The 68,383-nt window shown below is 46.7% G+C and overlaps 3 protein-coding genes and 1 long non-coding RNA gene across 5 annotated transcripts in view; 3 read left to right on the top strand and 1 right to left on the bottom strand.

Moving 5' to 3' along the window:
* Nucleotides 1-3,525, top strand: part of fabp10b (fatty acid binding protein 10b, liver basic) — a 9,066-nt gene extending 5,541 nt beyond the window's left edge. For both annotated transcript variants that reach the window (XR_010013298.1, XM_062998661.1), the window contains 2 exons: nucleotides 3,171-3,260; nucleotides 3,371-3,525. Coding sequence is in view for 1 of the 2 variants with exons in the window: in XM_062998661.1 (XP_062854731.1) it covers nucleotides 3,171-3,260; nucleotides 3,371-3,427 (147 nt within the window). In the remaining variant the exon portion in view is untranslated. The remainder of the gene's footprint in view (nucleotides 1-3,170; nucleotides 3,261-3,370) is intronic.
* Nucleotides 3,526-10,386: 6,861 nt separating this feature from the next.
* On the top strand, nucleotides 10,387-11,762 carry LOC134325392 (gap junction alpha-9 protein-like). Its single transcript, XM_063007570.1, has 2 exons — nucleotides 10,387-10,629; nucleotides 10,707-11,762. Exons 1-2 carry the CDS (start codon nucleotides 10,387-10,389, stop codon nucleotides 11,760-11,762), a joined length of 1,299 nt encoding a protein of 432 aa, XP_062863640.1.
* Nucleotides 11,763-13,446: 1,684 nt separating this feature from the next.
* LOC134317790 (c-Myc-binding protein-like) lies at nucleotides 13,447-31,244 on the bottom strand. Its single transcript, XM_062998524.1, has 5 exons — nucleotides 31,137-31,244; nucleotides 30,312-30,384; nucleotides 27,655-27,703; nucleotides 26,431-26,560; nucleotides 13,447-13,667 (listed from the first exon to the last, which is right to left on the bottom strand). The coding sequence occupies exons 1-5, from the start codon at nucleotides 31,212-31,214 to the stop codon at nucleotides 13,623-13,625; spliced, it is 375 nt and encodes a 124-aa protein (XP_062854594.1). The 5' UTR covers nucleotides 31,215-31,244; the 3' UTR covers nucleotides 13,447-13,622.
* A 433-nt stretch (nucleotides 31,245-31,677) lies between these two features.
* On the top strand, nucleotides 31,678-38,588 carry LOC134317975 (uncharacterized). The gene is made up of 3 exons (XR_010013312.1): nucleotides 31,678-31,735; nucleotides 32,034-32,086; nucleotides 38,115-38,588. It is a non-coding gene; the product is annotated as an uncharacterized LOC134317975 (long non-coding RNA).
* Nucleotides 38,589-68,383: the final 29,795 nt, after the last annotated feature.

Raw genomic sequence — 68,383 nt, 5'->3', positions numbered from 1 at the left:
TCGTTCTGGAGAGCGGCCAGGTTAGAGCCGACCCCCACAAGATCCGAGCGGTCACAGAGTGGCCTACCCCTACCACTCGGAAGGAGCTCCAACGCTTCCTGGGTTTCGCTAACTTCTACCGACGATTCATCCGAAACTACAGCCACGTGGCAGCACCCCTCACTCGCCTCACCTCGACTAAGATTTCCTTCACCTGGCCCCGGGAGGCAGAGGAAGCTTTCCTCCGGCTCAAGACTTTGTTCACTTCCGCCCCCATCCTCATCCAGCCCGACCCCGACAAGCAGTTCGTGGTGGAGGTGGATGCATCCGATACTGGGGTAGGGGCTGTGCTCTCCCAGCGGGTGAGTCCCGAGAACCCTCTGCACCCTTGTGCTTTTTTTTCACGTCGCCTTTCTTCAGCTGAGGCCAATTACGATGTCGGGGACCGTGAGCTACTGGCGGTGAAACTGGCCTTGGAGGAGTGGAGGCACTGGCTGGAGGGGGCCGCTCAGCCCTTTGTCGTCTGGACGGACCACAAGAATTTGTCTTACGTCCAGACGGCAAAGAGGCTGAACGCCAGGCAAGCCAGATGGGCACTGTTCTTCGCCCGTTTTGATTTTACTTTGACCTACCGGCCTGGATCCCGGAACATCAAACCGGACGCCCTCTCTCGCCAGTTTGCCCCGAAGGAAGCCCTCACCTCTTCCGAGACTATCCTCCCGCCGAGTCGACTTGTTGGGCTCCTCACTTGGGACGTTCGTCGTCTAGTCACCGAAGCCCAGGCCCAGGAACCAGACCCCAGGACAGGAACCCAAACCCGTCTCTTCGTCCCGGCCACAGCTCGCTCGCCGGTCCTTCAATGGGCCCATGAGTCCCGCGTCGCCTGCCATCCCGGGACTAGTCGTACCTTATCCTTCCTAAAGAGGCATTTCTGGTGGCCATCCTTGGAGAAGGATGTTGGGGAATTTGTGGCGGCCTGTACCACCTGTGCACGCAGCAAAGCATCCCATCAATCTCCTGCGGGGCTACTTCAGCCTCTCCCTATCCCGAGTCGCCCATGGTCCCATATTGCCTTGGACTTCGTCACGGGCCTTCCGGATTCCAACGGGAACACAGTCATCCTCACCATCGTTGACCGGTTTTCCAAGGCCGTACATTTTGCTGCTCTGCCGAAGCTCCCCACAGCCTTCCAAACAGCAGAACTTTTAGTTAATCTAGTTTTTCGCGTTCATGGAATACCATTGGACATTGTGTCAGACCGAGGACCCCAATTCACCTCCCAGGTTTGGAAGGCCTTCTGCAGGGCACTGGGCGCCACAGTCAGCTTGTCCTCCGGCTTCCACCCACAGTCCAACGGTCAGGCGGAGAGGACCAACCAGGGCCTGGAGTCGGCCTTACGGTGCATGGCTGCTCGCAACCCCAAGGCCTGGAGCTCCCACCTGGCCTGGGTCGAGTATGCCCACAACTCTCTGGTGTCATCTGCCACAGGATTGTCCCCCTTCGAGGCCTCCTTAGGCTACCAGCCACCACTGTTCCCCGAACAAGAAGCCGATGTGGCAGTCCCCTCTGTTGGGCACCACCTTCGCAGGTGCCGAAGACTCTGGCGCTCCACCAGGACCACCCTCCTGCGCACTCGGGACGCCAACCAGCAGTCGGCCGATCGTCGTAGAAGACCGGCCCCCCCCTATGCTCCTGGTCAAGCTGTCTGGTTGTCCACCCTTCACATCCCCTTGCGTGTCGAGTCTCGGAAACTCTCCCCCCGCTTCATCGGCCCCTACACCGTCGAGAAGATCATCAACCCCACGTCGGTACGACTGAAACTTCCCCGCCACATGCGGATCCACCCCACATTCCACGTCTCCCAGCTCAAGCCCGTGGTTTCCTCACCCTTGAACCCTCCGACCGAACCCCCACCACCCCCCCGGCTCATCGATGGGCATCCGGCATACACGGTTCGCCGGTTGCTGGATGTCCGTAGACGTGGTCGGGGCCTCCAATACCTGGTAGATTGGGAGGGTTATGGGCCTGAGGAGCGGTCGTGGGTTCCCCGGGTTGCCATCCTTGACTCCAACCTGGTCCGTGAGTTCCACCGTCTACATCCCGATAGACCCGGTAGGCCACCTAGAGGTGGCCGTTGAGGGGGGGGTACTGTTAGGATCCGCCAGCACTTACCTTTCATTTTCAGGGTTTCCCAGCGTTTTGTTTTCATTCCGGTTTGTATTTTGTTTTTCTCCGTTTTCTTTAGTTTCCCCGATCGCTTTTGTTCTTGGTGGTGGTTTGCGTTTGCTTTCCCGTTTTGCTCCCTTCTCCCCCTAGCGGCCTGGAGCGGTACTGTTTTCGGAGGTTGCTGCGGTACCAGCCAATAGATCGCTGGAGGGCGGACCCCTCACACACCTGCGCCTCATTCCTCATCTCATCAACTCCTGCATTTAAACGCCGGCTTTTCTCTCACTCGTCGCCAGATTGTCTGCTTGCCATACGACCTTCCCCCCGTTCCTGCGTTCCTGCCGTTCCTGGTTTCCTGTGTTCCTGCCGTTCCTGGTTCTCCTATGTTCCTGCCGTTCCTGGTTCTCCTGTGTTCCTGCCGTTCCTGGTTTTCCTGCCGTTCCGCCGTTCCTGGTCATCCTGCATTCCTGCCGTTCTTGGTTCTCCTGCGTTCCTGCCATTCCTGGTTCTCCTGCCATTCCTGGTCATCCTGCATTCCGGTTCATCACTCCTGGTCATCAGTCCGCCCTGCAGTTCCCCGGCGCTTCCAGTACCGCTCCTGCCGCTCCCCTCTCGTTTTCTGTTATCTTTTTGGTTGTTTGTTTTTGTCGTTTATTTATTATTTGTTTAAATAAAATATCGTATTATCACTTCTGGGTTTTGTTGTTTGTGCACTCGCCTTTGGGTTCCCCCCTAGTCTTTGGTGGGTTATTAACTAACCCTAACAGACTGTCTGTGGGAATTTGAGTCTCCCACTTAGAAAAGAAGGACTAACTCGCAATCCTAGAGAGATTCATCCCAATAGTGGTTGAGACCAGGGCTCTGGTGTGGCAGGGGGTGCGAAACAGCCTCGGCCCCCTCCATCGGAGGTACGGGTGGCGCTCCAACCGGGCTCTAACCGGCCATGATTGAATAAGGGTGCAAAAGGACAAAAACAGGGTTACATGTGACCAGTGCTAATCATGTTTGTTTGTGTTTTCTCCAAGGCGACGCCTCAGATGGTCGACGGTAAAATTATCATAGAGACGGAGAAGCTAACTCACATCCGAGAGATTGTGGGAGAGGAGATGGTGGAGGTTCGTATCCCGTTCTCACCTTCTGAGCTTTTAACAGACGTCCATCAGGAGGTGCAAACGAGTTAAAACACACGGGATTGATTCTTCTTTCTGTTTCTCTGATTCTGCAGACACTTAAAGCTGGCACTGCCACCCTCATCAGGAAATACCGGAGGAGCCCTGAATGATCTACTTCTTTTAATCTTAGCACAAGTCATGATGATTAGTAGGGTTGCTGATGCTGATTATTGCTAATGATGAAGCTAAACGCTTGTTTGGTTTTGAATTGTAGCTCATTTAGTTATTAAAATAAATCATATAAATATAATATAAACTCTGTTCTGTTCTTACTGATGTGTGAAATGTATAAACCTTCAATTAAAGATTAAATAAATGTGATAGAAATGAAATAACAAACCACAAATCTATTCATCCATCCACTAATCCATCCATCCACCCACCCACCCATTCATCCATCCAAACTCAACCACCCACCTACTATCTGTCTGTCTACCTACCTACCTGTCTGTCTGTCTGTCTGTCTATCTGTCTGTCTATCTATCCCACCCATCCATATAGCTATTTATAAATGTGGTAGATTCTAGATAGAGAACAAGGCTAAAAACAAAATGTGTCCATATAATTGTGGAAATAAACTGTGTAAGGACCCTGCCATGGAAATTCCAGTCCAAATCATGGGCAATTACAGCGTTCACTTTACTGGTTTGACTGAAATGGAATATCATCAAAATAGCATCGATCAGTTCATTTAGGAACTCTGTAGCTGTGTGGAATCTCGGGCTGGACTGTGCGGATCAAAACCATACCTGCTGCCCTCTAGGAACTTTCAAAAACCAAGGAAAATGCATGGGTACTCTGACTATGATTGATTACAGAAAGGAATGGATGGATGGTAGGTTGGTTGGTTAAAGGAAGGGACAGATGACTGATAGGTTGTTAGTTTATTACAGAAAGGGATGGATAAAAAGTTGGTTGACTGGTTAAATATAGGGATGGATGGATGGATGGATGGTCGGTTGGTTGGGTAAAGGAGGGGATGAATGGATGGATGGATGAATAAATAAATGGATGGATGAATGGATGGATGGATGGATGAATAAATGGATGGATGGATGGATGGATGAATAAATAAATGGATGGATGGATGAATAAATGGATGGATGAATGGATGGATGGATGGATGGATGAATAAATAAATGGATGGATGGATGAATAAATGGATGGATGAATGGATGGATGGATGGATGGATGGATGGATGAATAAATAAATGGATGGATGGATGGATGGATGAATAAATAAATGGATGGATGGATGAATTAATGGATGAATAAATGGATGGATGAATGGATGGATGAATGAATGGATGGATGAATAAATAAATGGATGGATGGATGAATAAATAAATGGATGGATGGATGGATGGATGAATGGATGGATGGATGAATAAATAAATGGATGGATGGATGGATGAATGAATGGATGGATGAATAAATAAATAAATGGATGAATAAATGGATGGATGAATGGATGGATGGATGGATGAATGAATAAATAAATAAATGGATGGATGGATGAATGAATGGATGGATGAATAAATAAATGGATGGATGGATGGATGAGTGAAGAGTGGGAGGGAAGGATTGATAGTTTGTTAGTTAATTGGTTAAACGAAGGGACGGATGGATGGATGGATGGATGGTTGGTTGGGTAAAGGGAGGGATGAATGGGTGAACAGAGGGAGGGAAGGATTGATTGTTAGTTAACTGGTTAAAGGAAGGGATGGATGGATGTGGCAGTGGTTAAGATGCTTCAGTGGTAAACAAGGTCCATAAAACATAGTTTGAAGGGTTTAGTGTGTGGGAACTCAAGAGTCCCAGGCTGAATATTAATATATTTATATATATATATATATATATATATATATATATATATATTGTATATACTGTATATATACAGTATATATATACTGTGTATATACAGTGTATCACAAAAGTGAGTACACCCCTCACATTTCTGCAGATATTTAAGTATATCTTTTCATGGGACAACACTGACAAAATGACACTTTGACACAATGAAAAGTAGTCTGTGTGCAGCTTATATAACAGTGTAAATTTATTCTTCCCTCAAAATAACTCAATATACAGCCATTAATGTCTAAACCACCGGCAACAAAAGTGAGTACACCCCTAAGAGACTACACCCCTAAATGTCCAAATTGAGCACTGCTTGTCATTTTCCCTCCAAAATGTCATGTGACTCGTTAGTGTTACTAGGTCTCAGGTGTGCATAGGGAGCAGGTGTGTTCAATTTAGTAGTACAGCTCTCACACTCTCTCATACTGGTCACTGAAAGTTCCAACATGGCACCTCATGGCAAAGAACTCTCTGAGGATCTTAAAAGACGAATTGTTGCGCTACATGAAGATGGCCAAGGCTACAAGAAGATTGCCAACACCCTGAAACTGAGCTGCAGCACAGTGGCCAAGATCATCCAGCGTTTTAAAAGAGCAGGGTCCACTCAGAACAGACCTCGCGTTGGTCGTCCAAAGAAGCTGAGTGCACGTGCTCAGCGTCACATCCAACTGCTGTCTTTGAAAGATAGGCGCAGGAGTGCTGTCAGCATTGCTGCAGAGATTGAAAAGGTGGGGGGTCAGCCTGTCAGTGCTCAGACCATACGCCGCACACTACATCAAATTGGTCTGCATGGCTGTCACCCCAGAAGGAAGCCTCTTCTGAAGTCTCTACACAAGAAAGCCCGCAAACAGTTTGCTGAAGACATGTCAACAAAGGACATGGATTACTGGAACCATGTCCTATGGTCTGATGAGACCAAGATTAATTTGTTTGGTTCAGATGGTCTCAAGCATGTGTGGCGGCAATCAGGTGAGGAGTACAAAGATAAGTGTGTCATGCCTACAGTCAAGCATGGTGGTGGGAATGCCATGGTCTGGGGCTGCATGAGTGCAACAGGTGTTGGGGAGTTACATTTCATTGAGGGACACATGAACTCCAATATGTACTGTGAAATACTGAAGCAGAGCATGATCCCCTCCCTCCGGAAACTGGGTCGCAGGGCAGTGTTCCAGCCTGATAATGACCCCAAACACACCTCTAAGATGACCACTGCTTTATTGAAGAGGCTGAGGGTAAAGGTGATGGACTGGCCAAGCATGTCTCCAGACCTAAACCCAATAGAACATCTTTGGGGCATCCTCAAGCGGAAGGTGGAGGAGCGCAAAGTCTCGAATATCCGCCAGCTCCGTGATGTCGTCATGGAGGAGTGGAAAAGCATTCCAGTGGCAACCTGTGAAGCTCTGGTAAACTCCATGCCCAGGAGAGTTAAGGCAGTTCTGGGAAATAATGGTGGCCACACAAAATATTGACACTTCAGGAACTTTCACTAAGGGGTGTACTCACTTTTGTTGCCGGTGGTTTAGACATTAATGGCTGTATATTGAGTTATTTTGAGGGAAGAATAAATTTACACTGTTATATAAGCTGCACACAGACTACTTTTCATTGTGTCAAAGTGTCATTTTGTCAGTGTTGTCCCATGAAAAGATATACTTAAATATCTGCAGAAATGTGAGGGGTGTACTCACTTTTGTGATACACTGTATATATATAAGTATTAATGGCCATGGTTTTGGAAGAAGACGCCCATCAAGCTCAGGGTCAGATGTCTATATAGTGTTCTGTTAAAACAGTGGCGCGATGGAGTTGAGAATTGATTGATTGGATGTAAACATGGCGCTTTGCACCCCCTGTGGGGACGAGAGTTTTAATTAGATCTGGAGGAAGTGAGGTCATGTGTGAAATGTGACAGGAGCGATTGATCAGAATTATTGATAAGTGACTCGACTGTCCACAGCAGGTTCACTGATCACCATCAGTTTTACTGATCCATCAGGATATAATCCCACAGATTAAGAACTAAGAACATTCCTCCAGGAGCAGTTACATGAAGTTCATCCTCCTTTATAAGATATTTACCCTCAACAGTGCATAATATTATCAGAAGATTTACAGGATCTGGAAAAGTGTGTGTGTGTGTGTGTGTGTATTGATCAGGCTGATGGAGGTGAAGCTCATCAGGTCTGGTGTTCACTCTCACATTAACACCACAGCAGTAGAAACTTGTGCTCATGTATGAATTAACATTATAATTCCACAATGCACGTTAGATTTCTATTATATTTCTACAGAACTTTATTTACTGCTTAATGCACTTCACTATGAGAAGGTAAGTGATCGGATCTTATCGTTACATTATAATCGTTTCAGCTCTGCAGAGTGATGTTGAATATCTGTAAATATCTTCTATTGTTAGTTCTAGCTCTTCTGTAATAAGATAAGATGTTTAATAAACAGTGCAGTGAGATATTAGATCTTTATTAATTATAATTTAATGGATGGATGAAGGATGGATGGATGGATGAATGAATAGGTGGATAGATGGATGGATGGATGAATGAATAGGTGGATAGATGGATGGATGAATGAATAGGTGGATAGATGGATGGATGGATGGATGAATGAATAGGTGGATAGATGGATGGATGAATGAATAGGTGGATAGATGGATGGATGGATGAATGAATAGGTGGATAGATGGATGGATGGATGAATGAATAGGTGGATAGATGGATGGATGGATGAATGAATAGGTGGATAGATGGATGGATGAATGAATAGGTGGACAGATGGATGGATGGATGGATGAATGAATAGGTGGATAGATGGATGGATGGATGAATGAATAGGTGGATAGATGGATGGATGGATAAATGAATAGGCGGATAGATGGATGGATGGATAAATGAATAGGTGGATAGATGGATGGATGGATGAATGAATAGGTGGATAGATGGATGGATGGATGAATGAATAGGTGGATAGATGGATGGATGGATGAATGAATAGGTGGATAGATGGATGGATGGATGGATGAATGAATAGGTGGATAGATGGATGGATGGATGAATGAATAGGTGGATAGATGGATGGATGGATGGATGAATGAATAGGTGGATAGATGGATGGATGGATGAATAGGTGGATAGATGGATGGATGGATGGATAGATGTACGGTATTGATGGATGGATGGATGGATAAATGAATAGGTGGATAGATGGATGGATGGATAAATGAATAGGTGGATAGATGGATGGATGGATGGATGAATGAATAGGTGGATAGATGGATGGATGGATGGATGGATAGATGGATAGATGGATGGATGAATAGGTGGATAGATGGATGGATGGATGAATGAATAGGTGGATAGATGGATGGATGGATGGATGGATGGTTGGATGGATAGATGTACGGTATTAATGGATGGATGGATGGATGGATGGCTGGATGGTTGGATGAATAGATGTATTAATGGTTGGATGGATGGATGGTTGATTGGTTAAAGGTAGAGATAGATTGATGGATGGATGAGTGAATGGAGGAAGAGATTGATAATTTGTTAGGTGATTGGTTAAAGAAAGGGATGGATGAATAGATAGATGTATGGATGGATGGTTGGTTAAAAGCAAGGAATGGATAATTGGTTGGTTTGTTGGTTGGTTAAATGAAGGATGGACGGATGGATGCTTGATGGTTGGTTGGTTAAAGGCAGAGACAGATTGATGGATAGATGAAGAGAGGAAGGGAGGGATTGTTAGATGTACAGTTGATAGTGTACTGGTTAAAGGAAGAGATGGATGGATGGATGCTTGACGGTTGGTTGGTTAAAGGCAGAGATAGATTGATGGATAGATGAAGAGAGGAAGGGAGGGATTGTTAGATGTACAGTTGATAGTGTACTGGTTAAAGGAAGAGATGGATGGATGGATGGATTGATGGACGGATGAACATAGTTGAAGAGAGGAAAGGAGAAATAAATGGATGAACAGGAGACAGTAATAGCTAGAACAATTACACTTCTACACTCTCCGTCTCTGTGCAGCAGTGATCAGATGAAGATCAGATGGAGAATCAGACTGATGAAGGAATCTAATTATTGAGTGGATTTAACCAATCAGGTGAGTGATGTTCAGTTACTGTGTTCTTATATCATGATGATGGAGGTACAGTACGGTACAGTACAGTTCTGTGACGTTCAGGTGGCATCTTTTTTTTTCAAATCCTTGGGTGTCTGACCTTGGTGACTATATTGACGAAATTAGTACAAATTCCCACAGACTCAAGTCTTGTAGAAGAGTGGATTATATTAAAGCTACAAAGAAAAGAGGAAATGATTCAATAAAAATGCACATACTCGTGGTCCATATAATGTACACCCCCGATCAGAAAAAGTTGGGACAGTATGGAAAATCTAAATAAAATAAAACAGATTTTATTACATTGACTTTTATTTGATGTCAGACAGGATGAAGCTGAGATATTCCATCTTTTATCTGCTCAACTTCATTTCATTTATTAATAAACATCCATTCCTGCATTTCAGACCTGCAACATATTCCAAAAAAGGTTGGGACGGGGGCAATTTAGGGCAAGCAATGAAGTAAAGAAACTAAATCATTGTTTGCTACAAAAGCAGCATCCAGGAAAGGCTGAGAGTCTCTGATGAGTAAAGATGATCAGAGGATCCAGTTTGTCCACAAATGTGTGAGAAAATGATTGAAATGTTTAAAAACAATGAACCTCAAAGAAAGATTGGAAGGGATTTGCATGTTCTCCCTCTACGGTGCAGAATATCATTAAACCATTCAAGGAATTTTAGTGCATAAAGGCCAAGAACGCATCAAGAACCTCCACTCAACACTAGCTGATATAAGCACATGGGTGAGGGATGAGTTTATCAAACCTTTATCAGCTCTACAATACAGAGTTACTGCACTAATCATACTTAACACTTTACTGTGCAAATAAGAAGCCTTATGTTAACTATGTCCAGAAGCGGCATCGACTTCTCCGGGCTTGGAGGCATCAAGGATGGACCATCACACAGTGGAAACGTATATTGTGGTCAGTGAGCAGATAAAAGATGAAATATCTCAGGTTCATCCTGTCCGACATCAAATAAAAGTCAAAGTCAATGTAAGCACTTTCCATACTGTCCCAACCCTTTCTGATTCGTGGTTGCATTACGTGTCTCTGTAGGAGAGAATGGGGGACTGGAATTTTCTGGGAGGGATCCTGGAGGAGGTTCATATCCACTCCACCATGGTGGGGAAGATCTGGCTGACTGTGCTCTTCATCTTTCGCATGCTGGTGCTGGGCGTGGCCGCCGAGGACGTGTGGAACGACGAGCAGGTCGACTTCATCTGCAACACCCAGCAACCGGGCTGCAGGAACGTCTGCTACGACCGCGCCTTCCCCGTCTCCCTGATCCGCTACTGGGTTCTTCAGGTTGGCGCTTCACGTCGTATCGTTATTATATCAAACTGTTTAAAACGTCTAAATCCCGGGTGTGTGTTCCTATTCAGGTGATCTTTGTGTCGTCGCCATCGCTGGCGTACATGGGCCACGCGATCTACCGCCTCCGTGCCCTGGAGAAGCAGCGGCACTGCAGGAGGGCGGCACTGCGGCGCGAACTGGAGGTGCTGGAACCGGAACAGACGGAGGCCCGGCGCCGAGTGGAAAGGGAACTTAGGCAACTCGAGCAAGGGAAGCTAAACAAAGCCCCGCTGAGGGGGTCGCTGCTGCGCACCTACGTCGCTCACGTCATGACCAGGTCTGTCCTGGAGGTGGGGTTCATGGTGGGCCAGCATGTCCTGTACGGAAACCGGCTGGAGCCGCTGTACAGATGTGAACGTGAGCCGTGTCCCAACTCCGTGGACTGTTTCGTGTCCCGTCCGACAGAGAAGAGCATGTTCATGGCGTTCATGCAGGTCATCGCGGCCGTCTCGCTCCTCCTCAGCCTGATGGAGATCATACATCTAGGGTACAAGAAGCTGAAGAGAGGAATCCTGGCGCACTACACTCACGTCAAGGACGATCTAGATGATTACTGCGCAAGCAAATCCAAGAAGAACTCGGTGGTCCAGCAGGTTTGTGTCCCCCAAGGACGGAAAGCCACTATACCCACAGCTCCGGTCGGTGGATACACCCTTCTCCTGGAGAAGAAGCAAGCTAACGGCCCTTCTTGCGCCCCTCTTATCAGCTCCTCCACCACCTTACTCTACAGTGGCGCCAAATCGGCCTCGGAGGGTCAAAAGGATGGCAAAGACTCAGCACCGAGCGCAGCTGAGCCCCTGAGCGGTGCTCCTCACATCCTTAAACCGGACCCCACGCCCGCGGCGTCCTGGAAGTTGCAGCGCATCAGCAGCACCGTGATGGAAGGTAACGCTGAAAACGACACCTGCACCAGCTCCCTGGGAGCTCAGCAGCAGTGTGACCTCACAGCCAAAAGCAACAAATCCACCTCCAAATCAGACTCCATCGGCAACGGAAGCTCGGACTCGCGCCACAGCCCCGCCCCCTCCCCGAAGCGGCGGATCTCCATGGCTAGCAGCAGGAGGGACACAGACCTTCAAATCTGAGGAGTTGGAATCAAGAACTGCAAATTATTATTATTACTATTATTATTGGTGTCCAACTGGGCTTTACCCCTCTCCCTTGTCGCCTTCTGGTCACTAGTCCATTACCTTAACCGCCAAGCTACATTAAAACCACCTCCTCGTTTCTACACTCACTGTCCATTTTATCAGCTCCCCTTACCATATACAGTAGAAGCACTTTGTAGTTCTACAATTACTGACTGTAGTCCATTTGATTCTCTACATACTTTGTTACCCCCTTTCATGCTGTTCTTCAATGGTGAGGACCCCCACAGAGCAGGTGGTGGATCAATCAGCACTGCAGTGACACTGACATGGTGCTGGTGTTGATGGAGTTTTTAAACATCACACTGTCACTGCTGGACCACCAACCAAAAATATCCAGCCGACAGCGCCCCGTGGGCAGCGTCCTGTGACCACCGATGAAGGTCCAGAAGATGACCGACTCAAACAGCAGCAATAGATGAGCGATCGTCTCTGACTTTACATCTACAAGGCGGACCGACTAGGTAGGCGTGTCTAATAGAGTGGACAGTGAGTGGACACGGTATTTAAAAACTCCAGCAGCACTACTGTGTCTGATCCACTCATACCAGCACAACACACACTAACACACCACCACCATGTCAGTGTCACTGCAGTGCTGAGAATCATCCACCACCTAAATAATACCTGCTCTGTGGGGGTCCTGACCATTGAAGAACAGCATGTAGAGAAATAGATGGACTACAGTCAGTAATTGTAGAACTACAAAGTGCTTCTATATGGTAAGTGGAGCTGATAACATGGACAGTGAGTGTAGAAACAAGGAGGTGTTTGTAGTAATAGTACCTCGTTTCAACATGAACATGGTATGAAGAGCTTGGTGTGAATAAACTCTGATGGTCTGCACAGAGTCCTGACCTCAACGTCTGTGGAAACCTTTGGTGGAATATCGGAATATCGATCGTGATCCAGCATCGACCCCTGACCTTACAATGGCCTTTACAATGAACACACTCCAAAATCATGTGGAAAACACTCTCAGAAAAATAGGCTTTAAAGTAACACCTATGGTTGGGTGTCCAGATACTTTTGGACATATGCTGGACATGTATTTTTATACAGATTATACAGATTTGTTTGTTTGGTTTCTGAAAGTTGTGCAAATGTTTAGGCCCCCCTGGTCTATGTACGTATTTTGTTAGAATAAGGCAGCGGTCCCCAACGTTTTTTGCACCACGGACCGGTTCCATATAAGATATAATTTCACAGCCTGGCGGGGACGGGAGGATTTAATATAGAAGAATAATTGAATGGGAAATCAGTGCGAAACCTGAGCCGTTTACAATGCAACGAGACGCTGCTCCCACCTAGTGGTGATAAGAAGCAATAACACCTGAAGTGTGTTGGAAACTTAACCGCTCTTGTAGTGTCTCTACATTATTTATTCTTTCTGTGCGGTCTGGTAATAAATGACCCACGGACCGGTCTGCGGCCCAGTGGTTGGGGAGCACTGGAATAAGCAACAGCGCAGCAGCAATGTATTAAAGAAGTATAATAATAAATAGATATAAATATAAGGTACGTTTAAAGCAATAATAGATGAACAGTAAGTGTGGAAGGTTTATATGACGTTAGGTGCACGGTTCAATAAAAGTCCTCTCACACAGTCGGTGCTGCAGAATCGAGTGTATTTGTGTTTATTCATGTCACAAAAAAGAAAAAACATTCAAACCAAAACTCTGTTCAGCACTCGCAACCAAAACAACGATCTCTCATCGACACAACAGAGTATCATTCTATCAACCAAACCAGTGCATGTGTACAAAATAAATATAATAAACCAAATAAACAGAGAGATCATTCTGCTCCACCATCTTCTGCTCCTGCTTCATACTGCTGCAGCTACAGAGACATAGAAATACAGCATTATTATTACATCACTATTACATCATAGAGCTGCTTCCCATCTCTACTACGTTATAGTATTGTAATGTGGACTCCACTAGTATTACAGCTAGCTGTATTACATCACTGTCATTACATCATAGAGCTGTTACATCATAGTATTACAGCTGTATCACTGTCATTGAATCATAGTACTACAGCTCTACTGCATCTCTGTATTACATCATAATATAACAGCTCTACTACATCACTGTATTACATCATAATATAACAGCTCTACTACATCACTGTATTACATCATAATATAACAGCTCTACTACATCACTGTATTACATTACATAATATAACAGCTCTACTACATCACTGTATTACATCATAATATAACAGCTCTACTACATCACTGTATTACATCATAATATAACAGCTCTACTACATCACTGTATTACATCATAATATAACAGCTCTACTGCATCACTGTATTACATCATAATATAACAGCTCTACTACATCACTGTATTACATCATAATATAACAGCTCTACTACATCACTGTATTACATCATAATATAACAGCTCTACTACATCACTGTATTACATCATAATATAACAGCTCTACTACATCACTGTATTACATTACATAATATAACAGCTCTACTACATCACTGTATTACATCATAATATAACAGCTCTACTACATCACTGTATTACATTACATAATATAACAGCTCTACTACATCACTGTATTACATCATAATATAACAGCTCTACTACATCACTGTATTACATCATAATATAACAGCTCTACTACATCACTGTATTACATCATAATATAACAGCTCTACTACATCACTGTATTACATCATAATATAACAGCTCTACTACATCACTGTATTACATCATAATATAACAGCTCTACTACATCACTGTATTACATCATAATATAACAGCTCTACTGCATCACTGTATTACATCATAATATAACAGCTCTACTACATCACTGTATTACATCATAATATAACAGCTCTACTACATCACTGTATTACATCATAATATAACAGCTCTACTACATCACTGTATTACATCATAACATAACAGCTCTACTACATCACTGTATTACATTACATAGCTGATTTTGCAGCAGTATTACATCGTAATATTACAGCTGTATTACATTACTGTCATTGCATCATAGAGCTGTTACATCATAGTATTACAGCTCTGTTACATCACTGTATTATTTCATAGAGCTGTTGTCCCAGCTCTGTTACATCACTGTATTGCATCATAGAGCTGTTGTCCCAGCTGTTACATCGCTGTATTACATCATATTATTACAGCTCTACTGCATCTCTGTATTGCATCATAGAGCTGCTGTCCAAGCTCTGTTACATCACTGTTATTACAACATAGTATTACAGCTGTATTGCATCACTGTATTACATCACATAGCTGTTCTCCCAGCTCTGTTACAGCATAGCATTACAGCTCTATTACAGTATTGTATCACATCATAGAGCTGAATTTACAGCTCTGTTACATCATAGTATTACAGCTCTACTACATCACTGTATTACACCATAGAGCTGCTTCCCAGGTCTGTTACATCACTGTATTACATCACAGAGCTGCTTCCCATCTCTACTACATCATAGTATTACAGCTCTACTACATCACTGTATTACACCATAGAGCTGCTTCCCAGGTCTGTTACATCATAGTATTACAGCTCTACTACATCACTGTATTACACCATAGAGCTGCTTCCCAGGTCTGTTACATCATAGTATTACAGCTCTACTACATCACTGTATTACACCATAGAGCTGTCGTCCCAGGTCTGTTACATCATAGTATTACAGCTCTATTACAGTATTGTATTACATCACAGAGCTGCTTCCCATCTCTACTACATCATATTATTACAGCTCTACTACATCACTATATTACACCATAGAGCTGTCGTTTCAGGTCTGTTACATCACTGTATTACACCATAGAGCTGCTTCCCATCTCTACTACATCATATTATTACAGCTCTACTACATCACTATATTACACCATAGAGCTGTCGTTTCAGGTCTGTTACATCACTGTATTACACCATAGAGCTGCTTCCCATCTCTACTACATCATATTATTACAGCTCTACTACATCACTGTATTACACCATAGAGCTGTCGTCCCAGGTCTGTTACATCACTGTATTACACCATAGAGCTGCTTCCCATCTCTACTACATCATATTATTACAGCTCTACTACATCACTATATTACACCATAGAGCTGTCGTCCCAGGTCTGTTACATCACTGTATTACACCATAGAGCTGCTTCCCATCTCTACTACATCATATTATTACAGCTCTACTACATCACTATATTACACCATAGAGCTGTCGTCCCAGGTCTGTTACATCACTGTATTACACCATAGAGCTGCTTCCCATCTCTACTACATCATATTATTACAGCTCTACTACATCACTATATTACACCATAGAGCTGTCGTCCCAGGTCTGTTACATCACTGTATTACACCATAGAGCTGCTTCCCATCTCTACTACATCATATTATTACAGCTCCATTAAATCACTGTATTACACCATAGAGCTGTCGTCCCAGGTCTGTTACATCATAGTATTACAGCTCTATTACAGTACTGTATTACAACACAGAGCTGCTTCCCATCTCTACTACATCATATTATTACAGCTCCATTAAATCACTGTATTACACCATAGAGCTGTCGTCCCAGGTCTGTTACATCATAGTATTACAGCTCTATTACAGTATTGTATTACATCACAGAGCTGCTTCCCATCTCTACTACATCACTATATTACACCATAGAGCTGTCGTCCCAGGTCTGTTACATCACTGTATTACACCATAGAGCTGTCGTCCCAGGTCTGTTACATCACTGTATTACACCATAGAGCTGTCGTCCCAGGTCTGTTACATCATAGTATTACAGCTTTATTACAGTATTGTATTACAACACAGAGCTGCTTCCCATCTCTACTACATCATATTATCACAGCTCTACTACATCACTATATTACACCATAGAGCTGTCGTCCCAGGTCTGTTACATCCCTGTATTACACCATAGAGCTGCTTCCCATCTCTACTACATCATATTATTACAGCTCTACTACATCACTGTATTACACCATAGAGCTGCTTCCCAGGTCTGTTACATCATATTATTACAGCTCTACTACATCACTGTATTACACCATAGAGCTGTCGTCCCAGGTCTGTTACATCATAGTATTACAGCTTTATTACAGTATTGTATTACAACACAGAGCTGCTTCCCATCTCTACTACATCATATTATCACAGCTCTACTACATCACTATATTACACCATAGAGCTGTCGTCCCAGGTCTGTTACATCACTGTATTACACCATAGAGCTGCTTCCCATCTCTACTACATCATATTATTACAGCTCTACTACATCACTGTATTACACCATAGAGCTGCTTCCCAGGTCTGTTACATCATATTATTACAGCTCTACTACATCACTGTATTACACCATAGAGCTGTCGTCCCAGGTCTGTTACATCACTGTATTACACCATAGAGCTGCTTCCCATCTCTACTACATCATATTATTACAGCTCTACTACATCACTATATTACACCATAGAGCTGTCGTCCCAGGTCTGTTACATCACTGTATTACACCATAGAGCTGCTTCCCATCTCTACTACATCATATTATCACAGCTCTACTACATCACTATATTACACCATAGAGCTGTCGTCCCAGGTCTGTTACATCACTGTATTACACCATAGAGCTGCTTCCCATCTCTACTACATCATATTATTACAGCTCTACTACATCACTATATTACACCATAGAGCTGTCATCCCAGGTCTGTTACATCACTGTATTGCATCATAGAGCTGTTGTCCCATCTCTACTACATCATATTATTACAGCTCCATTAAATCACTGTATTACACCATAGAGCTGTCGTCCCAGGTCTGTTACATCATAGTATTACAGCTCTATTACAGTATTGTATTACAACACAGAGCTGCTTCCCATCTCTACTACATCATATTATTACAGCTCCATTAAATCACTGTATTACACCATAGAGCTGTCGTCCCAGGTCTGTTACATCATAGTATTACAGCTCTATTACAGTATTGTATTACAACACAGAGCTGCTTCCCATCTCTACTACATCACTATATTACACCATAGAGCTGTCGTCCCAGGTCTGTTACATCATAGTTTTACAGCTTTATTACAGTATTGTATTACACCATAGAGCTGCTTCCCATCTCTACTACATCATATTATTACAGCTCTACTACATCACTGTATTACACCATAGAGCTGCTTCCCAGGTCTGTTACATCACTGTATTACACCATAGAGCTGCTTCCCATCTCTACTACATCATATTATTACAGCTCTACTACATCACTATATTACACCATAGAGCTGTCGTCCCAGGTCTGTTACATCACTGTATTACACCATAGAGCTGCTTCCCATCTCTACTACATCATATTATTACAGCTCCATTAAATCACTGTATTACACCATAGAGCTGTCGTCCCAGGTCTGTTACATCATAGTATTACAGCTCTATTACAGTATTGTATTACAACACAGAGCTGCTTCCCATCTCTACTACATCATATTATTACAGCTCCATTAAATCACTGTATTACACCATAGAGCTGTTGTCCCAGGTCTGTTACATCATAGTATTACAGCTCTATTACAGTATTGTATTACAACACAGAGCTGCTTCCCATCTCTACTACATCACTATATTACACCATAGAGCTGTCGTCCCAGGTCTGTTACATCATAGTATTACAGCTTTATTACAGTATTGTATTACAACACAGAGCTGCTTCCCATCTCTACTACATCATATTATTACAGCTCTACTACATCACTGTATTACACCATAGAGCTGTCGTCCCAGGTCTGTTACATCACTGTATTACACCATAGAGCTGCTTCCCATCTCTACTACATCATATTATTACAGCTCTACTACATCACTATATTACACCATAGAGCTGTCGTCCCAGGTCTGTTACATCACTGTATTACACCATAGAGCTGCTTCCCATCTCTACTACATCATATTATTACAGCTCTACTACATCACTATATTACACCATAGAGCTGTCGTCCCAGGTCTGTTACATCACTGTATTACACCATAGAGCTGCTTCCCATCTCTACTACATCATATTATTACAGCTCTACTACATCACTATATTACACCATAGAGCTGTCGTCCCAGGTCTGTTACATCACTGTATTACACCATAGAGCTGCTTCCCATCTCTACTACATCATATTATTACAGCTCCATTAAATCACTGTATTACACCATAGAGCTGTCGTCCCAGGTCTGTTACATCATAGTATTACAGCTCTATTACAGTACTGTATTACAACACAGAGCTGCTTCCCATCTCTACTACATCATATTATTACAGCTCCATTAAATCACTGTATTACACCATAGAGCTGTCGTCCCAGGTCTGTTACATCATAGTATTACAGCTCTATTACAGTATTGTATTACATCACAGAGCTGCTTCCCATCTCTACTACATCACTATATTACACCATAGAGCTGTCGTCCCAGGTCTGTTACATCACTGTATTACACCATAGAGCTGTCGTCCCAGGTCTGTTACATCACTGTATTACACCATAGAGCTGTCGTCCCAGGTCTGTTACATCATAGTATTACAGCTTTATTACAGTATTGTATTACAACACAGAGCTGCTTCCCATCTCTACTACATCATATTATCACAGCTCTACTACATCACTATATTACACCATAGAGCTGTCGTCCCAGGTCTGTTACATCCCTGTATTACACCATAGAGCTGCTTCCCATCTCTACTACATCATATTATTACAGCTCTACTACATCACTGTATTACACCATAGAGCTGCTTCCCAGGTCTGTTACATCATATTATTACAGCTCTACTACATCACTGTATTACACCATAGAGCTGTCGTCCCAGGTCTGTTACATCATAGTATTACAGCTTTATTACAGTATTGTATTACAACACAGAGCTGCTTCCCATCTCTACTACATCATATTATCACAGCTCTACTACATCACTATATTACACCATAGAGCTGTCGTCCCAGGTCTGTTACATCACTGTATTACACCATAGAGCTGCTTCCCATCTCTACTACATCATATTATTACAGCTCCATTAAATCACTGTATTACACCATAGAGCTGTCGTCCCAGGTCTGTTACATCATAGTATTACAGCTCTATTACAGTATTGTATTACAACACAGAGCTGCTTCCCATCTCTACTACATCATATTATTACAGCTCCATTAAATCACTGTATTACACCATAGAGCTGTTGTCCCAGGTCTGTTACATCATAGTATTACAGCTCTATTACAGTATTGTATTACAACACAGAGCTGCTTCCCATCTCTACTACATCACTATATTACACCATAGAGCTGTCGTCCCAGGTCTGTTACATCATAGTATTACAGCTTTATTACAGTATTGTATTACAACACAGAGCTGCTTCCCATCTCTACTACATCATATTATTACAGCTCTACTACATCACTGTATTACACCATAGAGCTGTCGTCCCAGGTCTGTTACATCACTGTATTACACCATAGAGCTGCTTCCCATCTCTACTACATCATATTATTACAGCTCTACTACATCACTATATTACACCATAGAGCTGTCGTCCCAGGTCTGTTACATCACTGTATTACACCATAGAGCTGCTTCCCATCTCTACTACATCATATTATTACAGCTCTACTACATCACTATATTACACCATAGAGCTGTCGTCCCAGGTCTGTTACATCACTGTATTACACCATAGAGCTGCTTCCCATCTCTACTACATCATATTATTACAGCTCTACTACATCACTATATTACACCATAGAGCTGTCGTCCCAGGTCTGTTACATCACTGTATTACACCATAGAGCTGCTTCCCATCTCTACTACATCATATTATTACAGCTCCATTAAATCACTGTATTACACCATAGAGCTGTCGTCCCAGGTCTGTTACATCATAGTATTACAGCTCTATTACAGTACTGTATTACAACACAGAGCTGCTTCCCATCTCTACTACATCATATTATTACAGCTCCATTAAATCACTGTATTACACCATAGAGCTGTCGTCCCAGGTCTGTTACATCATAGTATTACAGCTCTATTACAGTATTGTATTACATCACAGAGCTGCTTCCCATCTCTACTACATCACTATATTACACCATAGAGCTGTCGTCCCAGGTCTGTTACATCACTGTATTACACCATAGAGCTGTCGTCCCAGGTCTGTTACATCACTGTATTACACCATAGAGCTGTCGTCCCAGGTCTGTTACATCATAGTATTACAGCTTTATTACAGTATTGTATTACAACACAGAGCTGCTTCCCATCTCTACTACATCATATTATCACAGCTCTACTACATCACTATATTACACCATAGAGCTGTCGTCCCAGGTCTGTTACATCCCTGTATTACACCATAGAGCTGCTTCCCATCTCTACTACATCATATTATTACAGCTCTACTACATCACTGTATTACACCATAGAGCTGCTTCCCAGGTCTGTTACATCATATTATTACAGCTCTACTACATCACTGTATTACACCATAGAGCTGTCGTCCCAGGTCTGTTACATCATAGTATTACAGCTTTATTACAGTATTGTATTACAACACAGAGCTGCTTCCCATCTCTACTACATCATATTATCACAGCTCTACTACATCACTATATTACACCATAGAGCTGTCGTCCCAGGTCTGTTACATCACTGTATTACACCATAGAGCTGCTTCCCATCTCTACTACATCATATTATTACAGCTCTACTACATCACTGTATTACACCATAGAGCTGCTTCCCAGGTCTGTTACATCATATTATTACAGCTCTACTACATCACTGTATTACACCATAGAGCTGTCGTCCCAGGTCTGTTACATCACTGTATTACACCATAGAGCTGCTTCCCATCTCTACTACATCATATTATTACAGCTCTACTACATCACTATATTACACCATAGAGCTGTCGTCCCAGGTCTGTTACATCACTGTATTACACCATAGAGCTGCTTCCCATCTCTACTACATCATATTATCACAGCTCTACTACATCACTATATTACACCATAGAGCTGTCGTCCCAGGTCTGTTACATCACTGTATTACACCATAGAGCTGCTTCCCATCTCTACTACATCATATTATTACAGCTCTACTACATCACTATATTACACCATAGAGCTGTCATCCCAGGTCTGTTACATCACTGTATTGCATCATAGAGCTGTTGTCCCATCTCTACTACATCATATTATTACAGCTCCATTAAATCACTGTATTACACCATAGAGCTGTCGTCCCAGGTCTGTTACATCATAGTATTACAGCTCTATTACAGTATTGTATTACAACACAGAGCTGCTTCCCATCTCTACTACATCATATTATTACAGCTCCATTAAATCACTGTATTACACCATAGAGCTGTCGTCCCAGGTCTGTTACATCATAGTATTACAGCTCTATTACAGTATTGTATTACAACACAGAGCTGCTTCCCATCTCTACTACATCACTATATTACACCATAGAGCTGTCGTCCCAGGTCTGTTACATCATAGTTTTACAGCTTTATTACAGTATTGTATTACAACACAGAGCTGCTTCCCATCTCTACTACATCATATTATTACAGCTCTACTACATCACTATATTACACCATAGAGCTGTCGTCTCAGGTCTGTTACATCACTGTATTACACCATAGAGCTGCTTCCCATCTCTACTACATCATATTATTACAGCTCTACTACATCACTGTATTACACCATAGAGCTGTCGTTTCAGGTCTGTTACATCACTGTATTACACCATAGAGCTGCTTCCCATCTCTACTACATCATATTATCACAGCTCTACTACATCACTATATTACACCATAGAGCTGTCGTCTCAGGTCTGTTACATCACTGTATTACACCATAGAGCTGCTTCCCATCTCTACTACATCATATTATTACAGCTCCATTAAATCACTGTATTACACCATAGAGCTGTCGTCCCAGGTCTGTTACATCATAGTATTACAGCTCTATTACAGTACTGTATTACAACACAGAGCTGCTTCCCATCTCTACTACATCATATTATTACAGCTCCATTAAATCACTGTATTACACCATAGAGCTGTCGTCCCAGGTCTGTTACATCATAGTATTACAGCTCTATTACAGTATTGTATTACATCACAGAGCTGCTTCCCATCTCTACTACATCACTATATTACACCATAGAGCTGTCGTCCCAGGTCTGTTACATCACTGTATTACACCATAGAGCTGTCGTCCCAGGTCTGTTACATCACTGTATTACACCATAGAGCTGTCGTCCCAGGTCTGTTACATCATAGTATTACAGCTTTATTACAGTATTGTATTACAACACAGAGCTGCTTCCCATCTCTACTACATCATATTATCACAGCTCTACTACATCACTATATTACACCATAGAGCTGTCGTCCCAGGTCTGTTACATCCCTGTATTACACCATAGAGCTGCTTCCCATCTCTACTACATCATATTATTACAGCTCTACTACATCACTGTATTACACCATAGAGCTGCTTCCCAGGTCTGTTACATCATATTATTACAGCTCTACTACATCACTGTATTACACCATAGAGCTGTCGTCCCAGGTCTGTTACATCATAGTATTACAGCTTTATTACAGTATTGTATTACAACACAGAGCTGCTTCCCATCTCTACTACATCATATTATCACAGCTCTACTACATCACTATATTACACCATAGAGCTGTCGTCCCAGGTCTGTTACATCACTGTATTACACCATAGAGCTGCTTCCCATCTCTACTACATCATATTATTACAGCTCTACTACATCACTGTATTACACCATAGAGCTGCTTCCCAGGTCTGTTACATCATATTATTACAGCTCTACTACATCACTGTATTACACCATAGAGCTGTCGTCCCAGGTCTGTTACATCACTGTATTACACCATAGAGCTGCTTCCCATCTCTACTACATCATATTATTACAGCTCTACTACATCACTATATTACACCATAGAGCTGTCGTCCCAGGTCTGTTACATCACTGTATTACACCATAGAGCTGCTTCCCATCTCTACTACATCATATTATCACAGCTCTACTACATCACTATATTACACCATAGAGCTGTCGTCCCAGGTCTGTTACATCACTGTATTACACCATAGAGCTGCTTCCCATCTCTACTACATCATATTATTACAGCTCTACTACATCACTATATTACACCATAGAGCTGTCATCCCAGGTCTGTTACATCACTGTATTGCATCATAGAGCTGTTGTCCCATCTCTACTACATCATATTATTACAGCTCCATTAAATCACTGTATTACACCATAGAGCTGTCGTCCCAGGTCTGTTACATCATAGTATTACAGCTCTATTACAGTATTGTATTACAACACAGAGCTGCTTCCCATCTCTACTACATCATATTATTACAGCTCCATTAAATCACTGTATTACACCATAGAGCTGTCGTCCCAGGTCTGTTACATCATAGTATTACAGCTCTATTACAGTATTGTATTACAACACAGAGCTGCTTCCCATCTCTACTACATCACTATATTACACCATAGAGCTGTCGTCCCAGGTCTGTTACATCATAGTTTTACAGCTTTATTACAGTATTGTATTACAACACAGAGCTGCTTCCCATCTCTACTACATCATATTATTACAGCTCTACTACATCACTATATTACACCATAGAGCTGTCGTCTCAGGTCTGTTACATCACTGTATTACACCATAGAGCTGCTTCCCATCTCTACTACATCATATTATTACAGCTCTACTACATCACTGTATTACACCATAGAGCTGTCGTTTCAGGTCTGTTACATCACTGTATTACACCATAGAGCTGCTTCCCATCTCTACTACATCATATTATCACAGCTCTACTACATCACTATATTACACCATAGAGCTGTCGTCTCAGGTCTGTTACATCACTGTATTACACCATAGAGCTGCTTCCCATCTCTACTACATCATATTATTACAGCTCTACTACATCACTGTATTACACCATAGAGCTGCTTCCCAGGTCTGTTACATCACTGTATTACACCATAGAGCTGCTTCCCATCTCTACTACATCATATTATTACAGCTCTACTACATCACTATATTACACCATAGAGCTGTCGTCCCAGGTCTGTTACATCACTGTATTACACCATAGAGCTGCTTCCCATCTCTACTACATCATATTATTACAGCTCCATTAAATCACTGTATTACACCATAGAGCTGTCGTCCCAGGTCTGTTACATCATAGTATTACAGCTCTATTACAGTATTGTATTACAACACAGAGCTGCTTCCCATCTCTACTACATCATATTATTACAGCTCCATTAAATCACTGTATTACACCATAGAGCTGTTGTCCCAGGTCTGTTACATCATAGTATTACAGCTCTATTACAGTATTGTATTACAACACAGAGCTGCTTCCCATCTCTACTACATCACTATATTACACCATAGAGCTGTCGTCCCAGGTCTGTTACATCATAGTATTACAGCTTTATTACAGTATTGTATTACAACACAGAGCTGCTTCCCATCTCTACTACATCATATTATTACAGCTCTACTACATCACTGTATTACACCATAGAGCTGTCGTCCCAGGTCTGTTACATCACTGTATTACACCATAGAGCTGCTTCCCATCTCTACTACATCATATTATTACAGCTCTACTACATCACTGTATTACACCATAGAGCTGCTTCCCAGGTCTGTTACATCACTGTATTACATCACAGAGCTGCTTCCCATCACTACTACATCATAGATTACAGCTCCATTAAATCACTGTATTACATCATAGAGCTGCTGTCCCAGCTCTGTTACATCATAGTATTACAGCTCCATTAAATCACTGTATTACACCATAGAGCTGTCGTCTCAGGTCTGTTACATCACTGTATTACATCACAGAGCTGCTTCCCATCACTACAACATCATAGTATTACAGCTCCATTAAATCACTGTATTACACCATAGAGCTGCTTCCCAGGTCTGTTACATCACTGTATTACATCACAGAGCTGCTTCCCATCTCTACTACGTTATAGTATTACAGCTCTCTTACATCACAGAGCTGCTTTCCAACTGTATAACATAGCATTACAGCTCTATTACAGTATTGTTTTACAACATAGAGCTGCTTTCCATCTCTATTACATCATAGTATTGCAGCTCCATTACAGCTCTATAACTTTACATTACATTATAGAGCTGCTTGTCATGGCCACAGCCGCAGAGGTTTTATTATGACTAAAGAAAGTGGTCAGCATTAGATTCGGTCTGTTTTAACGCTGTTGTGCTCAGTAACACGATAAAAAAGCAAAGGCTGAATACTATGTGGACAAAAGTATTGGGACGCCCCTTCTAATTACTGAATTAATGTGTTTCAGCCACAACAATTACTAACAGGTGTAATACATTAATCATATAAAGGGAATCACATGCTTCTGACTTAGCAGCAACAGTTTAGGGAAGGTTAAGAAGAAGGTTAAGAAGTGGAATCTCACCCGGTTCTTGAGTTCTTTGTTCTCCAGCAGCAGCAGGTCGTATTTGTGCTGCAGCTCGGACAGTTCCGCTCTCAGAGACTCCACGTCGGTGGAGTCCGGGTCCCCGATCTCCAGGTGCTGTTTTATAAACCTGATAACACCTGGGTTAAGATCCGACAACCTCAATGTGACCCCATTCCATTCATAAATATAAACCACTGATCAGATGTCTTTCAGGTGGTGGAGCTTTCTGAGCACTTGACATGGTTCAGTGTTGGTCAGATGGTCACATCTCATCTCGCTCAGACTGCAGGCTACAGTCAGTAAATGTATACCCAAACGTTAGAATGAAGAGACCCTTTGTTGTATACCCACACAATTTATCTGTACGCTATTTAGTGGTGCTAATAGGTGCTCAGTTTTCAACAAGTCGATTTCTGGTTTGGAAGGTACCATGCAGGTCACTTAAGAACCCGGTGTGTATACATTCGACCCCCCCTGGTGTTGAGAGACCTCATGGTTCCAACGACCATGCTACAGTCATCTCGTGTGCCACATATGCGGATGCACCATCACTTGGAAGGTGGGTAAACAACATTACTATGGTGACACTAGGACCCTCTATTGCGCCAATCGGCCGCTTGCATCACAGGTACATTGGTTCCAGACCAGGAAGATTATGGGGCCACTTTTTCTGGTCAAGAAGCTGTGATTCTGCAAGGTGAAGGTGCCACACCAGTCCGGATTTTGGCACCAGCTCCACCACCCACGGATAAAAAAAAAAAAAAAAAAAAAAGGTTTTCTTTATTCTAACTCAGGGGTTTTCAACCTTTTTAGGCATGCGCCCCCCTTGAGCACGACTTGCGCCCTCCTTCCCCTTGGTGGAACAGCACTCGGTCGCGTGTACCAAGCGCTGCTTCCGCCACGCCCCCCTCCCCTGGATAAGGCACGGATAAGGCCATGTGCCCCTCCACTTAGTGGACCACGGCTCAATCGCGGATGCCTGCCGCGTCCTCCCCCATTCTCGTGTGCCACCGGTTCATAATAATAATAATCTCGTAGTTGAGCTCAAATCTCAGCAGTGCTGATACTAACGAGACCTCTGCTGGCTGGTGGGCAACGCAGTTTACTGGTAAAAAGAAGTGGCCAGTGACTGATTAGATAGGGTCGGAATTAAAACTGGAAACAACCTGCCTGATTAGGAGGAAACAATATTATATAAAGAATAATGTAGATGAAGGATACTCTAAAGCATTGTTGGGTTTCTCAGGTTCCTCATACAGGGTCACCAGCACTGTAAACGGAGAGGAGAATTAACCAATCAAATCGAGTACAGTTCAGCTGCACCTGGCCCACATGGTGCGTGGACATCAACCTGCTCCTTAACACTAACAAAACGAAGGTGGGAGGGAGGAGCTGTTGAACTTTTCAAGACCGAGAGCTACTTCAAGGGTACTGAATAGGGACGTCCCGATCCGATCGCACAGAAGCTGTTACCAGTTTACGTGTTACAAGACTGAACGACATCTCAGTATCGAGCTCTCTGATTGGCTTAGTTATGTAACCCAGCGTCGTAGTGATGCACTCGCTTAATAAAGAAATAAATACACTATATATTCACTAATCGTCGGGAGCATTTAACACTTGATTAACTTCTTCTGTTACTGTACTGAATAGCGGACAGCCAGAGCCGAGCACGCTATCGCATGCGCTATGGAAGCCCCAAAGGGTCAAAACACACTCACTTTGCGTAGACCTGTCCATCAAACCATCGTCACAATACAAGCACTTTAAGAACTTCATAACAAAAGAGTGACTTTCCATTTTATTTTGGTATTCAGGTTTTACTGTGATGCTGTTAAGTAACTTATTTGTTTTTTATATTCCAGTTAAGCTGCTACACCACTTGTGAGTGGAGATTTCTGTTCATGTTTAGTGCATCACTGCATTAAACAGAATTATGTTCTTTGAATATAAAGTTCAAAGTGAAACTGTAATGATCTCACTTCATTTTTACTACAATGCTGCACTAGGTTTGTTTACTTTTATTTTGTAAAAGAACATTAAGCAATAGTTTGGATGCAGCATTATTTCCCTTCAGCACTGCAGAGCTATTCAGGTGTTAAACATGTACACTGGATTAATGTGAATAACTGTAATGTAGTTGAAGTGAGCACTGTGTGAACAGTATTATCCAGTTCTTATCTAGACAATATCTAGAAAACACAAGTATCGGTTTGAGTATCGGTATCGGATCGGGATCAAAATTAAAGATCGGGATCGGGATCGGGAACAAAAAAACGTGATCGGGACGTCCCTAGTACTGAATAATACGAAGGGCTACTTGTTTGATACGAACTTCCTGAATAACATAAGGTTGCACGATTCACCTTCAATGATATTATTATTACTAGAGACGCACGAGTACTGATACTGGTATCGGGTATTGGCCCGACACCGCGCTCATTAACTCGTACTCGTACTCGCAAACGAGGCTCCGATACTGAACATCCGATCGAGTTTTCTAGCACGTCAGATATCTGATCCAACAGGTATCGGTATCGGCAAGTACAAAAATACACGTACTTGTACTCGGTTGGGAAAAAATGGCATTGATGCATCCCTAATATATATTATTATTATTGTTATAAATATATATGAGGGGTCTGATCACATGTTAATGATTCCTCAGAAAAATGATTAACAATGATTTACCCTGGTAGGAAACACAGATATATTTCAACATGTAACATTATTTATCTCTATTAATGTAAATATGTTTCAATATTGGAAAGTCAGAGTCACATCTCTGAGATTTTTGCAAATATTGTTCCTGACGGTTTTTTTTTTTTTTTTTTTTACACTTCTGTACCATTTTTGTAGGAAATCATTAACAGTCACATCTTCAAAATCATGTCCCGTTTGTTCTGACCACTTTTTTTTTTGCAACATTTTAGAACAAATCATGAACTCGACGCCTTGTTTGTACAAATGATCAGATATGATTTTTTTTTTATAAAGCTACGATGTACATGGAAGTTTAAGTGACACGTACTGAAGTGTCTCTCCACATTCCTCCCAATCACTTTTGTCTTTTTTAAATCTACATCAATGCAAGTGTTATGGATTCAAAAAGAGCAGCAACACAGATCTAATGTTTAGACGGAGCTCTACAGTCACTGGTGCTAATTTAGAACGTGCGGGCGACCAGGTGCCCGTGGGCACCGTGTTGGTGACCCCTGCTGTAAATAATGTATATCATGGATACTGTACATCCTGCACTTCTGGTTAGATGCTAAAATGCATTTCGTTGCCTCGTACTTGTACATGTGTAATGACTAGTGATGCATCGATACCATTCTTACCCAACCGAGTACGGGTACGTGTATTTTTGTACTCGCCGATACCGATACCTATTTAGAATACCGTTTTTTTTTTAAACAAAAACACACGTCAACAAGTAGCGAGCGATCGAAGTGTCCGTGCGCTGACGTGATGGAATCGAGGAGGAAAAAATAAATGAATCTGAGTGGATCTGGCAACACGAGCAGCCCGGATCGTTCTGTAGCGAGTCGGAGGTTAATAAATAAAAACGTGTGTGTGTGTGTGTGTGCTGATGTATTCTGATATGAACTGTATCATCCCCCCGTCCCGCCTGTTTACGCTCCTCTCCTGCGTTTCCCCTCGCGCCGTATCCTGCGTTCTCATTGGCTGTTCGGCCGCCGAGCGAGAATCAGGGCGAAGATCGTGTAGCGACGTGCACTAGGCCCACGGTATCGGATGTTCAGTATCGGAGCCTCGTTCGCGAGTACGAGTACGAGTTCATGAGCGCGGTATCGGTACTCGTGCATCTCTAGTAAGGATCATCGGTCAGTCTGTGAAAGAAACGTCACTGCATTCACCATTAGTGAGACTGTCCAGGACTCCAGCTTTCTCCAAGTATCTCCTGAACTGCTCACGCTTCGACTCGGACGCCTGCCAAGGAAGGAAACGATAAAGAATCATATAGTAGCGTGCCAGATGAAAGTGCAGCGTCACGGTTCGCGCCGAAGAACCCAGAATTCTGTGGAATATAAACTGCACCACTAGTCCTGTTACTACTAGCTCCACCATAACCAACACATTCGAGCATGGTGAAATATCACCCTGGCTTTTAGCTGGTTTTTTCTGATACTTTAAGGGGTTTTATAAAACATTAAACTATAAATTTTGCCCCATGTTGTAAACTTTCTGAATGAAAAGCTTTAAGAAAAAGCCCACAGCCATTTATAGAAAGCTGTCACACGGTTATTTGAAGAAATGTGGCTAAAAAACCCTTAAAACCACTATAAAAAAGAGGGGGGTTCACATACTTTTGGCAGTAAACTACATCAGCTGCATTGGATTCAACCAGAATTATGACGTCACAGTTCGTTAACAGCGTTCCGTACGGCTGAACTTTATCACGGTGTTTATATCGATTTATTTATGACACTCAATACAAGTAATAACACTGCAATCTTTTTTCGGGACGCAGTTTTACTGCCATATTAGAAAAGTAAATAACAATAATAATAATAATAATAGCAAGATTAGACTGTACGGAACACTGTGATCCAATCAAATTCCAGCTGATGAATGAACTAAACGAAACAAAACCACACCATTTTTAACCTAACCCTAATACTACCGCGAGCGTATTAATGAAATATATTAATAACATAATAATAATAGTAATAGGTACTCACTCTGTATTGGGCCATTTCTCGTCTAACTAATAATATCGCTACGATTAGCTCTTCTCGGCTAACTCCAAACTCACGCATGCGCACTGACTCACAAAACACGAAACACTGGTACCCATGGTGACGCCTCCACCGAGGCGTCCGAACCCTGGTATTGTATAGGGAGTCGATTCCTCTTCTGATTCAAATTCTGATTCCGATTCCGCGTGCAAGAAGGCGAAAAAGTCGGTCGACTCAAAGAGTCGAATCCATCCTTGTCACATTATTGACTTTATATTTACATTATTATTGTTCGCTTCGATTTAAACTCTTATATTTATTTTAAAAAAGTAAAACATTTTCTCTGATACATTTCATTAATGACTGCAGCATTGCGGACTAGTTTATTGACCTGTGGCGGATGTATCATCTACCGGGGAAGGCGGTGCGTGAACCCTCGCTTCAAGGGCGCGTCTCAAATTACACCCTACGTTACTAAATAGTGCACACTATATAGGGCACAACGGGCGCTGTAGGTTTGATTCTAACGCACTAAGTAGTACAGCAGTTTGCGGTTTGAGATACGGACTCATTTTACCTCAGAAAACGACCGTTAAACTGAGGTGAAGAAAAATGTTGTTCGTGTTATTATTTATTAATATCTTTAGAACAACTGATTAATTTTAAACAGAAATGATGAATTATTACATATTGGTGCTAAAGAACCGATTATATTTGTTAAAAATTAGAAATTATTATACATTTTTACTCAAAACAGGTTATTTTTGTTTAAAATGATCAACAGATGAACCGTTCAGAATGCATTTACAATGTATGATGTATTTAATGGATCTACTTATTGTCTAGAAGCTTAAACTGTACTTATTTTCTACTAAAGTAGTTTTTTATTTGTTGTTTTAGGTTCAAATCTTACTAAGACCTTCTTAACAAGTCACCTCAGCATTATAAATGCAGTAAGTTCAGCTCATTGGTAATTTGTATAATCAGAAAACTAACATATTCAGCCTTTATTCCCTCAGAGATGAAGAAAAATGTCTGCTGAGCACCCAGCCAGGTTGGTAGCACTGCCATGACTCGATTTGGGCAGTGGTGATCCAGAGATTTGAACTGCTGCCCCACACTTGGAAACTCTGATAAAATCATACAATCGCATCTTTTTCCTTACAAGGTTGCTTAATAGACGCAACATTCGCAAGAAAACTAGGCAAAGTTCTTCACAGATCACTGATCCTTGATAGTGGTGTACAGGGTTGAGGGCACACTTCTATATTTATATCATATTTATGGCATTTAGTATCCGAAGCAATGTACAGTTGAGCTTGAATACAAGACTAAGGGGCCTTGCTAGGGGCTCTACAGTGGCAACTTGAACCAGCAACCTTCTGACCCCTAGTGCAATTCCCTAATCACTGAGGTACAGCTGCCTTGTCTGGTGATGTGAAGCAAAGTACTTGGTAAGCACACACACACACACACACACACACACACACACAATCATTTGTCAGATTAAATCTGACTGAGATCTGCCATTTAGCAGACGCTCTTATCCAGAACGACTTACAGAAGATCTTCCACAGTAGACATTTCCCTACCCTAGTTTAAGTAAACAATGGCCCAATGATACAAATCTGCTGAAACCTTGTTAGAACATTCAGCTCTTCTAGTAGGGTTTGTCTGACATTTACTGAGTTGCATCCACTGATGGTCAGTAACGCGTTACTTAGTAACTAATCTGACCACATTTTTCAGTAACGAGTAATTTAACGCGTTACTATTTCCAATCCAGTAATCAGATTAAAGTTACTTATCCAAGTCCAATCGTGCTTCCTCTCTGTCTATGCCAAACCCTGCCCTGACGGAGGTGATCGAAGCTAACCCGTATCCCCTCCGAAACACGAGCAGCAGCCAGATGCATCTTTGCCACCCACACATCGACGAGTTTGGCGCCATCTAGCGTTGCATGCGGAGAGACACACCCTAAGGGCACCCTCTCCCATCTCTGTGTAAGCGCCTCCAATCGGCCGGCAGAGAACGCAATCGCATCCTGACAGAGAGAGACCCGCATCCGGTTCTTTGTCCCACCCCCCACATGAGCAACCGGCCAATCGTTGCTCATATAGCCACTCAGCTTCGAACCGGTAAAGCAAGGCTGGATTCGATACCATGCTCTTAGAATCCAGCCCTGGTTGCAGCGCGTTTCTTTTTACCGCTGCGCCACCTGAGCGGCGTGCGTTACTATTTTTGTCATTTTCCTTAGTGAAAAGATATTTTTGCTTTCTTCTTGGCATGGGCGGAGCCAGGGGGTGGCCAGTGGTCGCCATGGCCACCATAAAGTAATCTTCGGCCACCCCCCTGGCCCCCCCACCACCGCTTTGCCGGCAATGTTTTTGCGGAAGCATTTCTGCAGGCAGGAGCAGCGCACCTCAGATGAGTAGTTCTTCACCAAAACAGTGCAGTAATACACTCAACATAAACGTCAACCACCAACACCATTACAGAAGTACAGTAGCACTATTTAGTAGTACAACCCCTGGCAAAAATTATGGAATCACCACTCTTGGAAGATGTTCTGTCAATTGTTTAATTTTGTAGAAAAAAAATAAAATCACAGACATGCCACAAAACTATCATTTTTCAAAATGTCAACCTTCTGGCATTAAGAAACAATCAAAAAAAGAAACAAATATAATAGTTGTGGTCAGTCACAATTGCTTTTTTTAGATCAAGTAGAGGAAAAAAATATGGAATCACTCAAATCTGAGGAAAAAATTATGGAATCACTCTGTAATTTGCAGTTTAAAAACAAAACATCTGCAGCAGATAAGATTTGCTAATTTTTCTTCAGTTTAAAAAGAGTGCTTACACCTCGGAGAGCTGTTGCACAAAGCAGATTGTCATGAATCATGGTTCCAACACAAGATATGTCAGTTGAAACAAATGAGAGGATTATAAAACTCCTTCAAAAAGATAAATCATTGTGGAATGTCGCAAAAGATGTTGGTTGTTCCCAGTAAGCTGTGTTTAAAATCTGGACCAAGTACAAACAAAATGGGAAGGTTGTAAAAGGGAAGCATACTGGTAGACCAAGTAAGACATCAAAGGATCAAGATAGAAAACTTAAAGCAATATGTCTTGAAAACAGAAAATGCACAACAAAACAAATGAGAACCAAGTGGCCGGAAAGTGGAGTCAATGTCTGTGACTGAACTGTAAGAAATCACCTAAAAGAAATGGGATTTACATACAGAAAAGCCAAACAAAAGCCACCATTAACACCTAAAAAGAAAAGAACAAGGTTAAAGTAGGCTAAAGAAAAGCAATCGTGGACTGTGGGTGACTGGATAAAAGTGATCTTCAGTGATGAATCGTGAATCTGCATTGGGCAAGGTGATGATGCTGGAACTTTTGTTTGGTGTCTGTCCAATGAAATTTATGAAGATAACTGCCTAAAGAAAACATGTTAATTTCCACAGTTGTTGATGATATGGGCCTGCATGTCGGGTAAAGGCACAGGGGAGATGGTCTTCAATAAATGCCAAAGTCCACATTAAAATTTTGGACGCTTTTCTTATTCCATCAGTTGAAAGGATGTTTGGTGATGATGACTTCATTTTTCAAGATGATAATGCATCTTGCCATAGGGCAAAGGACGTGAAAACTTTCATTCAAGAAAACATATAATGTCAATGGCATGGCCTGCAAATAGTCCGGATCTCAATCCATTTGAAAATCTCTGGTGGAAATTGAAGAAAATGGTCAATGACAAGGTTCCAACCTGCAAAGCTGATCTGGCAACAGCAAGAGACAGTTGAAGGCAGATTGATGAAGAATACTGTTTGTCATTACTTAACTCCATGCCTCAGAGAGTTTAAACCATTATAAAAGCCAGAGGTGGTGCAACAAAGTAATAATGGTGCAGTGTTTTCTAATGATTCCATAATTTTTTCCTCAGATTTGAGTGATTCCATAATTTTTTCCTCAGATTTGAGTGATTCCATATTTTCTTCCTCTACTTGATCTAAAAAAAAGCAATTGTGACTGACCACAACTATTATATTTGTTTCTTTTTTTATTGTTTCTTAATGCCAGAAGGTTGACAGTTTGAGAAATGATAGTTTTGTGGCATGTCTGTGATTTATTTTTTTTCTACAAAATTAAACAATTGAAAGAACATCTTCCAAGAGTGGTGATTACATAATTTTTGCCAGGGGTAGTATTCGTGGCGCGCTTCGAGTAAAAGCGCCAGCTTCTCTGCGCATTCCAGTGTTGCCAGATTGGGCGATTATCCGCCAAATTGGGCGGATTTTGTTGGAAAACAATTTAATAGCAGGTAAATAACACTTCTATTTAAAAGAAAATCTTCCGTTTTAAGAAGCTCCAGCATTGTAGAAGGCTATTAAAAGTATAAACATAGACAACCTGGAAATTGTACCACAGAATGACTTAATCTCTGATCACTCCCTACTAATTTATGAAGTGTCCCTGTCCAATAATATACAGCAACCACATCGTTTAAAATGTAAGCGCACTATTACATCTGCAACTGCAGCAGCGTTCATAAACTGCCTACCAGAATTACCAAATATATCAGCATCGGAACCTAAAGAACTAGATCAGGCAACTCAACACCTAGAGACCGTACTGCGCGCAACCTTAGATAACGTAGCCCCACTCAAAACTAAACTGATTAGGGAGAAAAAACTTGCTCCTTGGTACAATGACCACACATGCGCACTTAAACAAGCAGCACGGAAATTAGAACGCAAGTGGCGTCACACTACACTGGAGGTGTATAAGGTTGCTTGGAAAGATGCTCTAACTGAGTATAAACATGCACTTATAAAAGCTAAATCTTTATGTTATTCATCCCTAATAGAGAAAAATAAAAACAATCCTAGATTCCTTTTTGAGACAGTGTCCAAATTAACTAAAAACGTCAATGAAACTGAATCTAATATACCGCCTGACTGTACCAGCCAGTTTTTACAATTCTTTAATGACAAGATAGAAAAAATACGACTTCAGAGTCAGAGTGTGTCACTTGCCAATGTTAAGTATGGACTCACTCCGAGCAGCATTGGTGATAACAGTGGTGATAATAGTAACGAGTTAATCCAACTAAATTCCTTTAATCCAATCTCCCAAAATGAACTAACTGTGTTGATTAAATCATCGAAGTCATCATCGTGTATACTCGATCCTGTTCCAACTCGTTTACTTAAAGATTTACTCCCAGCTATTGTAGAGCCCCTGCTTACATTAATCAATGCATCCCTTAGCCTTGGATATGTATCTAAATTGTTTAAAAGTGCCGTTATTAAACCCCTGATTAAAAAACCTAATCTTGATCCACATGTTTTATCTAATTATAGGCCAATTTCAAACCTTTCTTTTGTCTCTAAGATATTAGAAAAAGTCGTTTCCAAACAATTATGTTCTTATTTGAATGAAAATTGTATTCATGAAAAATTTCAATCAGGATTTAGACCCAATCATAGTACCGAAACCACATTAATTAGAGTAGTTAACGAGTTGTTAATGTCTTCTGATAATGGATGTGTCTCTTTTCTTGTTCTATTAGATCTTAGTGCAGCGTTTGATACGGTCGATCATAACATTTTACTGGAGAGGCTAGAAAATACAGTAGGTGTTAAAGGACTCGCACTCTCTTGGTTTCAATCATATTTGACTGACCGCTCGCAATTTGTTTATGTAAATAATAAATGCTCGGAAACTACAAAAGTAAAGTGTGGTGTTCCACAGGGGTCGGTACTGGGGCCGCTATTATTTACACTCTATATGCTTCCACTAGGTGAAATTATTCATAAACATGGCATAAACTTTCACTGCTATGCAGATGACACACAGCTGTATATATCAGCCAAACCAAATGATACTGACACAATCAGTAAGATAGAAGATTGTGTAAACGATATAAAAAACTGGATGTCGTGTAATTTTTTTTAACTTAATTCAGATAAAACTGAGGTTTTACTTGTTGGCTCTAAAGCTGCAAGAGACAAGTTGTCTAACCTGGTGCTAAACTTAAACACGTTCTCTGTTACTCCCAGCCCAGATGTAAAAAACTTAGGTGTCACAATAGATTCAGATCTTTCCTTTGATACACACGTTAATAATATTACTAGAGTTGCTTTCTATCATTTGCGTAACATTTCTAAAATAAGAAATATACTATCTGTTAATGACGCCGAAAAACTGATCCATGCGTTTATAACTTCTCGGTTAGATTATTGTAATGCTCTTCTAACTGGATGCTCTGGTAGATCCTTAAACAAACTCCAGTTAGTTCAAAATGCAGCAGCTCGAGTGCTAACTAGAACTAAAAAATTTGATCATATCACTCCTGTTCTATCATCTCTACACTGGCTGCCAGTTAAATTCTGCATTGATTACAAAATACTTTTACTAACCTATAAAGCGCTACATGGTCTGTACCACAGTATCTGAGTGAACTTATTAATCACTACAGCCCAGCGCGTCCACTTCGTTCACAAGATGCAGGGTTACTTATAGTTCCTAAAATTAAAAAGACCACAGCTGGTGGAAGAGCGTTTTCTTACAAAGCTCCACAACTTTGGAATAATCTTCCTGCCTCTGTTCGGGATTCGGACACAGTCTCAATGTTTAGGTCTAGACTAAAACATATTTATTTTCTCAGGCTTTTGATTAATATAGACAAAGGCGCAGAGCTTGGGGGTTCTTGGTCATAGAAACTTGTGGTGATCAGGGATGTTGGGTTGCTGTCGTTCTGCCTCTCCTGTCCGATCACTCAGGTTTGATGACGGTGGGGAGGTGGGCGCTGATGTCCTGTGAAAGCCTTCATGACCTTGTTACCTGCTCGCTCTCCCTTTTAGTTATGCTGTAATAATTAGGGCTGCCGGAGTCTAAAACTCTCTGTAAAACTGTTACTCAACTAGCATTGTACATTATTAACTACAGTTTCTGTTGTTTTACCCCGAGGTCCTTCTTATGGAAACCTGTTTACCCACCGAGGTTAAGGAATGAAGTCGAGACTGCCGTGCCAACAGCGCTGCTCCTGCCGGATGTGACGGAACCTGCCGTGTTTGCACCAAGAATGTCAAGATCTCACTACAGACTTTATTACAGACTGGAGTGAATAATAATAATTATTATTTATTTATTTATTTTATTTTGCTAGTTATAACTTTTAGATCATTTAATTCTGTGTTTGTATGCTTTGTGTAAATCGTGTATTTATTTAAAGTATCCTCCAGACCACCCAAGAAGGATGGGCCCTGCTGAGTCTGGTTCCTCTCAAGGTTTCTTCCTGTAAATTTTAAGGGAGTTTTTCCTTGCCACTGTCGCCCTTGGCGGCTCAACAGGGTTTTTTGTATCTGTTGGTCCTGGATTCTATAAAGTTGCTTTGAGACAATGTGTATTGTAAAATGCGCTATATAAATACATTTGAATTGACTTGACTCTCCTTGTATGAACCCAAGGGGATAGCTCAGTGGTTAAGGTACTAGACTGTAACAACGATTGGCTGTTGTTCATAGCGTTTGGGGCAAGTCGGACCATGGGTCCTCAAAACTGGTGCAGTTACAACCCCTGCTGGCTGATTGATGGCACCTGCACAGGGCTGAGGACTGATGCTGATCAGGGTGTGGCTCTTCGTGCAGAGTGCTGATCGGTATATATGAACTCGACTCATGCGGGTGAAAAATGCGGTCTGTACTGAGCACGTGTCGGAGGGGGCATGTGTCAGTTGCCAGCCGCAGAGGGTTGAATCAGTGGAGGACGCAATCGGGGTGATTGGACACGACTAGATTAGGGGAGAAAATGGGGGGGGGGGGGTATTAGACTAGTAATCAACCAAGCAAGGCCCTTAACACCCCTTAACCCTCAATTGCTCAAGAAACTGTAAGTTGCTTTGGATAAAAGCGTTCGCTAATTGCCGAAAATGTAAATGTCTGGTGCGGGTGAAAAGAAGTGGTCAGCTAGTGGCTAGTGTCTGAGTGGTCAGGAATGTAAGTCTACAGCAGGGGAGGGGAAATGCCATCAGGGAACTGGATATGACTAGATTTGGAGGATAACTGGGGGGGGGGGGGAGTCATAAAAAATAAAGAAATGTAAATGTTTACCATAAAGTAGAAGTATGGGCAGTGATAGCTCAGTGGTTAAGGTACTGGACTAGTAATCAAAAGGTTCCCGGTTCAAGCCCCACCACCGCCAAGTTGCCACTGTTGGGCCCCTGAGCAAGGTCCTTAACCCTCAATTGCTCAAAATCAGAACATCTGAAATCAGAGCTGTAGAAATGTTTTAAAGGTATTTATTAATATTCAGAATGACTGAACAACAGACTCAAGACAGTGATGCAATTTATCATAAATGTAGGAAGTGAATTGTCAGGTGGAGGCTGAAGGTGACCCTAGTGTTTTCTTGATGTTCTATTCCGACCGTCATTGGAGGTTGAACTGTACATCGAATTTGTATTTTGTTGTTGTTGCAGCAGCAGCAGAAGAAGAAGTCTTTCAAATAGTGTTTTTACAGCTGTTAAGAACCTGGAGGTTCTGATGTTCTGAGGTCCAGGGAGTTGATGAAACAGTGGTTGTGGCAATTGCTGGTTGTGAGGCAGAGTAGGACGAGCTGAAATAAAAAGCACCACAGAGATTGTCAGTGGTTTTAATCTTTTTGATGTTGTATATTTGCTATACTTTATATGCTTGTGTTCTAGTTTGTTTGGGTACCTGGGTGTGGTTTGGGTTAAGGCCTCTTCTTCAGACCTTTTGGATGTGGGATGGATGGATGGAAATCCTCAAGAGAAAAGGAATTAATGGGTTTCGTGGAATGTGCATGACTATCAGGTTCATGAAATCTACCAGCTCCTACATGTCTTCTGTGTCCACCACCTTTAGTACATGGTACAATCTCAGGCTCTCTAATATGACTTAATTCAGAGTCTGTGCTTACTGCAACAGTTGTTTGTGTAGTGCCTGGTTTAGCAGATATAGTGTGATCAAAAAAAGGGCGACTAGTACCAGGTGCAACTGCTGTGCCTGTTCCAGAGGCTGTGACTGGACCTGTGTGACCTGTTGGTGTTGGTTGCGGAGTGCCTGGTTCACCAGCTTTAGTGGGTTCATCAACTGGACCACCAGTACCAGGTACAACTGCTATGCCTGTTCCAGGGGCTGTGACAGGACCTGTTGGTGTTGGTTGTGGAGTGCCTGTTCCACCAGCTTTAGTGGGTTCAGCAACTGGACCACCAGTACCAGGTACAACTGCTGAGCCTGTTCCAGGGGCTGTGACTGGACCTGTTGGAACTGTTGGTGTTGGTTGTGGAGTGTTTGGCCCACCAGCTTTAGTGGGTTCAGCAACTTGACCACCAGTACCAGGTACAACTGCTGAGCCTGTTCCAGGGGCTGTGACTGGAGCTGTTGGACCTGTTGGTGTTGGTTGTGGAGTGTTTGGCCCACCAGCTTTAGTGGGTTCAGCAACTTGACCACCAGTACCAGGTACAACTGCTGAGCCTGTTCCAGGGGCTGTGACTGGACCTGTGTGACCTGTTGGTGTTGGCTGTGGAGTGTTTGGCCCACCAGCTTTAGTGGGTTCAGCAACTTGACCACCAGTACCAGGTACAACTGCTGTGCCTGTTCCAGGGGCTGTGACTGGACCTGTTGGTGTTGGTTGTGGAGTGTTTGGCCCACCAGCTTTAGTGGGTTCAGCAACTTGACCACCAGTACCAGGTACAACTGCTGTGCCTGTTCCAGGGGCTGTGACTGGACTTGTTGGTGTTGGTTGTGGAGTGTTTGGCCCACCAGCTTTAGTGGGTTCAGCAACTTGACCACCAGTACCAGGTACAACTGCTGTGCCTGTTCCAGGGGCTGTGACTGGACCTGTTGGTGTTGGTTGTGGAGTGCCAAGTTCTTCAGTTTTAGTGGGTTCAACAACTGGACCACCAGTACCAGGTACAACTGCTGTGCCTGTTCCAGGGGCTGTGACTGGACCTGTTGGTGTTGGTTGTGGAGTGCCAAGTTCTTCAGTTTTAGTGGGTTCAACAACTGGACCACCAGTACCAGGTACAACTGCTGTACCTGTTCCAGGGGCTGTGACCGGACCTGTGTGACCTGTTGGTGTTGGTTGTGGAGTTCCTGGCCCACCAGCTTTAGCGGGTTCAGAAATTGGACCTCCAGTACCAGGTACAACTGCTGTGCCTGTTCCAGGGGCTTTGACTGGACCTGTTGGTGTTGGTTGTGCAGTGTCTTGTTCTGCACCTTTATTGGGTTCAGAAATGGGACCACCAGTACCAGGTACAACTGCTGTGCCTGTTCCAGGGGCTGTGACTGGACCTGTTGGAACTGTTGGTGTTGGTTGTGGAGTGTTTGGCCCACCAGCTTTAGTGGGTTCAGAAATGGGACCACCAACACCAGGTTCAACTGCTGTGCCTGTTCCAGGGGCTGTGACTGGACCTGTTGGAACTGTTGGTGTTGGTTGTGGAGTGCCTGTTCCACCAGCTTTAGTGGGTTCAGAAATTGGACCACCAGTACCAGGTACAACTGCCGTGCCTTTTCCAGGGGCTGTGACTGGACCTGTTGGTGTTGGTTGTGGAGTGCCAAGTTCTTCAGTTTTAGTTGGTTCAACAACTGGACCACCAGTACCAGGTACAACTGCTGTGCCTGTTCCAGGGGCTGTGACTGGACCTGTGTGACCTGTTGGTGTTGGTTGTGGAGTGCCTGGCCCACCAGCTTTAGTAAGTTCAGAAATTGGACCACCAGTACCAGGTACAACTGCCGTGCCGGTTCCAGGGGCTGTGACTGGACCTGTTGGTGTTGGTTGTGGAGTGCCAAGTTCTTCAGTTTTAGTGGGTTCAACAACTGGACCACCAGTACCAGGTACAACTGCTGAGCCTGTTCCAGGTGCTGTGACTGTACCTGTTGGAACTGTTGGTGTTGGTTGTGGAGTGTTTGGCCCACCAGCTTTAGTGGGTTCAGCAACTTGACCACCAGTACCAGGTACAACTGCTGTGCCTTTTCCAGGGGCTGTGACTGGAGCTGTTGGACCTGTTGGTGTTGGTTGTGGAGTGCCTGGCACACCAGTCTTAGTGGGTTCAGAAATGGAACCACCAGTACCAGGTATAACTGCTGTGCCTGTTCCAGGGGCTGTGACTGGACCTGTTGGAACTGTTGGTGTTGGTTGTGGAGTGTTTGGCCCACCAGCTTTAGTGGGTTCAGAAATGGGACCACCAGTACCAGGTACAACTGCTGTGCCTGTTTCAGGGGCTTTGACTGGACCTGTTGGTGTTGGTTGTTGAGTGTTTGGCCCACCAGCTTTAGTGAGTTCAGCAACTTGACCACCAGTACCAGGTACAACTGCTGTGCTCGTTCCAGTGGCTGTGACAGGACCTGATGGTGTTGGTTGTGGAGTGCCTGGTTCTTCAGTTTTAGTGTGTTCAACAACTGGACCACCAGTACCATGTACCACTGCTGTGCCTGTTCCAGGGGCTGTGACTGGACCTGTGTGACCTGTTGGTGTTGGTTGTGGAGTGCCTGTTCCACCAGCTTTAGTGGGTTCAGAAATTGGACCACCAGTACCAGGTACAACTGCCGTGCCTGTTCCAGGGGCTGTGACTGGACCTGTTGGTGTTGTTTGTAGAGTGCCAAGTTCTTCAGTTTTAGTGGGTTCAACAACTGGACCACCAGTACCAGGTACAACTGCTGTGCCTGTTCCAGGGGCTGTGACTGTTGGTGTTGGTTGTGGAGTGCCTGTTCCACCAGCTTTAGTGGGTTCAGAAATTGGACCACCAGTACCAGGTACAACTGCTGTGCCTGTTCCAGGGGCTGTGACTGGACCTGTGTGACCTGTTGGTGTTGGTTGTGGAGTGCCTGGCCCACCAGCTTTAGTGGGTTCAGAAATTGGACCTCCAGTACCAGGTACAACTGCTGTGCCTGTTCCAGGGGCTGTGACTGGACCTGTTGGTGTTGGTTGTGGAGTGTCTTGTTCTGCACCTTTATTGGGTTCAGAAATGGGACCACCAGTACCAGGTATAACTGCTGTGCCTGTTCCAGGGGCTGTGACTGGACCTGTTGGAACTGTTGGTGTTGGTTGTGGAGTGTTTGGCCCACCAGCTTTAGTGGGTTCAGAAATGGGACCACCAACACCAGGTACAACTGCTGTGCCTGTTCCAGGGGCTGTGACTGGACCTGTTGGTGTTGGTTGTGGAGTGTTTGGCCCACCAGCTTTAGTCGGTTCAGAAATGGGACCACCAACACCAGGTTCAACTGCTGTGCCTGTTCCAGGGGCTGTGACTGGACCTGTTGGAACTGTTGGTGTTGGTTGTGGAGTGCCTGTTCCACCAGCTTTAGTGGGTTCAGAAATTGGACCACCAGTACCAGGTACAACTGCCGTGCCTGTTCCAGGGGCTGTGACTGGACCTGTTGGTGTTGGTTGTGGAGTGCCAAGTTCTTCAGTTTTAGTGGGTTCAACAACTGGACCACCAGTACCAGGTACAACTGCTGTGCCTGTTCCAGGGGCTGTGACTGTTGGTGTTGGTTGTGGAGTGCCTGTTCCACCAGCTTTAGTGGGTTCAGCAACTTGACCACCAGTACCAGGTACAACTGCTGTGCTCGTTCCAGGGGCTGTGACAGGACCTGATGGTGTTGGTTGTTGAGTGCCTGGTTCTTTAGTTTTAGTGGGTTCAAAAACTTGACCACCAGTACCAGGTACAACTGCTGTGCCTATTCCAGGGGCTGTGACTGGACCTGTGTGACCTGTTGGTGTTGGTTGTGGAGTGTTTGGCCCACCAGCTTTAGTGGGTTCAGCAACTGGACCACCAGTACCAGGTACAACTGCTGAGCCTGTTCCAGGGGCTGTGACTGGACCTGTTGGAACTGTTGGTGTTGGTTGTGGAGTGTTTGGCCCACCAGCTTTAGTGGGTTCAGCAACTTGACCACCAGTACCAGGTACAACTGCTGTGCCTGTTCCAGGGGCTGTGACTGGACCTGTTGGAACTGTTGGTGTTGGTTGTGGAGTGTTTGGCCCACCAGCTTTAGTCGGTTCAGAAATTGGACCACCAGTACCAGGTACAACTGCCGTGCCTGTTCCAGGGGCTGTGACTGGACCTGTTGGAACTGTTGGTGTTGGTTGTGGAGTGTTTGGCCCACCAGCTTTAGTGGGTTCAGAAATGGGACCACCAGTACCAGGTACAACTGCTGTGCCTGTTTCAGGGGCTTTGACTGGACCTGTTGGTGTTGGTTGTTGAGTGTTTGGCCCACCAGCTTTAGTGGGTTCAGCAACTTGACCACCAGTACCAGGTACAACTGCTGTGCACGTTCCAGTGGCTGTGACAGGACCTGTTGGTGTTGGTTGTAGAGTGCCAAGTTCTTCAGTTTTAGTGGGTTCAACAACTGGACCACCAGTACCAGGTACAACTGCTGTGCCTGTTCCAGGGGCTGTGACTGTTGGTGTTGGTTGTGGAGTGCCTGTTCCACCAGCTTTAGTGGGTTCAGAAATTGGACCACCAGTACCAGGTACAACTGCTGTGCCTGTTCCAGGGGCTGTGACTGGACCTGTGTGACCTGTTGGTGTTGGTTGTGGAGTGCCTGGCCCACCAGCTTTAGTAAGCTCAGAAATTGGACCACCAGTACCAGGTACAACTGCCGTGCCTGTTCCAGGGGCTGTGACTGGACCTGTTGGTGTTGGTTGTGGAGTGCCAAGTTCTTCAGTTTTAGTGGGTTCAACAACTGGACCACCAGTACCAGGTACAACTGCTGTGCCTGTTCCAGGGGCTGTGACTGTTGGTGTTGGTTGTGGAGTGCCTGTTCCACCAGCTTTAGTGGGTTCAGAAATTGGACCACCAGTACCAGGTACAACTGCTGTGCTTGTTCCAGGGGCTGTGACTGGACCTGTTGGAACTGTTGGTGTTGGTTGTGGAGTGTTTGGCCCACCAGCTTTAGTGGGTTCAGAAATGGGACCACCAACACCAGGTACAACTGCTGTGCCTGTTCCAGGGGCTGTGACTGGACCTGTTGGTGTTGGTTGTGGAGTGTTTGGCCCACCAGCTTTAGTGGGTTCAGCAACTTGACCACCAGTACCAGGTACAACTGCTGTGCTCGTTCCAGGGGCTGTGACAGGACCTGATGGTGTTGGTTGTTGAGTGCCTGGTTCTTTAGTTTTAGTGGGTTCAAAAACTGGACCACCAGTACCAGGTACAACTGCTGTGCCTATTCCAGGGGCTGTGACTGGACCTGTGTGACCTGTTGGTGTTGGTTGTGGAGTGTTTGGCCCACCAGCTTTAGTGGGTTCAGCAACTGAACCACCAGTACCAGGTACAACTGCTGAGCCTGTTCCAGGGGCTGTGACTGGACCTGTTGGAACTGTTGGTGTTGGTTGTGGAGTGTTTGGCCCACCAGCTTTAGTGGGTTCAGCAACTTGACCACCAGTACCAGGTACAACTGCTGTGCCTGTTCCAGGGGCTGTGACTGGACCTGTTGGAACTGTTGGTGTTGGTTGTGGAGTGTTTGGCCCACCAGCTTTAGTCGGTTCAGAAATGGGACCACCAACACCAGGTTCAACTGCTGTGCCTGTTCCAGGGGCTGTGACTGGACCTGTTGGAACTGTTGGTGTTGGTTGTGGAGTGCCTTTTCCACCAGCTTTAGTGGGTTCAGAAATTGGACCACCAGTACCAGGTACAACTGCCGTGCCTGTTCCAGGGGCTGTGACTGGACCTGTTGGAACTGTTGGTGTTGGTTGTGGAGTGTTTGGCCCACCAGCTTTAGTGGGTTCAGAAATGGGACCACCAACACCAGGTTCAACTGCTGTGCCTGTTTCAGGGGCTTTGACTGGACCTGTTGGTGTTGGTTGTTGAGTGTTTGGCCCACCAGCTTTAGTGGGTTCAGCAACTTGACCACCAGTACCAGGTACAACTGCTGTGCTCGTTCCAGGGGCTGTGACAGGACCTGATGGTGTTGGTTGTTGAGTGCCTGGTTCTTTAGTTTTAGTGGGTTCAAAAACTGGACCACCAGTACCAGGTACAACTGCTGTGCCTTTTCCAGGGGCTGTGACTGGACCTGTGTGACCTGTTGGTGTTTGTTGTGGAGTGTTTGGCCCACCAGCTTTAGTGGGTTCAGCAACTGGACCACCAGTACCAGGTACAACTGCTGAGCCTGTTCCAGGGGCTGTGACTGGACCTGTTGGAACTGTTGGTGTTGGTTGTGGAGTGTTTGGCCCACCAGCTTTAGTGGGTTCAGCAACTTGACCACCAGTACCAGGTACAACTGCTGTGCCTGTTCCAGGGGCTGTGACTGGACCTGTTGGAACTGTTGGTGTTGGTTGTGGAGTGTTTGGCCCACCAGCTTTAGTCGGTTCAGAAATGGGACCACCAACACCAGGTTCAACTGCTGTGCCTGTTCCAGGGGCTGTGACTGGACCTGTTGGAACTGTTGGTGTTGGTTGTGGAGTGCCTTTTCCACCAGCTTTAGTGGGTTCAGAAATTGGACCACCAGTACCAGGTACAACTGCCATGCCTGTTCCAGGGGCTGTGACTGGACCTGTTGGAACTGTTGGTGTTGGTTGTGGAGTGTTTGGCCCACCAGCTTTAGTGGGTTCAGAAATGGGACCACCAGTACCAGGTACAACTGCTGTGCCTGTTTCAGGGGCTTTGACTGGACCTGTTGGTGTTGGTTGTTGAGTGTTTGGCCCACCAGCTTTAGTGGGTTCAGCAACTTGACCACCAGTACCAGGTACAACTGCTGTGCACGTTCCAGTGGCTGTGACAGGACCTGTTGGTGTTGGTTGTGGAGTGCCTGGTTCTTCAGTTTTAGTGGGTTCAACAACTGGACCACCAGTACCAGGTACCACTGCTGTGCCTGTTCCAGGGGCTGTGACTGGACCTGTGTGACCTGTTGGTGTTGGTTGTAGAGTGCCAAGTTCTTCAGTTTTAGTGGGTTCAACAACTGGACCACCAGTACCAGGTACAACTGCTGTGCCTGTTCCAGTGGCTGTGACTGTTGGTGTTGGTTGTGGAGTGCCTGTTCCACCAGCTTTAGTGGGTTCAGAAATTAGACCACCAGTACCAGGTACAACTGCTGTGCCTGTTCCAGGGGCTGTGACTGGACCTGTGTGACCTGTTGGTGTTGGTTGTGGAGTGCCTGGCCCACCAGCTTTAGTGGGTTCAGAAATTGGACCTCCAGTACCAGGTACAACTGCTGTGCCTGTTCCAGGGGCTGTGACTGGACCTGTTGGTGTTGGTTGTGGAGTGCCTGGTTCTTCAGTTTTAGTGGGTTCAACAACTGGACCACCAGTACCAGGTACCACTGCTGTGCCTGTTCCAGGGGCTGTGACTGGACCTGTGTGACCTGTTGGTGTTGGTTGTGGAGTGCCTGTTCCACCAGCTTTAGTGGGTTCAGAAATTGGACCACCAGTACCAGGTACAACTGCCGTGCCTGTTTCAGGGGCTGTGACTGGACCTGTTGGTGTTGGTTGTAGAGTGCCAAGTTCTTCAGTTTTAGTGGGTTCAACAACTGGACCACCAGTACCAGGTACAACTGCTGTGCCTGTTCCAGGGGCTGTGACTGTTGGTGTTGGTTGTGGAGTGCCTGTTCCACCAGCTTTAGTGGGTTCAGAAATTGGACCACCAACACCAGATACAACTGCTGTGCCTGTTCCAGGGGCTGTGACTGGACCTGTTGGAACTGTTGGTGTTGGTTGTGGAGTGTTTGGCCCACCAGCTTTAGTGGGTTCAGAAATGGGACCACCAACACCAGGTACAACTGCTGTGCCTGTTCCAGGGGCTGTGACTGGACCTGTTGGTGTTGGTTGTGGAGTGTTTGGCCCACCAGCTTTAGTCGGTTCAGAAATGGGACCACCAACACCAGGTTCAACTGCTGTGCCTGTTCCAGGGGCTGTGACTGGACCTGTTGGAACTGTTGGTGTTGGTTGTGGAGTGCCTGTTCCACCAGCTTTAGTGGGTTCAGAAATTGGACCACCAGTACCAGGTACAACTGCCGTGCCTGTTCCAGGGGCTGTGACTGGACCTGTTGGTGTTGGTTGTGGAGTGCCAAGTTCTTTAGTTTTAGTGGGTTCAACAACTGGACCACCAGTACCAGGTACAACTGCTGTGCCTGTTCCAGGGGCTGTGACTGGACCTGTTGGTGTTGGTTGTGGAGTGCCAAGTTCTTCAGTTTTAGTGGGTTCAACAACTGGACGACCAGTACCAGGTACAACTGCTGAGCCTGTTCCAGGGGCTGTGACTGGACCTGTGTGACCTGTTGGAGTTGGTTGTGGAGTGCCTGGCCCACTAGCTTTAGTAAGTTCAGAAATTGGACCACCAGTACCAGGTACAACTGCTGTGCCTGTTCCAGGGGCTGTGACTGGACCTGTTGGTGTTGGTTGTGGAGTGCCAAGTTCTTCAGTTTTAGTGGGTTCAACAACTGGACCACCAGTACCAGGTACAACTGCTGTGCCTGTTCCAGGGGCTGTGACTGTTGGTGTTGGTTGTGGAGTGCCTGTTCCACCAGCTTTAGTGGGTTCAGAAATTGGACCACCAGTACCAGGTACAACTGCTGTGCCTGTTCCAGGGGCGGTGACTGTTGGTGTTGGTTGTGGAGTGCCTGTTCCACCAGCTTTAGTGGGTTCAGAAATTGGACCACCAGTACCAGGTACAACTGCTGTGCCTGTTCCAGGGGCTGTGACTGGACCTGTTGGTGTTGGTTGTGGAGTGTCTTGTTCTGCACCTTTATTGGGTTCAGAAATGGGACCACCAGTACCAGGTATAACTGCTGTGCCTGTTCCAGGGGCTGTGACTGGACCTGTTGGAACTGTTGGTGTTGGTTGTGGAGTGTTTGGCCCACCAGCTTTAGTGGGTTCAGAAATGGGACCACCAACACCAGGTACAACTGCTGTGCCTGTTCCAGGGGCTGTGACTGGACCTGTTGGTGTTGGTTGTGGAGTGTTTGGCCCACCAGCTTTAGTCGGTTCAGAAATGGGACCACCAACACCAGGTTCAACTGCTGTGCCTGTTCCAGGGGCTGTGACTGGACCTGTTGGAACTGTTGGTGTTGGTTGTGGAGTGCCTGTTCCACCAGCTTTAGTGGGTTCAGAAATTGAACCACCAGTACCAGGTACAACTGCCGTGCCTGTTCCAGGGGCTGTGACTGGACCTGTTGGTGTTGATTGTGGAGTGCCAAGTTCTTTAGTTTTAGTGGGTTCAACAACTGGACCACCAGTACCAGGTACAACTGCTGTGCCTGTTCCAGGGGCTGTGACTGGACCTGTTGGTGTTGGTTGTGGAGTGCCAAGTTCTTCAGTTTTAGTGGGTTCAACAACTGGACCACCAGTACCATGTACAACTGCTGTGCCTGTTCCAGGGGCTGTGACTGGACCTGTGTGACCTGTTGGTGTTGGTTGTGGAGTGCCTAGTTGTGCAGCTTTAGTGGGTTCAACAACTGGACCACCAGTACCAGGTACAACTGCTGTGCCTGTTCCAGGGGCTGTGACTGGACCTGTTGGAACTGTTGGTGTTGGTTGTGGAGTGTTTGGCCCATCAGCTTTAGTGGGTTCAGAAATGGGACCACCAACACCAGGTACAACTGCTGTGCCTGTTCCAGGGCCTGTGACTGGACCTGTTGGTGTTGGTTGTGGAGTGTTTGGCCCACCAGCTTTAGTGGGTTCAGCAACTTGACCACCAGTACCAGGTACAACTGCTGTGCTCGTTCCAGGGGCTGTGACAGGACCTGATGGTGTTGGTTGTTGAGTGCCTGGTTCTTTAGTTTTAGTGGGTTCAAAAACTGGACCACCAGTACCAGGTACAACTGCTGTGCCTATTCCAGGGGCTGTGACTTGACCTGTGTGACCTGTTGGTGTTGGTTGTGGAGTGTTTGGCCCACCAGCTTTAGTGGGTTCAGCAACTGGACCACCAGTACCAGGTACAACTGCTGAGCCTGTTCCAGGGGCTGTGACTGGACCTGTTGGAACTGTTGGTGTTGGTTGTGGAGTGTTTGGCCCACCAGCTTTAGTGGGTTCAGCAACTTGACCACCAGTACCAGGTACAACTGCTGTGACTGGACCTGTTGGAACTGTTGGTTTTGGTTGTGGAGTGTTTGGCCCACCAGCTTTAGTCGGTTCAGAAATGGGACCACCAACACCAGGTTCAACTGCTGTGCCTGTTCCAGGGGCTGTGACTGGACCTGTTGGAACTGTTGGTGTTGGTTGTGGAGTGCCTGTTCCACCAGCTTTAGTGGGTTCAGAAATTGGACCACCAGTACCAGGTACAACTGCCGTGCCTGTTCCAGGGGCTGTGACTGGACCTGTTGGAACTGTTGGTGTTGGTTGTGGAGTGTTTGGCCCACCAGCTTTAGTGGGTTCAGAAATGGGACCACCAGTACCAGGTACAACTGCTGTGCCTGTTTCAGGGGCTTTGACTGGACCTGTTGGTGTTGGTTGTTGAGTGTTTGGCCCACCAGCTTTAGTGGGTTCAGCAACTTGACCACCAGTACCAGGTACAACTGCTGTGCTCGTTCCAGTGGCTGTGACAGGACCTGATGGTGTTGGTTGTGGAGTGCCTGGTTCTTCAGTTTTAGTGGGTTCAACAACTGGACCACCAGTACCAGGTACCACTGCTGTACCTTTTCCAGGGGCTGTGACTGGACCTGTGTGACCTGTTGGTGTTGGTTGTGGAGTGCCTGTTCCACCAGCTTTAGTGGGTTCAGAAATTGGACCACCAGTACCAGGTACAACTACCGTGCCTGTTCCAGGGGCTGTGACTGGACCTGTTGGTGTTGGTTGTGGAGTGTCTTGTTCTGCACCTTTATTGGGTTCAGAATTGGGACCACCAGTACCAGGTATAACTGCTGTGCCTGTTCCAGGGGCTGTGACTGGACCTGTTGGAACTGTTGGTGTTGGTTGTGGAGTGCCTGGCCCACCAGCTTTAGTGGGTTCAGAAATTGGACCTCCAGTACAAGGTACAACTGCTGTGCCTGTTTCAGGGGCTGTGACTGGACCTGTTGGTGTTGGTTGTGGAGTGTCTTGTTCTGCACCTTTATTGGGTTCAGAATTGGGACCACCAGTACCAGGTATAACTGCTGTGCCTGTTCCAGGGGCTGTGACTGGACCTGTTGGAACTGTTGGTGTTGGTTGTGGAGTGTTTGGCCCACCAGCTTTGGTGGGTTCAGAAATTGGACCACCAGTACCAGGTACAACTGCTGTGCCTGTTTCAGGGGCTTTGACTGGACCTGTTGGTGTTGGTTGTTGAGTGTTTGGCCCACCAGCTTTAGTGGGTTCAGCAACTTGACCACCAGTACCAGGTACAACTGCTGTGCCTGTTCCAAGGGCTGTGACTGGAGCTGTTGGACCTGTTGGCATTGGTTGTGGAGTGCCTAGTTGTGCAGCTTTAGTGGGTTCAACAACTGGACCACCAGTACCAGGTACAACTGCTGTGCCTGTTCCAGGGGCTGTGACTGGACCTGTTGGAACTGTTGGTGTTGGTTGTGGAGTGTTTGGCCCACCAGCTTTAGTGGGTTCAGAAATGGGACCACCAACACCAGGTACAACTGCTGTGCCTGTTCCAGGGGCTGTGACTGGACCTGTTGGTGTTGGTTGTGGAGTGTTTGGCCCACCAGCTTTAGTCGGTTCAGAAATGGGACCACCAACACCAGGTTCAACTGCTGTGCCTGTTCCAGGGGCTGTGACTGGACCTGTGTGACCTGTTGATGTTGGTTGTGGAGTGCCTGGCCCACCAGCTTTAGTAAGCTCAGAAATTGGACCACCAGTACCAGGTACAACTGCCGTGCCTGTTCCAGGGGCTGTGACTGGACCTGTTGGTGTTGGTTGTGGAGTGCCAAGTTCTTCAGTTTTAGTGGGTTCAACAACTGGACCACCAGTACCAGGTACAACTGCTGAGCCTGTTCCAGGGGCTGTGACTGTACCTGTTGGAACTGTTGGTGTTGGTTGTGGAGTGTTTGGCCCACCAGCTTTAGTGGGTTCAGCAACTTGACCACCAGTACCAGGTACAACTGCCGTGCCTGTTCCAGGGGCTGTGACTGGACCTGTTGGAACTGTTGGTGTTGGTTGTGGAGTGTTTGGCCCACCAGCTTTAGTGGGTTCAGAAATGGGACCACCAGTACCAGGTACAACTGCTGTGCCTGTTTCAGGGGCTTTGACTGGACCTGTTGGTGTTGGTTGTTGAGTGTTTGGCCCACCAGCTTTAGTGGGTTCAGCAACTTGACCACCAGTACCAGGTACAACTGCTGTGCTCGTTCCAGTGGCTGTGACAGGACCTGATGGTGTTGGTTGTGGAGTGCCTGGTTCTTCAGTTTTAGTGTGTTCAACAACTGGACCACCAGTACCAGGTACAACTGCTGTGCTCGTTCCAGGGGCTGTGACAGGACCTGATGGTGTTGGTTGTTGAGTGCCTGGTTCTTTAGTTTTAGTGGGTTCAAAAACTGGACCACCAGTACCAGGTACAACTGCTGTGCCTTTTCCAGGGGCTGTGACTGGACCTGTGTGACCTGTTGGTGTTTGTTGTGGAGTGTTTGGCCCACCAGCTTTAGTGGGTTCAGCAACTGGACCACCAGTACCAGGTACAACTGCTGAGCCTGTTCCAGGGGCTGTGACTGGACCTGTTGGAACTGTTGGTGTTGGTTGTGGAGTGTTTGGCCCACCAGCTTTAGTGGGTTCAGCAACTTGACCACCAGTACCAGGTACAACTGCTGTGCCTGTTCCAGGGGCTGTGACTGGACCTGTTGGAACTGTTGGTGTTGGTTGTGGAGTGTTTGGCCCACCAGCTTTAGTCGGTTCAGAAATGGGACCACCAACACCAGGTTCAACTGCTGTGCCTGTTCCAGGGGCTGTGACTGGACCTGTTGGAACTGTTGGTGTTGGTTGTGGAGTGCCTTTTCCACCAGCTTTAGTGGGTTCAGAAATTGGACCACCAGTACCAGGTACAACTGCCATGCCTGTTCCAGGGGCTGTGACTGGACCTGTTGGAACTGTTGGTGTTGGTTGTGGAGTGTTTGGCCCACCAGCTTTAGTGGGTTCAGAAATGGGACCACCAGTACCAGGTACAACTGCTGTGCCTGTTTCAGGGGCTTTGACTGGACCTGTTGGTGTTGGTTGTTGAGTGTTTGGCCCACCAGCTTTAGTGGGTTCAGCAACTTGACCACCAGTACCAGGTACAACTGCTGTGCACGTTCCAGTGGCTGTGACAGGACCTGTTGGTGTTGGTTGTGGAGTGCCTGGTTCTTCAGTTTTAGTGGGTTCAACAACTGGACCACCAGTACCAGGTACCACTGCTGTGCCTGTTCCAGGGGCTGTGACTGGACCTGTGTGACCTGTTGGTGTTGGTTGTGGAGTGCCTGTTCCACCAGCTTTAGTGGGTTCAGAAATTGGACCACCAGTACCAGGTACAACTGCCGTGCCTGTTTCAGGGGCTGTGACTGGACCTGTTGGTGTTGGTTGTAGAGTGCCAAGTTCTTCAGTTTTAGTGGGTTCAACAACTGGACCACCAGTACCAGGTACAACTGCTGTGCCTGTTCCAGGGGCTGTGACTGGACCTGTTGGAACTGTTGGTGTTGGTTGTGGAGTGTCTTGTTCTGCACCTTTATTGGGTTCAGAAATGGGACCACCAGTACCAGGTATAGCTGCTGTGCCTGTTCCAGGGGCTGTGACTGGACCTGTTGGAACTGTTGGTGTTGGTTGTGGAGTGTTTGGCCCACCAGCTTTAGTGGGTTCAGAAATGGGACCACCAACACCAGGTACAACTGCTGTGCCTGTTCCAGGGGCTGTGACTGGACCTGTTGGTGTTGGTTGTGGAGTGTTTGGCCCACCAGCTTTAGTCGGTTCAGAAATGGGACCACCAACACCAGGTTCAACTGCTGTGCCTGTTCCAGGGGCTGTGACTGGACCTGTTGGAACTGTTGGTGTTGGTTGTGGAGTGCCTGTTCCACCAGCTTTAGTGGGTTCAGAAATTGGACCACCAGTACCAGGTACAACTGCCGTGCCTGTTCCAGGGGCTGTGACTGGACCTGTTGGTGTTGGTTGTGGAGTGCCAAGTTCTTTAGTTTTAGTGGGTTCAACAACTGGACCACCAGTACCAGGTACAACTGCTGTGCCTGTTCCAGGGGCTGTGACTGGACCTGTTGGTGTTGGTTGTGGAGTGCCAAGTTCTTCAGTTTTAGTGGGTTCAACAACTGGACCACCAGTACCAGGTACAACTGCTGAGCCTGTTCCAGGGGCTGTGACTGGACCTGTGTGACCTTTTGGAGTTGGTTGTGGAGTGCCTGGCCCACTAGCTTTAGTAAGTTCAGAAATTGGACCACCAGTACCAGGTACAACTGCTGTGCCTGTTCCAGGGGCTGTGACTGGACCTGTTGGTGTTGGTTGTGGAGTGCCAAGTTCTTCAGTTTTAGTGGGTTCAACAACTGGACCACCAGTACCAGGTACAACTGCTGTGCCTGTTCCAGGGGCTGTGACTGTTGGTGTTGGTTGTGGAGTGCCTGTTCCACCAGCTTTAGTGGGTTCAGAAATTGGACCACCAGTACCAGGTACAACTGCTGTGCCTGTTCCAGGGGCGGTGACTGTTGGTGTTGGTTGTGGAGTGCCTGTTCCACCAGCTTTAGTGGGTTCAGAAATTGGACCACCAGTACCAGGTACAACTGCTGTGCCTGTTCCAGGGGCTGTGACTGTTGGTGTTGGTTGTAGAGTGCCAAGTTCTTCAGTTTTAGTGGGTTCAACAACTGGACCACCAGTACCAGGTACAACTGCTGTGCCTGTTCCAGGGGCTGTGACTGGACCTGTTGGTGTTGGTTGTGGAGTGTCTTGTTCTGCACCTTTATTGGGTTCAGAAATGGGACCACCAGTACCAGGTATAACTGCTGTGCCTGTTCCAGGGGCTGTGACTGGACCTGTTGGAACTGTTGGTGTTGGTTGTGGAGTGTTTGGCCCACCAGCTTTAGTGGGTTCAGAAATGGGACCACCAACACCAGGTACAACTGCTGTGCCTGTTCCAGGGGCTGTGACTGGACCTGTTGGTGTTGGTTGTGGAGTGTTTGGCCCACCAGCTTTAGTCGGTTCAGAAATGGGACCACCAACACCAGGTTCAACTGCTGTGCCTGTTCCAGGGGCTGTGACTGGACCTGTTGGAACTGTTGGTGTTGGTTGTTGAGTGTTTGGCCCACCAGCTTTAGTGGGTTCAGCAACTTGACCACCAGTACCAGGTACAACTGCTGTGCTCGTTCCAGTGGCTGTGACAGGACCTGATGGTGTTGGTTGTGGAGTGCCTGGTTCTTCAGTTTTAGTGGGTTCAACAACTGGACCACCAGTACCAGGTACCACTGCTGTACCTTTTCCAGGGGCTGTGACTGGACCTGTGTGACCTGTTGGTGTTGGTTGTGGAGTGCCTGTTCCACCAGCTTTAGTGGGTTCAGAAATTGGACCACCAGTACCAGGTACAACTGCCGTGCCTGTTCCAGGGGCTGTGACTGGACCTGTTGGTGTTGGTTGTAGAGTGCCAAGTTCTTCAGTTTTAGTGGGTTCAACAACTGGACCACCAGTACCAGGTACAACTGCTGTGCCTGTTCCAGGGGCTGTGACTTTTGGTGTTGGTTGTGGAGTGCCTGTTCCACCAGCTTTAGTGGGTTCAGAAATTGGACCACCAGTACCAGGTACAACTGCTGTGCCTGTTCCAGGGGCTGTGACTGGACCTGTGTGACCTGTTGGTGTTGGTTGTGGAGTGCCTGGCCCACCAGCTTTAGTGGGTTCAGAAATTGGACCTCCAGTACCAGGTACAACTGCTGTGCCTGTTTCAGGGGCTGTGACTGGACCTGTTGGTGTTGGTTGTGGAGTGTCTTGTTCTGCACCTTTATTGGGTTCAGAATTGGGACCACCAGTACCAGGTATAACTGCTGTGCCTGTTCCAGGGGCTGTGACTGGACCTGTTGGAACTGTTGGTGTTGGTTGTGGAGTGTTTGGCCCACCAGCTTTGGTGGGTTCAGAAATTGGACCACCAGTACCAGGTACAACTGCTGTGCCTGTTTCAGGGGCTTTGACTGGACCTGTTGGTGTTGGTTGTTGAGTGTTTGGCCCACCAGCTTTAGTGGGTTCAGCAACTTGACCACCAGTACCAGGTACAACTGCTGTGCCTGTTCCAGGGGCTGTGACTGGAGCTGTTGGACCTGTTGGCGTTGGTTGTGGAGTGCCTAGTTGTGCAGCTTTAGTGGGTTCAACAACTGGACCACCAGTACCAGGTACAACTGCTGTGCCTGTTCCAGGGGCTGTGACTGGACCTGTTGGAACTGTTGGTGTTGGTTGTGGAGTGTTTGGCCCACCAGCTTTAGTGGGTTCAGAAATGGGACCACCAACACCAGGTACAACTGCTGTGCCTGTTCCAGGGGCTGTGACTGGACCTGTTGGTGTTGGTTGTGGAGTGTTTGGCCCACCAGCTTTAGTCGGTTCAGAAATGGGACCACCAACACCAGGTTCAACTGCTGTGCCTGTTCCAGGGGCTGTGACTGGACCTGTTGGAACTGTTGGTGTTGGTTGTGGAGTGCCTGTTCCACCAGCTTTAGTGGGTTCAGAAATTGGACCACCAGTACCAGGTACAACTGCCGTGCCTGTTCCAGGGGCTGTGACTGGACCTGTTGGTGTTGGTTGTGGAGTGCCAAGTTCTTCAGTTTTAGTGGGTTCAACAACTGGACCACCAGTACCAGGTACAACTGCTGTGCCTGTTCCAGGGGCTGTGACTGGACCTGTGTGACCTGTTGGTGTTGGTTGTGGAGTGCCTGGCCCACCAGCTTTAGTAAGCTCAGAAATTGGACCACCAGTACCAGGTACAACTGCCGTGCCTGTTCCAGGGGCTGTGACTGGACCTGTTGGTGTTGGTTGTGGAGTGCCAAGTTCTTCAGTTTTAGTGGGTTCAACAACTGGACCACCAGTACCAGGTACAACTGCTGAGCCTGTTCCAGGGGCTGTGACTGTACCTGTTGGAACTGTTGGTGTTGGTTGTTGAGTGTTTGGCCCACCAGCTTTAGTGGGTTCAGCAACTTGACCACCAGTACCAGGTACAACTGCTGTGCCTTTTCCAGCGGCTGTGACTGGAGCTGTTGGACCTGTTGGTGTTGGTTGTGGAGTGCCTGGCACACCAGTCTTAGTGGGTTCAGAAATGGGACCACCAGTACCAGGTATAACTGCTGTGCCTGTTCCAGGGGCTGTGACTGGACCTGTTGGAACTGTTGGTGTTGGTTGTGGAGTGTTTGGCCCACCAGCTTTGGTGGGTTCAGAAATGGGACCACCAGTACCAGGTACAACTGCTGTGCCTGTTTCAGGGGCTTTGACTGGACCTGTTGGAACTGTTGGTGTTGGTTGTTGAGTGTTTGCCCCACCAGCTTTAGTGGGTTCAGCAACTTGACCACCAGTACCAGGTACAACTGCTGTGCTCATTCCAGTGGCTGTGACAGGACCTGATAGTGTTGGTTGTGGAGTGCCTGGTTCTTCAGTTTTAGTGGGTTCAACAACTGGACCACCAGTACTAGGTACCACTGCTGTACCTGTTCCAGGGGCTGTGACTGGACCTGTGTGACCTGTTGGTGTTGGTTGTGGAGTGCCTGTTCCACCAGCTTTAGTGGGTTCAGGTACAACTGCTGTGCCTGTTTCAGGGGCTTTGACTGGACCTGTTGGTGTTGGTTGTTGAGTGTTTGGCCCACCAGCTTTAGTGGGTTCAGCAACTTGACCACCAGTACCAGGTACAACTGCTGTGCTCGTTCCAGTGGCTGTGACAGGACCTGATGGTGTTGGTTGTAGAGTGCCAAGTTCTTCAGTTTTAGTGGGTTCAACAACTGGACCACCAGTACCAGGTACAACTGCTGTGCCTGTTCCAGGGGCTGTGACTGTTGGTGTTGGTTGTGGAGTGCCTGTTCCACCAGCTTTAGTGGGTTCAGAAATTGGACCACCAGTACCAGGTACAACTGCTGTTCCTGTTCCAGGGGCTGTGACTGGACCTGTGTGACCTGTTGGTGTTGGGTGTGGAGTGCCTGGCCCACCAGCTTTAGTGGGTTCAGAAATTGGACCTCCAGTACTAGGTACAACTGCTGTGCCTGTTCCAGGGGCTGTGACTGGACCTGTTGGTGTTGGTTGTGGAGTGTCTTGTTCTGCACCTTTATTGGGTTCAGAAATGGGACCACCAGTACCAGGTATAACTGCTGTGCCTGTTCCAGGGGCTGTGACTGGACCTGTTGGAACTGTTGGTGTTGGTTGTGGAGTGTTTGGCCCACAAGCTTTAGTGGGTTCAGAAATGGGACCACCAACACCAGGTACAACTGCTGTGCCTGTTCCAGGGGCTGTGACTGGACCTGTTGGTGTTGGTTGTGGAGTGTTTGGCCCACCAGCTTTAGTCGGTTCAGAAATGGGACCACCAGCACCAGGTTCAACTGCTGTGCCTGTTCCAGGGGCTGTGACTGGACCTGTTGGTGTTGGTTGTGGAGTGTTTGGCCCACCAGCTTTAGTCGGTTCAGAAATGGAACCACCAGTACCAGGTTCAACTGCTGTGCCTGTTCCAGGGGCTGTGACTGGACCTGTTGGAACTGTTGGTGTTGGTTGTGGAGTGTTTGGCCCACCAGCTTTAGTCGGTTCTGAAATGGAACCACCAGTACCAGGTTCAACTGCTGTGCCTGTTCCAGGGGCTATGACTGGACCTGTTGGAACTGTTGGTGTTGGTTGTGGAGTGCCTGGCCCACCAGCTTTAGTGGGTTCAGAAATTGGACCTCCAGTACCAGGTACAACTGCTGTGCCTGTTCCAGGGGCTGTGACTGGACCTGTTGGTGTTGGTTGTGGAGTGTCTTGTTCTGCACCTTTATTGGGTTCAGAAATGGGACCACCAGTACCAGGTATAACTGCTGTGCCTGTTCCAGGGGCTGTGACTGGACCTGTTGGAACTGTTGGTGTTGGTTGTGGAGTGTTTGGCCCACCAGCTTTGGTGGGTTCAGAAATGGGACCACCAGTACCAGGTATAACTGCTGTGCCTGTTCCAGGGGCTGTGACTGGACCTGTTGGAACTGTTGGTGTTGGTTGTGGAGTGTTTGGTCCACCAGCTTTAGTGGGTTCAGGTACAACTGCTGTGCCTGTTTCAGGGGCTTTGACTGGACCTGTTGGTGTTGGTTGTTGAGTGTTTGGCCCACCAGCTTTAGTGGGTTCAGCAACTTGACCACCAGTACCAGGTACAACTGCTGTGCTCGTTCCAGTGGCTGTGACAGGACCTGATGGTGTTGGTTGTAGAGTGCCAAGTTCTTCAGTTTCAGTGGGTTCAACAACTGGACCACCAGTACCAGGTACAACTGCTGTGCCTGTTCCAGGGGCTGTGACTGTTGGTGTTGGTTGTGGAGTGCCTGTTCCACCAGCTTTAGTGGGTTCAGAAATTGGACCACCAGTACCAGGTACAACTGCTGTTCCTGTTCCAGGGGCTGTGACTGGACCTGTGTGACCTGTTGGTGTTGGGTGTGGAGTGCCTGGCCCACCAGCTTTAGTGGGTTCAGAAATTGGACCTCCAGTACTAGGTACAACTGCTGTGCCTGTTCCAGGGGCTGTGACTGGACCTGTTGGTGTTGGTTGTGGAGTGTCTTGTTCTGCACCTTTATTGGGTTCAGAAATGGGACCACCAGTACCAGGTATAACTGCCGTGCCTGTTCCAGGGGCTGTGACTGGACCTGTTGGTGTTGGTTGTGGAGTGCCAAGTTCTTCAGTTTTAGTGGGTTCAACAACTGGACCACCAGTACCAGGTACAACTGCTGTGCCTGTTCCAGGGGCTGTGACTGGACCTGTGTGACCTGTTGGTGTTGGTTGTGGAGTGCCTGGCCCACCAGCTTTAGTAAGCTCAGAAATTGGACCACCAGTACCAGGTACAACTGCCGTGCCTGTTCCAGGGGCTGTGACTGGACCTGTTGGTGTTGGTTGTGGAGTGCCAAGTTCTTCAGTTTTAGTGGGTTCAACAACTGGACCACCAGTACCAGGTACAACTGCTGAGCCTGTTCCAGGGGCTGTGACTGTACCTGTTGGAACTGTTGGTGTTGGTTGTGGAGTGTTTGGCCCACCAGCTTTAGTGGGTTCAGCAACTTGACCACCAGTACCAGGTACAACTGCTGTGCCTTTTCCAGCGGCTGTGACTGGAGCTGTTGGACCTGTTGGTGTTGGTTGTGGAGTGCCTGGCACACCAGTCTTAGTGGGTTCAGAAATGGGACCACCAGTACCAGGTATAACTGCTGTGCCTGTTCCAGGGGCTGTGACTGGACCTGTTGGAACTGTTGGTGTTGGTTGTGGAGTGTTTGGCCCACCAGCTTTGGTGGGTTCAGAAATGGGACCACCAGTACCAGGTACAACTGCTGTGCCTGTTTCAGGGGCTTTGACTGGACCTGTTGGAACTGTTGGTGTTGGTTGTTGAGTGTTTGCCCCACCAGCTTTAGTGGGTTCAGCAACTTGACCACCAGTACCAGGTACAACTGCTGTGCTCATTCCAGTGGCTGTGACAGGACCTGATAGTGTTGGTTGTGGAGTGCCTGGTTCTTCAGTTTTAGTGGGTTCAACAACTGGACCACCAGTACTAGGTACCACTGCTGTACCTGTTCCAGGGGCTGTGACTGGACCTGTGTGACCTGTTGGTGTTGGTTGTGGAGTGCCTGTTCCACCAGCTTTAGTGGGTTCAGGTACAACTGCTGTGCCTGTTTCAGGGGCTTTGACTGGACCTGTTGGTGTTGGTTGTTGAGTGTTTGGCCCACCAGCTTTAGTGGGTTCAGCAACTTGACCACCAGTACCAGGTACAACTGCTGTGCTCGTTCCAGTGGCTGTGACAGGACCTGATGGTGTTGGTTGTAGAGTGCCAAGTTCTTCAGTTTTAGTGGGTTCAACAACTGGACCACCAGTACCAGGTACAACTGCTGTGCCTGTTCCAGGGGCTGTGACTGTTGGTGTTGGTTGTGGAGTGCCTGTTCCACCAGCTTTAGTGGGTTCAGAAATTGGACCACCAGTACCAGGTACAACTGCTGTTCCTGTTCCAGGGGCTGTGACTGGACCTGTGTGACCTGTTGGTGTTGGGTGTGGAGTGCCTGGCCCACCAGCTTTAGTGGGTTCAGAAATTGGACCTCCAGTACTAGGTACAACTGCTGTGCCTGTTCCAGGGGCTGTGACTGGACCTGTTGGTGTTGGTTGTGGAGTGTCTTGTTCTGCACCTTTATTGGGTTCAGAAATGGGACCACCAGTACCAGGTATAACTGCTGTGCCTGTTCCAGGGGCTGTGACTGGACCTGTTGGAACTGTTGGTGTTGGTTGTGGAGTGTTTGGCCCACAAGCTTTAGTGGGTTCAGAAATGGGACCACCAACACCAGGTACAACTGCTGTGCCTGTTCCAGGGGCTGTGACTGGACCTGTTGGTGTTGGTTGTGGAGTGTTTGGCCCACCAGCTTTAGTCGGTTCAGAAATGGGACCACCAGCACCAGGTTCAACTGCTGTGCCTGTTCCAGGGGCTGTGACTGGACCTGTTGGTGTTGGTTGTGGAGTGTTTGGCCCACCAGCTTTAGTCGGTTCAGAAATGGAACCACCAGTACCAGGTTCAACTGCTGTGCCTGTTCCAGGGGCTGTGACTGGACCTGTTGGAACTGTTGGTGTTGGTTGTGGAGTGTTTGGCCCACCAGCTTTAGTCGGTTCTGAAATGGAACCACCAGTACCAGGTTCAACTGCTGTGCCTGTTCCAGGGGCTATGACTGGACCTGTTGGAACTGTTGGTGTTGGTTGTGGAGTGCCTGGCCCACCAGCTTTAGTGGGTTCAGAAATTGGACCTCCAGTACCAGGTACAACTGCTGTGCCTGTTCCAGGGGCTGTGACTGGACCTGTTGGTGTTGGTTGTGGAGTGTCTTGTTCTGCACCTTTATTGGGTTCAGAAATGGGACCACCAGTACCAGGTATAACTGCTGTGCCTGTTCCAGGGGCTGTGACTGGACCTGTTGGAACTGTTGGTGTTGGTTGTGGAGTGTTTGGCCCACCAGCTTTGGTGGGTTCAGAAATGGGACCACCAGTACCAGGTATAACTGCTGTGCCTGTTCCAGGGGCTGTGACTGGACCTGTTGGAACTGTTGGTGTTGGTTGTGGAGTGTTTGGTCCACCAGCTTTAGTGGGTTCAGGTACAACTGCTGTGCCTGTTTCAGGGGCTTTGACTGGACCTGTTGGTGTTGGTTGTTGAGTGTTTGGCCCACCAGCTTTAGTGGGTTCAGCAACTTGACCACCAGTACCAGGTACAACTGCTGTGCTCGTTCCAGTGGCTGTGACAGGACCTGATGGTGTTGGTTGTAGAGTGCCAAGTTCTTCAGTTTTAGTGGGTTCAACAACTGGACCACCAGTACCAGGTACAACTGCTGTGCCTGTTCCAGGGGCTGTGACTGTTGGTGTTGGTTGTGGAGTGCCTGTTCCACCAGCTTTAGTGGGTTCAGAAATTGGACCACCAGTACCAGGTACAACTGCTGTTCCTGTTCCAGGGGCTGTGACTGGACCTGTGTGACCTGTTGGTGTTGGGTGTGGAGTGCCTGGCCCACCAGCTTTAGTGGGTTCAGAAATTGGACCTCCAGTACTAGGTACAACTGCTGTGCCTGTTCCAGGGGCTGTGACTGGACCTGTTGGTGTTGGTTGTGGAGTGTCTTGTTCTGCACCTTTATTGGGTTCAGAAATGGGACCACCAGTACCAGGTATAACTGCTGTGCCTGTTCCAGGGGCTGTGACTGGACCTGTTGGAACTGTTGGTGTTGGTTGTGGAGTGTTTGGCCCACAAGCTTTAGTGGGTTCAGAAATGGGACCACCAACACCAGGTACAACTGCTGTGCCTGTTCCAGGGGCTGTGACTGGACCTGTTGGTGTTGGTTGTGGAGTGTTTGGCCCACCAGCTTTAGTCGGTTCAGAAATGGGACCACCAGCACCAGGTTCAACTGCTGTGCCTGTTCCAGGGGCTGTGACTGGACCTGTTGGTGTTGGTTGTGGAGTGTTTGGCCCACCAGCTTTAGTCGGTTCAGAAATGGAACCACCAGTACCAGGTTCAACTGCTGTGCCTGTTCCAGGGGCTGTGACTGGACCTGTTGGAACTGTTGGTGTTGGTTGTGGAGTGTTTGGCCCACCAGCTTTAGTCGGTTCTGAAATGGAACCACCAGTACCAGGTTCAACTGCTGTGCCTGTTCCAGGGGCTATGACTGGACCTGTTGGAACTGTTGGTGTTGGTTGTGGAGTGCCTGGCCCACCAGCTTTAGTGGGTTCAGAAATTGGACCTCCAGTACCAGGTACAACTGCTGTGCCTGTTCCAGGGGCTGTGACTGGACCTGTTGGTGTTGGTTGTGGAGTGTCTTGTTCTGCACCTTTATTGGGTTCAGAAATGGGACCACCAGTACCAGGTATAACTGCTGTGCCTGTTCCAGGGGCTGTGACTGGACCTGTTGGAACTGTTGGTGTTGGTTGTGGAGTGTTTGGCCCACCAGCTTTGGTGGGTTCAGAAATGGGACCACCAGTACCAGGTACAACTGCTGTGCCTGTTTCAGGGGCTTTGACTGGACCTGTTGGTGTTGGTTGTTGAGTGTTTGGCCCACCAGCTTTAGTGGGTTCAGCAACTTGACCACCAGTACCAGGTACAACTGCTGTGCTCGTTCCAGTGGCCATGACAGGACCTGATGGTGTTGGTTGTGGAGTGCCTGGTTCTTCAGTTTTAGTGGGTTCAACAACTGGACCACCAGTACCAGGTACCACTGCTGTACCTGTTCCAGGGGCTGTGACTGGACCTGTGTGACCTGTTGGTGTTGGTTGTGGAGTGCCTGTTCCACCAGCTTTAGTGGGTTCAGAAATTGGACCACCAGTACCAGGTACAACTGCTGTGCCTGTTCCAGGGGCTGTGACTGGACCTGTTGGTGTTGGTTGTGGAGTGTCTTGTTCTGCACCTTTATTGGGTTCAGAAATGGGACCACCAGTACCAGGTATAACTGCTGTGCCTGTTCCAGGGGCTGTGACTGGACCTGTTGGAACTGTTGGTGTTGGTTGTGGAGTGTTTGGCCCACCAGCTTTAGTCGGTTCAGAAATGGGACCACCAACACCAGGTTCAACTGCTGTGCCTGTTCCAGGGGCTGTGACTGGACCTGTTGGAACTGTTAGTGTTGGTTGTGGAGTGCCTGTTCCACCAGCTTTAGTGGGTTCAGAAATTGGACCACCAGTACCAGGTACAACTGCCGTGCCTGTTCCAGGGGCTGTGACTGGACCTGTTGGTGTTGGTTGTGGAGTGCCAAGTTCTTTAGTTTTAGTGGGTTCAACAACTTGACCACCAGTACCAGGTACAACCGCTGTGCCTGTTCCAGGGGCTGTGACTGGACCTGTTGGTGTTGGTTGTGGAGTGCCAAGTTCTTCAGTTTTAGTGGGTTCAACAACTGGACCACCAGTACCAGGTACAACTGCTGAGCCTGTTCCAGGGGCTGTGACTGGACCTGTGTGACCTGTTGGTGTTGGTTGTGGAGTGCCTGGCCCACCAGCTTTAGTAAGTTCAGAAATTGGACCACCAGTACCAGGTACAACTGCCGTGCCTGTTCCAGGGGCTGTGACTGGACCTGTTGGTGTTGGTTGTGGAGTGCCAAGTTCTTCAGTTTTAGTGGGTTCAACAACTGGACCACCAGTACCAGGTACAACTGCTGTGCCTGTTCCAGGGGCTGTGACTGGACCTGTGTGACCTGTTGGTGTTGGTTGTGGAGTGCCTGGCCCACCAGCTTTAGTGGGTTCAGAAATTGGACCTCCAGTACCAGGTACAACTGCTGTGCCTGTTCCAGGGGCTGTGACTGGACCTGTTGGTGTTGGTTGTGGAGTGTCTTGTTCTGCACCTTTATTGGGTTCAGAAATGGGACCACCAGTACCAGGTATAACTGCTGTGCCTGTTCCAGGGGCTGTGACTGCACCTGTTGGAACTGTTGGTGTTGGTTGTGGAGTGTTTGGCCCACCAGCTTTAGTGGGTTCAGCAACTTGACCACCAGTGCCAGGTACAACTGCTGTGCCTGTTCCAGGGGCTGTGACTGGAGCTGTTGGACCTGTTGGTGTTGGTTGTGGAGTGCCTTTTCCACCAGCTTTAGTGGGTTCAGAAATTGGACCACCAGTACCAGGTACAACTGCTGTGCCTTTTCCAGGGGCTGTGACTGGACCTGTTGGACCTGTTGGTGTTGGTTGTGGAGTGTTTGGCCCACCAGCTTTAGTGGGTTCAGAAATGGGACCACCAGTACCAGGTATAACTGCTGTGCCTGTTCCAGGGGCTGTGACTGGACCTGTTGGACCTGTTGGTGTTGGTTGTGGAGTGTCTTGTTCTGCACCTTTATTGGGTTCAGAAATGGGACCACCAGTACCAGGTACAACTGCTTTGCCTGTTCCAGGGGCTGTGACTGGACCTGTTGGAACTGTTGGTGTTGGTTGTGGAGTGTTTGGCCCACCAGCTTTAGTGGGTTCAGAAATTGGACCACCAACACCAGGTACAACTGCTGTGCCTGTTTCAGGGGCTGTGACTGGACCTGTTGGTGTTGGTTGTGGAGTGCCTGGTTGTGCAGCTTTAGTGGGTTCAACAACTGGACCACCAGTACCAGGTACAACTGCTGTGCCTGTTCCAGGGGCTGTGACTGGACCTGTGTGACCTGTTGGTGTTGGTTGTGGAGTGCCAGGTTCTTCAGTTTTAGTGGGTTCAACAACTGGACCACCAGTACCAGGTATAACTGCCGTGCCTGTTCCAGGGGCTGTGACTGGAGCTGTTGAACCTGTTGGTGTTGATTGTGGAGTGTTTGGCCCACCAGCTTTAGTGGGTTCAGAAATAGGACCACCAACACCAGGTACAACTGCTTTGCTTGTTCCAGGGGCTGTGACTGGAGCTGTTGAACCTGTTGGTGTTGATTGTGGAGTGTTTGGCCCACCAGCTTTAGTGGGTTCAGAAATGGGACCACCAACACCAGGTACAACTGCTGTGCTTGTTCCAGGGGCTGTGACTGGAGCTGTTGAACCTGTTGGTGTTGATTGTGGAGTGTTTGGCCCACCAGCTTTAGTGGGTACAGAAATGGGACCACCAACACCAGGTACAACTGCTGTGCCTGTTCCAGGACCTGTGACAGGAGCTGTTGGACCTGTTGGTGTTGGTTGTGGAGTGTTTGGCCCACCAGCTTTAGTGGGTTCAGAAATGGGACCACCAGTACCAGGTACAACTGCTGTGCCTGTTCCAGGGGCTGTGACTGGACCTGTGTGACCTGTTGGTGTTGGTTGTGGAGTGCCTGGCCCACCAGCTTTAGTGGGTTCAGAAATTGGACCTCCAGTACCAGGTACAACTGCTGTGCCTGTTCCAGGGGCTGTGACTGGACCTGTTGGAACTGTTGGTGTTGGTTGTGGAGTGCCTGGCCCACCAGCTTTAGTGGGTTCAACAACTTGACCACCAGTACCAGGTACAACTGCTGTGCCTGTTCCAGGGGCTGTGACTGGACCTGATGGTGTTGGTTGTGGAGTGCCTGGTTCTTCAGTTTTAGTGGGTTCAACAACTGGACCACCAGTACCAGGTACAACTGCTGTGCCTATTCCAGGGGCTGTGACTGGACCTGTGTGACCTGTTGGTGTTGGTTGTGGAGTGCCTGGCCCAACAGCTTTAGTGTGTTCAGATTTTGGACCTCCAGTACCAGGTACAACTGCTGTGCCTGTTTCAGGGGCTGTGACTGGACCTGTTGGTGTTGGTTGTGGAGTGTCTTGTTCTGCACCTTTATTGGGTTCAGAAATGGGACCACCAGTACCAGGTAGAACTGCTGTGCCTGTTCCAGGGGCTGTGACTGGACCTGTTGGAACTGTTGGTGTTGGTTGTGGAGTGTTTGGCCCACCAGCTTTAGTGGGTTCAGAAATAGGACCACCAGTACCAGGTACAACTGCTGTGCCTGTTTCAGGGGCTTTGACTGGACCTGTTGGTGTTGGTTGTTGAGTGTTTGGCCCACCAGCTTTAGTGGGTTCAGCAACTTGACCACCAGTACCAGGTACAACTGCTGTGCTCGTTCCAGTGGCTGTGACAGGACCTGATGGTGTTGGTTGTGGAGTGCCTGGTTCTTCAGTTTTAGTGGGTTCAACAACTGGACCACCAGTACCAGGTACAACTGCTGTGCCTGTTCCAGGGGTTGTGACTGGACCTGTTTGTGTTGGTTGTTGTGTGCATTGTTCTGCACCTTTACTGAGTTCAGAAATGGGACCACCAGTACCAGGTACAACTGCTGTGCCTTTTCCAGGGGTTGTGACTGGACCTGTTTGTGTTGGTTGTTGTGTGCATTGTTCTGCACCTTTATTGGCTTCAGAAATAGGACCACCAGTACCAGGTACAACTGCTGTGCCTGTTCCAGGGGCTGTGACTGGACCTGTGTGACCTGTTGATGTTGGTTGTGGAGTGCCTGTTCCACCAGCTTTAGTGGGTTCAGAAATTGGACCACCAGTACCAGGTACAACTGCCGTGCCTGTTCCAGGGGCTGTGACTGGACCTGTTGGAACTGTTGGTGTTGGTTGTGGAGTGCCTGGCCCACCAGCTTTAGTGGGTTCAGAAATTGGACCTCCACTACCAGGTACAACTGCTGTGCCTGTTCCAGGGGCTGTGACTGGACCTGTGGGAACTGTTGGAGTTGGTTGTGGAGTGTTTGGCCCACCAGCTTTAGTGGGTTCAGAAATGGGACCACCAACACCAGGTACAACTGCTGTGCCTGTTCCAGAGGCTGTGACTGGACCTGTTGGTGTTGGTTGTGGAGTGTTTGGCCCACCAGCTTTAGTGGGTTCAGCAACTTGACCACCAGTACCAGGTACAACTGCTGTGCTCGTTCCAGGGGCTGTGACAGGACCTGATGGTGTTGGTTGTGGAGTGCCTGGTTCTTCAGTTTTAGTGGGTTCAACAACTGGACCACCAGTACCAGGTACAACTGCTGTGCCTATTCCAGGGGCTGTGACTTGACCTGTGTGACCTGTTGGTGTTGGTTGTGGAGTGTTTGGCCCACCAGCTTTAGTGGGTTCAGAAATTGGACCACCAGTACCAGGTACAACTGCTGTGCCTGTTCCAGGGGCTGTGACTGGACCTGTTGGAACTGTTGGTGTTGGTTGTGGAGTGCCAGGTTCTTCAGTTTTAGTGGGTTCAACAACTGGACCACCAGTACCAGGTACAACTGCTGTGCCTGTTCCAGGAGCTGTGACTGGACCTGTTGGTGTTGGTTGTGGAGTGCCTGGCCCACCAGCTTTAGTGGGTTCAGAAATGG

Source organism: Trichomycterus rosablanca, chromosome 1 (assembly GCF_030014385.1).
Source record: "Trichomycterus rosablanca isolate fTriRos1 chromosome 1, fTriRos1.hap1, whole genome shotgun sequence".
Classification (NCBI taxonomy): Eukaryota; Metazoa; Chordata; class Actinopteri; order Siluriformes; family Trichomycteridae; genus Trichomycterus; species Trichomycterus rosablanca.
Note: the sequence above shows the minus strand (reverse complement) of the source record. Positions and strands in the feature narration are given on the sequence as shown.

Bases quoted from the DNA above. Each gene is read 5' to 3' on its own strand.
- LOC134317790 (XM_062998524.1), bottom strand. From the start codon at position 31,214: ATGCGTGAGTTTGGAGTTAGCCGAGAAGAGCTAATCGTAGCGATATTA. The intron at 27,704-30,311 runs GTGAATGCAGTG...CTCCGTTTACAG, and splicing joins CCTGGACAGTCTCACTAATG to TGCTGGTGACCCTGTATGAG. The intron at 26,561-27,654 runs GTATCCTTCATC...AGGTGTTATCAG, and splicing joins AAACCCAACAATGCTTTAGA to GTTTATAAAACAGCACCTGG.
- LOC134325392 (XM_063007570.1), top strand. From the start codon at position 10,387: ATGGGGGACTGGAATTTTCTGGGAGGGATCCTGGAGGAGGTTCATATC. The intron at 10,630-10,706 runs GTTGGCGCTTCA...GTTCCTATTCAG, and splicing joins TCCGCTACTGGGTTCTTCAG to GTGATCTTTGTGTCGTCGCC.